The sequence below is a fragment of the Miscanthus floridulus genome, chromosome 19 (genome assembly GCF_019320115.1).
Source record: "Miscanthus floridulus cultivar M001 chromosome 19, ASM1932011v1, whole genome shotgun sequence".
NCBI lineage: Eukaryota > Viridiplantae > Streptophyta > Magnoliopsida > Poales > Poaceae > Miscanthus > Miscanthus floridulus.
In genome coordinates, this window is record NC_089598.1 from 52,189,284 (window position 1) to 52,261,372 (window position 72,089).

Genomic DNA, 72,089 nt, shown 5'->3' on the forward strand with positions numbered 1-72,089 from the left:
ATGAGGAGAATGATGATGATGAACAAGAATCAAGTGATGATGTTCAATCTTCCTCCTCCACCTCTGACCTTGATGAAGAATCAATCAAACTTATCAAAAAGGTGGAGAAGATGATCATAAGGCTCAATGTCAAGGGTGTGCCCATCCAAATTCAAGACCTCATTTTCACTAATCAAAGAAACGAGCAAAGAAAGAGGGGATGCTATGGATGCTGCGAGTTGGGGCACTTTGTGGAAGTTTGTCCAAACAAGCCCACACCCAAGACAAAGAAGAAGGCATGCAAGAACAAAGCCCTCACAACAATAAGGTCATGGGATGATTCTTCAAGTGAAGAAGAAAACCATCACAAGAGGCGAGGTCACAAGCACTCATCATCAGGCTCTTCTCGTGTGTGCCTTATGGCACGAGGTAACGAAAGCTCATCCTCTAGTGAGAGTGATAGTGATGATGATTTGCCTTCTTACAATACAATTATGCAACAAAATCTTAAATATGCTAAAGTTTGCACTAGTTAACAAAAGAAGCTCAAAAATTTAAAAGAAGAGCTAGGTAGTTCACAAGAAGCATACAAGAATTTACTTGAGCAATATGAAAACTTTACAAATCTCAATGTTGAACTATCTACTAAAATTGAGCAACTTGAGGCTAGTGCAACAACAAGTGCATGCACAATTAATGATAAGCAACTTGAAAAGAAAAATGAAAAATTAAAAGAAAAGTTAGCTAGCTCACAAAATGATTATCAAAGTTTGCTTGCTAAAATGGAAATCATGTGCAAACATTGTGATGAGCTAACAAATAAAGTTGCTAATCTTGAGGCCGTAAAAAATACCCCCACCAAGGCATCTAAAAGAAATGACATAATTAAAAAGGATGCATCTACCTCTTGCAATGATTTATGTTTAGACTCACCTTTGTGCAACCAAGCTTGTGTTGAGAAAGTGATTGCAGATACATGCACACAAGAGATTGCAAAAGAGAATGAGCAACTCAAGCAAGAAGTAGCTCGCCTCACCAAGGACTTGACTCAAGTGAAAGGCAAGGCGAAGCAAACCCAACTTCATCAAGATAACACCGTCAAGGGAGTGAAGAAGCTTGATGAAGGACAAACCATGGTTTGCTATGTGTGCCACAAAGAAGGCCACAAGTCCTATGAGTGCAAGGTGAAGAATGGGGGAGGAGCAAAGAAGAAGGAGAAAAAGCAAACAAGCAAGCTCTCCAACACCTACACCAACAAGGTGAACAAGAAGGCCTCCACACCTTATCTCTTAAAGAAGAAGAAAAATGACAAGGTGGTGGCCATCAAGGTGAACAAGCAAGCAAACAATGGGGTCAAACACTTTTGGGTGCTAAAGGAAATCATTTCCAACATGAAGAGCACCAAGAAGGTTTAGATCCCGAAAGGGAAGTGAGAAGTCTGTCGGTCTTCGGGGAATTTGGAGACTTGGCAAAGTTTGGGTGCATTACATGGGGAGCATCATGATGGACAAAGTCATTGCCAAGTAGGTTAATGAATACTATGGACCTAAATTCCCCTTCCCATGTTAGGTAACTAGATGTCATTACTTTCAATTAGCATTTGTTTCAATTGGTATTGTCTTTCAATTGGTATACTCTTAAAGCATTTAGTTATCTTTTATGCCTAATGCTTGCTTTTACATGCTTAAATATTTTGTCATGCATTCAATAGGTATATCATATGGTAGGCTTGCTCGGTTTCATTATCAACCCTTGGAGCAAACTTACATAGTTTAAAATTGTTTAGGAGCACGACACATAGCTTGTTTTACAATTAACTATCTAATATGTGTCAAAGTCCAAATTGTAGATAATCTCTCCCAAATATCATTTTTCAAGTGGTATTTTGATACTTAAATCAATGTGCACAAATTTTACAAGTATTCAACACTCGTGTGCACAAATTTAGGGGGAGCTTAATCTACAACTTGTATGCTTTGAGACTAACACTTGTTCAAATGGTATCAATTTTTTTAAACCTATCACATGTGTAGTAGTCTCATTGTAAGGAAATTGGAGTTCCCGGAGTTAAGCATCATTCTTCAACTGGCATCATCACGTTGATTTCATTTCATATTTATATGTTTTCTCCATGCATTATATAGATTAAACTCTCTTGTAAAATAAATTGCTAATTATGCATATGCCTTGCTTTCTACCATATGTATGCATATATTGAGGGGGAGCTTAGTCTATATAATGTGAGAGTCAAATTTTGTGATCCATTTCGCTCTTTATACAAAGGACCACGAAATTTGACCCTCCCTTGTGCTACTAATGTCTTCCTTTTCGGTGTTTGATGCCAAAGGGGGAGAATTTGAAGGACCAAAGGCAAGCATCAAGTTGATGTATACAAGTGATAATGGTCTGAGAAAGGGAGGAAAGTGGATTATGGATTAGTCTAAGTAATGGGAGAATTTTTTTAGAAAGCTAGGTCTTAATCCATAATATCGTATGGGGACATTTGTAAGGGCAAGATGGTCTTCAATTGGTATCTAAGTAGTATCTTCTAGCATCATATAACCTTGTCCTTTGCATTGCATCCTAGCAAGTAGACAGTTTTTAAATCTTCAAAATTTTATTATTTGCTTGCTTTAGTCGTGTTGTCATCAATCACCAAAAAGGGGAGATTGTAAAGAAAATAGACCCTAGGCCCATTTACTTTGGATTTTGGTGTTTGATGACCAACACAACCAAATTGGACTAATAAATTTGCGAGTGTTTGTTTTGTAGTTCAACAGGGTGCAAGACGTGACTTGGACAAAGGCGACGTGATGATCCGATGATCAACACCTTAAGCAAGACCTTAGGAGCACAAGAAAAGATCCAAGATATCAAGCATAGTCCAAGCATGAAGATAGGAACCAAGCCGTATGTAAGATCACGAAGAAACGAGCTCGCAGAGGCGACCGGACGCTGGACCGGACGCTGGAAGCGCGACCGGACGCTGGACCGGTGGCTCGGCAGACAAGCGACCGGACGCAAGGACCGGACGCTGGCGGCAACCGACCGGACGCAGAAACACAGCATCCGATCGAGTATAGAAAGGTTCCAGAGCGGCACATCTGTGACCGGACACGTCCGGTGGCAGGCGATCGGACACTGGCCAGCGTCCGATCAGTATATTGCCGGCTCAATGGTCGGGACGACCGGACACGTCCGGTCAGGACGATTCAGCGTCCGGTCAGTAGCAGTTTCGCGGGAATTCGACCCCAACGGCTACTTTCTCAGTGGGGCTTATAAATACAACCCCAACCGGGCATTTGAGGTGTGTGGAACTGAGGAAACATACCAAGGGTGTTGATACACCATTTTAGTGATCTCCACATGCATAGTGCTTAGTGTTTTATTAGGTGATTAGCATAAGTGCTTTGTGAAGTACTTAGGTTGATTAGACCACCGCTTATGTGCTTGCTCTAGGTTTATGCCTAGTGTTTAGTGAGGTTTGCATACCTCTTGCCACCCCGTGCTTGCGAGCACAAGTGTTGTACATCGGAGGTGCTTGAAGTCTTGCGAGATCACACCAACCGTGGTTGTGGTGTGGCCGCCACCGTGTACCGAAGGGAACAAGGCCCACGGCGTTTCGGCCGGAAGCTTGATAGTGAAGACGGCGGGGAGCTTACGGGACACGCTTGCCGAGAGGCACATCGGAGACCCACTTGCGCGTGGGGAAGGCCCGAGGCTATCCACGGAGTTACTTGACCGGGAGCTTGGCCCTTGCGAGGGGCTCCAACGAGGACTAGGGGGAAGCTTGCGCGCTTCTCGATACCTCGGTAAAAATACCGGAGTCATCGACGGAAGTTTGCATATCTCTACCTTGCTCTTTAGCTTCCGCATTTACATTGATTACTTTATTACGTTTGCGGTAGAGATAGCAACACACTAGCAAAACCATAGTTGCACATCTAGATAGCTTATCTATTGCATAGGTTTTGCTAGGGTTAGAAAAAGAGGCCATAGTTTTGGAGTTAGAATTTTAAGTTGCCTAATTCACCCCCCTCTTAGGCGTCACGGTCCCTTCAGTACCAAATAGGATACTTTACTTGTAACCCTCCTGCTCCAGACTATATAAGGAGAGGCAGGGGTCCCCCTCAGGGAACACCTAATGAGACACAGGACGTAGGTATTATGCCAACATGGCGGCCGAACCTGTATAAATCTTGTGTCTTGTGCCTCTGTAACCATCTGGGTCCTGATTACACGCACCGTCTACCAATAATCTACCATCATGGGCATACCCCTAGATGGACTGCCGACCATATTTCGTCGACAGTGGCATGCCAGGTAGAGGGTGTGCGTGCTGATCCATGGCGAACCAGATGGACCTCAAGATCAATCCCATCCATGGCAATTTAGCTTCTAGCGGCGGCGTCCTTCACCTACGATGGAATCATCATCTTGAGGCTCTTGCAGCGGCTTGACGTCGCTGTGCGAACTCGTCGTCAAGTCGGCTATCTGCGGCGTTGTCTCCGGCGTCGTATACCTAGGAAGCAAGCCGAGATTTCAATGAGATCCGATCTGCTTCCCAGCTTCAGCAACGTCATCAGCGTTCAGAATCTACTACCGCAGATTTGGCATCGGCCACTACTTCTATGAACCACGGCATCAGTTCATCGTGACCCTGCAGGACTAGATTGAACTTGCATGTTGGTTGTTGTTGGCTACCAGTCCACCGCATGCATCAACGTTCGGGTGCAAGCTGTCAGGCAAGCAAGAAATCAAAGGTTGTGTGATCTACAGTGCCATGCAAGCTGAAGATAGTCCAGATCTCCATCAGGCTCGCATGTGCTCATGTAAGGCATACAAGCAGAGATGCCTGACAAAAGAAGGTTATGACCTGCTCGGCGAACCTTCACGCAAGCAAGGAAGATCTCTGACTGCGCCCGACCTCGGCTATACATGCCCGAGGGCTTTTGCCTCCCCATGCGATGGAACTAGGTACATGCCCTCCGACCATCGAACTGATCGAGCAGCCATGTCGACCACGTCCCGAGCGGCTCCACTAAGCTCCGATCACGTCGACCACGGACCACGTCGACCACGTCTCGAGCGGCTCCGCCGAGCTCCGACCACATCGACCACGAACCACGTCGACCACGTCCCGAGCGGCTCTGCCGAGCTCCGACCACCTCGACCACTAAACCACGTCGTAATGATGATCACCACGAAGAACGACGCTATGACAACCGCAACCACCGTCACAACAGGCCGAAAAGCACGAGGACCGGACAACTTTATCGCCATCGACCAGATTTCTATCCAAAGATAAGTACACTTCTAATATTTATATTTAATATAATTTTCATTACGACGTTTCTCCACAACATTCTCGTCATGATTATTCTTCAAATAATGTTTGTCTATGTATACAATCTTAAATATAACATACAGCTATACTTAATGCAAATCCTCGACCAGTCATGTTGACGCTCGATGTCTCCAGAAATGGCCCTGTCTCCGGCTTCTCCCTACACGTGCACGAGCGTCTGCCCTCTACATTATGGGTGGTCGGCAGCGGCTCCTTAGCGATGCTTTGTTCTTCCTACATGTGCACGGGCTCCGCGTCCCGCGTTATGGTTAACGGGCTAGCTAGGGCTGGAGACTCAGCTACATACTAACTGGTCGGGCAGTTTATATTAAGTATAAACACAAACTTCACGTTAACACTGATGTTTACAAAGCACCAACTACTTTATCACATCATGCTCATTTGCAAATGACTGTTGAGTGTCATACGCTATTTCTTCACCGCTGATTTTTTCTCCATAATTTATTATTTTGTACATCATGTACTACCATTCTACATATTTATATTGCAGGAATTTCGAGCTACGCACGGGGACTCCGTTGCTCGCTCCTCGACCTGTGCTCGGGGACTGCCTCGACCACTCTCCGACCACAACTCGGGGCCTTCACGTCTCGACTACATGCGACTGGCGACTCGCATACAGTTGGGATATTTTTTCTCACTTAGACCTTGCTACAAGGCTCATACCTCACCTTCCAGCAAGCTCGGGGACTACATCGGTACGATGCACCTGCCGGTGCAGCTCGTATCGCCTGTACGACGATTAGATTCTCAACTTAACTGGAAATTCTTTTTAGACCCTGGCACCATGTGCCTACGTCACCTACTACCAGGCTCGAGGACTAAGTGGGCACACTTCACCTTGCGGTGAATGTGCTTGTTTTTCGACCCCTACGTCTCTGATAATCAAAGATGCTACGCTTCAGAACGCCCTTACGTTTCTTCACAGAAACCCAAGTGGGCACACTTCCTAGGACGGAAATCTTTTTCTTTCTTCTTAAGAGCACCATACATTCTTCGGACAACCTACTTCTCCGGCGACAATGGTGGTCGGAGATGTCAAGAACTCAAGCCTCACTGTTCAGAGAAGGTTAAAATGGCGTGTCGCATCAGAATACATGGCGCTCGGGGACTAGCTATGGGGGATATACCCCCGGGTACCACAAGATGGTACATGGGCCGCACCATCCGAGGTGGCCCGGCCCGTAAGATCGAGGCGTGCACGGCAAGATTACAAGTTGTACTAGATATTGTAATAGTACCAAATAGGATACTTTACTTGTAACCCTCCTCCAGACTATATAAGGAGAGGCAGGGGTCCCCCTCAGGGAACACCTCAATCAATACAGAATAATGAGACACAGGACGTAGGTATTACGCCAACATGGCGGCCGAACCTGTATAAATCTTGTGTCTTGTGCCTCTGTAACCATCTGGTTCCTGATTACACGCACCGTCTACCGACAATCTACCATCATAGGCATACCCCTAGATGGACTGCCGACCATATTTCGTCGACAACCATGGAACAGTTTTTGTTAGCCGATAGATCTATTCAAGACCAGGCATGCCTTAATCGCACACTATGCATGATCAAGATTGATATAAAACAGCCGATAAAACATAACTCATCGTTTAAAGTGCAGATTAGATTAGTTTAGATTAACAAACGATGGGTTAAACAAGATATAAGGCCGATCTAGATCAATCCCAATCGGGCAAAGTGATATTGCTGTAATTAAATAAGTAATGAAAGCAATTTCCAATATTGGTAACTTAATGAATCTATCTGAAGGACGCCACCTTTAGATAGAGCCGATAACTTGACCTTAATCTAGTTCGAGCAGTGGAGGTCGACCGGATCGATGCAGCCATACTTGAACTAAACAAGAGTCAATAACTATCTTATACCAGAGTCGCAGTGAAGGTCGATCGGATCGATGCAGCCATACGAACAGAAGTATAAGCTATGATGGTATTTACAGACAAGCCGGAGGTCGGCCGAACCGATGCAGCCCTGCTCGCTAAAGAACTCGCCGAGATCTACTCTACTCCTACTCCTAAGGGGTGGCCGGAGCTGAAAAAGTAAGTAACTTATATTTGATTGATTGATTGTCCTTTACAATAGCCAAGATTCAATATTTATATCCGGAACCTACGCATGAATCCTGCTTAAGCACAACTCATTATAACTTTTGGCCTAAAAGAAAACATTCCTAATTTAAGATAACTTGGACCCTAATCTGTCCCTTTTTTGTAGAGTCCAACATGTTTTTCCTAGCGCCGATTGTAGCTATTATAGTTATCTGCTGGCGCCATCTGAAGAGAGCCGATTCCGGTGCTACATTCGAATCAGCTGATACCGACCTTTATGTAGTCGATTCCTTGATGACATGATCTTAGGAGCTTTCGCGTTCCTGCAATCTTTCTTTCAAATTTTGATGTAAACAGTAAGTTATTATTATATATATATGTTGAACCTCATGTCTCATTTTGCCGTCAATTCCAATAAGGGGGAGTTCGGTTAGCCCGTTCCCAGCTTGGAACTGCCATGAATGATTCCCATGGTATGTAAATTAACGAAGAAACTGTATGGCTGGGAAGGGAATTATTCTCAGGTAACCGAACGAAGCCTTAACTCAGATCAAAACCAAGCACACCTCCAGCCATCTAAAGTCATGGTCATATTATGATGATTTAATATTTAATGTTGGTCTACAGAAAACATACAGACATATATTTATAGCTAGATAATCAAAATAAAAGCAAAATAGGAAAAAAAGCAAGACATATTGTAAGTACTTATTAATCTCCTTTTATATATAGTGTGCCAGCTGGGTACCCAATTGCACACATCTCTTCCTAGTCCTAGTTATAATTGGGAGAGATGTCTTTCTCTCTCCCCTGAAACTGAATACCCTTGTACATCATGGAAAATATTGCAAAGAAAATAAAGTCTATGACTGAGAGCACAACGAGGAGCAGGAAGAACCGTTCAAGGTGGCCATAATTAAGATTTTTTGTGATCCACCCATTCTTGTTTCGCCGATTGGTGATGCTAGTGACTGCACTGACCATCAGCATGCTGGCATAGTTCCCTAGTGATATGGAAGCCATGCACAGAGAGCTCCCAAAGCATTTCATGCTGTCCGGGGTCTGCTCGTTGAAGAAATCCAGCTGTCCTATGTACATGAAGACTTCTGAAGCACCAATGAGCATATATTGTGGAGCTTGCCAAAGGACACTCATGGGGCTCGGCTGGTCCTTTGCCTCAACACGACACAGTCGGTAGACCTCAACAATAGCTGCAGCAAGCATGCCAATTAGCGCGATGACCAGACCAGTCCCCATGCGCTGGAGCTCAGTGATTCCGGCGGGATTCTTTGTGAACCTTGACGCCATGGGCACAAAGAAGAAGTTGTAGGCAAAGACGGAGAGGATCACGCTGGCGATGTCAAACATCGACATGCTTGCTGCAGGCATGTGGAAATTGCAAAAGAGGTTGGTGGCCATGGCTGTGCCTTGCTCCACGAATGTGGACGCCATTTGTGTGAACTCCGCCGAGAAGATGATGGTGCACATCCATATGTGGAATGACTTTGTCAGATAACAATGAACTCCCATCAGCTGCCATGAATTTAAGAGGATCATAGTCCTGCTGGGCTAAGTTCAATCGTTCCACCGGGTTAGAGTTGATAAAGGTTCCTGAGCTGCCAGAATTCAAAAGGATCAGAATCTCTTGCTGATTAATACAACCTCTAAACCTAAGAGTCCTGCTCCTCTTTGAGGGTTGAGGCCTAAGTTGCATGGATATGGATACGTGTATCGGTATCGGAAGGATACGGATACGCGGATACGGCAATTTCCCAAAAAACCCGATACGCGGATACGTTTACTATTTAAAAATAAAATAAAAATAAGAATAATGTGGACCACAGAAACAGCAGCATCCGCTCAGGTCCAGCCCAGTGACGGCCCACCAAAGTCCACGTAAAGAGCAGACTTCACTTCAACCAGCCCCCAGCGGCACCACGCCACCACTCGTGACTTCAGCCAGCCCCAAATTCCCAATCCGCTCTCAGGTCCTAACCCTAGGCCAGCCTCGGAGCGCGGCGCGAGCAGCTTCAGGCGGCGGCGGCGGCGTGTGGTGCCAGGCGAGTGGAGGTAGCGGCGCGCGGCTTTCGGCGAATCGACAGTCGAGGCCGACGGCAGCGGCTCGCTGGGCCAGGCGAATCGGCGGCAGTGCAATAAGCAGCTCGGAGCCAAGAGCGGCGCGGCGGTACCTGTGAGGTGAATCGAAGAGCTCGGAGCTCGGAGCCGAGAGCGCCGAATGGGGATGTCGCGGATGCGGGTAGCGGAGCGTGTGGCATCTGCGACCCTGTCGATTTGTTCCTCACTTCCTCTTCCTTTTTCTACTCTCCCTGTCGATTCGTTCTTCTCTAGGGCATCGAGGGCAGAGGAAGGGTTGTTTACTGGGCTGGGCCATATCCACAAGGCTGATACGTATCAGCCCACATATCCATAATTCGCGAAAATAAAAAAAATCGGATACTCCGAGGATACGTATCTTGGGCGTATCGGACACGTATCTGTATCCGATACATATCTGATACGCGATACGCGGCTTCCTGGACGTATCCGTGTAACATAGGTTGAGGCTGTGGCTGCACTGCCATGACCACTTGACCGACATCAGCTTTTGTATCCTCATCATCTGTTGCATAATCAGCTTCAGGTTCCACATGCACTGCATCCATAAATTCTTGCAACACATGAATAGACACATGAGTGGGACATTTGTGTCCACGGCCAGTCCACTTCTCACCACATGTGAAGCACAAGTTATTGGCTCTCCTGAATGACCTTAATGCAGCCAACTTATCTTCAGCATCTCCATTCTTGACCTCATCCTTCTTGGTCACAGTTTTAGGCTTATCAGCGTTTTGAGACTTGGTGCCCTGAAACTTGCTATGCTCTGACTTATGAGAAAAATTGGGCCTCTGCAACTCCAATTCCATTTCCTGCAAAGAAGCTAATTCGCTGACAATCTGCACAGTCTTTGGTCGGTGCAGAGCAATAGCAGATCGGATCTCCTCCTTATGACCCTCCAAGAATCGTGTGACAAAGAAAGTATTACATAAGCAGGATTATACAGCAAGATCCCATGGGCTAACTCCTCAAATCTTGTCTGATAGTCATGAACCGAACCAGCCTGCTTAAGAGAATCCAGATGCCTCAACTGCATTGGATATTGGTCCTGGTCATATTTGGCAAACACTGCCTTCATCAAGTTGTCCCAATTTTGAAACCAACCACGACGTTCTTCTGACTGAAGCCAAACAGAAGCGGGAGCCACAAAATTCAGGGCGGCAAAGCGTGACTTCAGAAATGGTGCTACCGAGTAAATTTCAAAATACAGCTCGCACTGATCATGCCACCAACGAGGGCTCGAGCCATCAAACTTTGGGAACTCCATTTTCGGCAACAGCGGATGGCGACCCCCACAATCCCGATCTGAACTCGCTCCATCAACAAAACACGGAGGGGAATCATGTGGCGAACCTGCAGCCAGATGCGGTGTGGGTCCGAGAACTCCATCACCTTCATCACGGTGTAGAACAGCCGAATAATGCCCCGCGGCTGCGCCAGAACTCGATGCTGACGGCCGCACGAGCTAGTCGAGGTCAATCTGTGTGCTCGGACCAATCGATGGCGGCGGTGGTGGTGGTGTGTGCTCCAAGCGAAGAAGGCGCGCTGAAGTCGCATCCATCTTGAACAGCAAATCCCCCATGGATTCGTCCACCGCCCCCTTCCAGGAGTTGAGGCTGCTCAACTCGTCCAACGCCTTCTTCATCATTGATTGAAAGTCTTGGAACTGCTTCGCCAAATCTTCAATGTTCGTCGCCATCTACTGCTGTAACTTGGTGGGCTTCAATGGCGCCAGCACGAATCAACAGCGACTCCACCCGAACTCCTTCCGAACACGGATCATCTCGTGTTTCACCACCGACCCGCTCAACCTAGAAACGGACCTCTGGAATCAATCGACCAACACCGAAGTGCTTACGACGATTCCTACCATCAGGATTTACGAACGCGATCAAGATGGGAAGCACGGCGGCTTTGATACCAGATTGTCACGATTACACTCAGATAGAAGGAATCAAGGGCGATTCCAGGTTGGAAGAGGAAGAACAAAGGAGGATTGGGAGGGATTAGTTTGGGATTTCAGAGTTCTGTTCTGGCATAACAGCTGAGTTTGTTACAACGGCTCATATAGTCGTCGCGGCCGACTTCACAAGATGGGCCAAGCCCAAATACCAGCTATCGGGCCAAGCCCAGTACAGATCAATTGAACTACTCTTCCCACGCACTACAGCTTGCTTAGCCACTAGCAGTCTCGACACACGGTGCACAACCTCCACGGGTTCTTGGCTTTACTAGCGTGGTAGTCCTCCTCGGTAACTATGGCCGCCTTATCAAGACACCTACAAATAATGCCATGTACATACAAGTATATATGAACATGCAAGACAAGTAGACATTGTTCAACCGTTCAAAACTATAATTCTTATTGCATAGCTTAATTACATTGCTCATATATACATACCTGAGTTGATCGCTGTGAAGGAGTTTGCGGATGCCCGGCTGAGTCTCTGAATCCTCACCTTCAACCTCATGGAGGTCCTCGCCAGGTGGTGGCTGCAAGTGCCGCTTGCAGAACGCAGCTACGAACACCTGCGCCATGCGTGTGAGCGGGTTGCCAGATGGTTTGCAGTGGCGGTAGTACGGTGTGCCAAGGAGAAAGAGCAGAAGCCCGAGCGCGACAGCGACGGTGGAGACCCAGAAGCCCATGACCCACATGCCCTTGTCCTCGTAGAACGCCAAGAAGGAATCGGAGAAGAGGGAGCCGATGTTGAGCGCCAGGTAGAAGTAGCTGAAGAAGGCGAGTTTGGAGTGTCGCTCCATGGTGTCCGAGTCATCAAACTGGTCCGCTCCAAACGTCGCTACCGATGGCTGATACCCGCCGATCCCAAATGAAGTCGTGAATGTTGAGATATAGAACATCACAACGCCGAGCTGCGATGGCGGCTGGCATGGCCTCTGCCGTTGGTTGTCGCCACATCTTGAGGGCTCCACCAACCAGAATAACGAGGACAACGATAGCATTACCAGCCCCTACATGACACAGGACAGAGTTATTATTATCAGTGTTCTCCAAGTGTTAATCAGTGCAATTAGAATATATGAGTGTACATTCTTACGATGAGAAAGATGATCTGAAACATGACGAAGGTGAGGTAACGGCCCATGTAGGCGTCGCTGAGGAAAGCACCAAACAGAGAGAAGATGTAGACCGTGCCGGTCCACATACTGATGAAGCTGGCAGCTGTGGCATTCTCTTGATGGAGCACCCTTCGCATGAAAACAACCAGGTCCACGGCCACCCCATAGAATGCTAAGTTCATAAGCGCGTAGCTCACTGATTCAAAAAGAAACAAACCAGTTCCTTTGTTAGTGAGGTATGGAAACCAAGCTTTGTTACATGTAGTAAAGCATATATAAGGAAAGAGAGTATTGTTCCTCCATCTGTCCCAAAAAATTTATATTGTTATAGGCAACCAAGCTTTGTTACATATAGTAATAAGCATATGTTTATTTATTTTCATGTGATTCAAACTAGCAAAAGATAGCATGCCTTGGCAAGCTGTAGCTGTTCAGAGAAAACTAAGATACTGCAAGGAGAAGGCTGAATAAAAAAACGGTTTACCAAGTAGTATGGCGGCGGTTTTCCTTCCTCCTGTGGTGGCTCTAACTGCAGGGTTTCCCCTGAAGTCAACGGTTCCATCTTCTGTGTATACTGACGGTGTTGTGTTCTCGGTCTCACTCAACGCAGGACTTGAGCTGGAGAATTCCCCTTGCAGAGGCTTTAAACATAGTTCGGGAAGTCAGTGAGACAATATGTTACATGTAAAAATATACTAAGTAACGTTTCAATAATGGTTTGAAGGCTATATTGCATCTGGAGTTAATGGTTCTTAGAACTGTTCTGCAAAGTTCTAGTGTCCTCAACCTGTGCATTTATGCATAGTAAGATATGAACGCAAACAAACAAAAGTAGAACATCATGAAGGAAATAATGTGTGTTCCCACTTTCTCAAAGAAAAGCATTAGTAGATGCCGGTTAAAACTTATAAAAATACGAAAACACAGAAGACCAGAATATTCCTTATATATGCATGCATGACTATTCTTTCCTACAATTGCTCCATCAACCCATCACTCTACTCTGGTATGGAAAAAAACATCTTTAGTTCATCAGTTGAAGGTAGTCCTTTCCCAAGCTGCCATCGCACTACTGGACACGGGTTCTTTGCCGAGTGCCCTAAACACTCGGCAAACCCAAGTTTGCACTCGGCAAAGAGTTTGCCGAGTGTTACACTCGGCAAAGACCCGCCGGCATAGCTTTTGTCGGCAAAGGGTTCTTTGCCGAGTGCAATATATCGGGCACTCGACAAGCCTTTGCCGAGTGCCATGTCAGCACTCGGCAAAGAAAAGTTGACCTAACGGAGACCGCCCGTCTGACGTCCCCTTTGCCGAGTGGTGACGTGTCGGGCACTCGGCAAAATATTTTTTTATTTTTTTCCAAAAAATTCTTTGCCGAGTGCCACAGCGTCGGCACTCGGCAAAGTGCCCAGTTTTGCCGAGTGCTATGGACGAGGCACTCGGCAAAGTGCCCAGTTTTGCCGAGTGCTTTGGAAGAGGCACTCGGCAAAGTGCCAAGTTTTGCCGAGTGCCATGACTATAGCACTCGGCAAATTTGGGACCTGAGCCGGTTTTGCCCAGTTTTGTCGAGTGTTTTTTTGCTTCCCATCTTTACAGACAAACAAATCACATATTCACAACCATCACATGCCCAGAATCACAATATATATCACATAAATGCCTCATCCATAGCAATATCCATCACAATATCCATCACATACACGATATAGATCACAATGTATATCACATCCACATCCATCACAATATCCACATCCAACACAACCATCACAATATCCATCACATGATCCAACACAAGTCTAAGTCCATGAAACATAAGAAAAGAGACCAATCCAAGGTACCTACTACCACCCTTGCCACCCGGAGTGTGAAGAAGGGCCACCTGCCCCCCGGGCTGTGGAGGAGGGCCAGCTGGCCACCCGAACTGTGGAGAAGGGCCAGGTTCACTTGGATGCGTCGAGTGGTGCTCTTGAGGAGTCGGGTTCGAACCCGCGGACGGTCTAGGCGCAAAGGAAAAGCGAATTCATGAGTTTCTGCAGGAGGGTCGCACAAGCTAAAGCAATAAACAACCATACTCACTGGACTAGGATCAGGAGTACGAACCACTGGAGCGAGGAGCGAAGGTGGCACGGCTATACCCGTCGTGGCCTGAAGGTTCGCCATGAACGCGTAAAGGTCCTGCAGCCTCTTCTCCTCGGCCTCCCTCCTTCGCTCTTGCTCCGCCTACTCGGCCGAGTGCCTGGCCTCTAGCCTCTGCACCTAGGCCTGCAATATTTCACCCGCAATGTTTCAACAATGCAAAGGCAAGATATATGTAAAAGCAATGAACGATGAATAAAATAGGACTAACCTGGAGTTCCGCCACCTGCTGCTGTGCACTCTGCTGCCGAGGTCGTATAGGGAGGGAGGAGCTCGTGCTCCTTGCTCAAATCTGGGAGAGGGTGGGAGTAGAGGCCGTGTCAACTTGGCTGTCCGCCATCCAGTACCGGGCGTGCTGCTTCCCTCCTCCAAGCCTCATCACGAGGTACGCATCCAGGGGCTGGGAGGCCGGATCGAAGTCCTCCCCATGGCGCGTGCGAGCCACCGAGGAGTACTCGCTGAGCTTGCTGTGGACGCTCGTGTTGGTGTACGCCTCGGGCGGGTCCTCCGGGTTGTAGGTGAGGTCCGGGGCTATCGCCTTGCCCTTGTGTGCCAGGGCGTACGCCATGAACTCGTTGCACTCCTGGCCACCATGCGACTGGGACTGTGAGGAAAACACCAAGATGATTACAAGTAATGAGAATTGAGCGTTCGAATGAATAAAGAAATAAATATAAAGAGCGTTACCCATTTCTGGGCGTACGCGCTGAGGTGGCGGTTGCCTTGGTGGTATGGCACACCACCCATCTGCAGGCGGCAGTCCCGACGGATGTTGTGCTTTTCCATCCACTCATTCGAGCACCACCTGTCGACAATGGCCGCCCAGCAGGCTCGGTCCTTGGCGCACCAATCAGGACACATCTGCAGACCATCAAGTATATAACATGTCAAAAGATAAAATGAAGCCTACCTATTCTTCATGGAAGGAATCAGTATTTTTACCACAGCCTACGCACGTGGAGATGTCCTGGTTTGTAAGCATGGTACGTGACAACGTGCTCGAAACTTTCTCAAATTTTTACCACAGCCTACGCATACGATAACACGGCATCTCCACAAGTTTCATGTTTTTTCGATTTCGTTTGTATTTTATGGAATGAAAAAACAACTTGCACGCAATTTGGTGGCGTTGCCCCGTGAGCAAGTTGATAGAAATTTCAGGTCAGTTCCTGGATTTGGCCTAAACTTACACTCACAAACATGAATGTTATTTTTCGAATCATTCAAATCCAATATTCGATGCACCTGCAGTTCAAACTCGTATTTTCCGAAAAAATCAACAAAATGAAATAAACTAGTGAAATATAGAAAAAAATCAGTCAAAATGTGCAAAATTTGAATATGTGGTTCCTGGTACTGTTGTAGGGCTACCAAAAAAAATTGGTGGCCAAAATCAAAAAAAAATTTTGCCGAGTGCCGATCTGTGGCACTCGGCAAACTTAATTATTTGCCGAGTGCCTAACGCCTGGCACTCGGCAAAGTTGACGGCGTTGGGTCCGTTATGCCTCTGACAATATTTGCCGAGTGCTTTAGTTTGCCGAGGGCCTGACACTCGGCATATTAAGGTTTGCCGAGTGCCTATATTTTGCCGAGTACTAGGCACTCGGCAAAATAGCCTTTGCTGAGTGTTTTATTTTGCCGATGGCTACACTTGGCAAATTGAGTCTTTGCCGAGTGCCCGATATTTGGCACTTGGCAAAGTATTCGACACTCGGTAAATTACCAGTTTCCTGTAGTGTCGGTGGAGCACGTAAACAAATCAACGGCGGCGAGTTTTGCAGGCAAGTATCATTGGCCTAGGAAGTGCAACAATCATTAGTCAGCAAACACACCGGTCAGCGTCGGCTATACAAGATCAACGTGGAGCTATGCCTGGATGGCAGTGTTTGCTTGTTGGCGATGTGAGCCTGTGTGGTAGTTGGCTAGCACGGAGCCACATTGGCTATGGGGAGAAGTCATAGTCTAAGAATTGTTAACCTCTTTGGAAGATATTGCTACGTTATTTTCTTATCAATCTATGTGTTCAGTTATGCACACCGCCGTCACGGTACCCTAGATCCTTCTCCGTTCCTCAAATCCACCGGTGTCTCTTGCCAGTAAACTAGACCAGGTGGAGACGAGGAAGGTGGTGCCGGGGCAATTAATCTGCTCCTCTGTTACCATCTCCTCTCCTCATTTTTCTTTGGCTACGTCACTACTATAGAAGCGAATTGTAGCAATGCCTTATTTTTTTAGTAGGGGCGGCTCACTCACTAGCAGCCCCTATAGTAGGTGTGCTCAGGATCCACCAAACCAATCGTCCCTAAAACTGGTTCAGTATCAGCCGCCCCTACTAATGAGTCGATTTGTAGGGGCGGCTTGCGAACCGGTTGGGTGTCGAGCCGCTCTATAGTAGTGCATGATCTGGCTAGTGGTGGCTTGCTCTGCGCAATGGCGGCCTAGATTGTGAATATCTAGGCAAATGCCTCCTTGATCTGGTCTTGGCAGTGCCCCTAATTGTGTCTTTTGTCAGATGAGTTGGCTGGCCCAATCTACAAGTTGGGCTCGCGGGCGTAGCTACCTTGGTGTTGAAATGTGTTGTCAATGGACATGGAATTCGAGGCCCTAACCTGATCCAGTTCTAGTGGCGACCGCTTCTTTGTCCATGTGGGTGGTGATGTCCATAGTGTCATTGTGGCTAGCTGCTAGAGGTCCATGACTGCAGCTTTGCATGGCAGCGAGCACAACGCCGAGGTACCTGGCCATGCCTGTGCACATCATGGTGGCGATGCCTCTGTGACAATATCTGCACCTCTTAGTGTTTTGTGACAGAACCGTCCGAAATAACACGCTTTCGGAGACGCTCGTCCTCCACTAGACACTGAGCACCTCGAAAGGGAGCTACACCGGCAGTTTCGTCGAGCACACCCCACGGGAGAACTCGAATCAATCCACATTTTACCTCCAGAATCCAATAATGAGGACAAACTTACAATACTTAGTCCATTTCATACAACAAGAGTTCTTGGAAATACATTATTACAATACCAAGTTCAGAGTGCAAAATTTAAGCAGCGGAATTGAAATAAACATCTAATGATAAGATACAAGGATCCGTATGTGCCCACTAGAAGAATCATCCACACAACAGCCACTCCTCATGCTGCACCTGCAACAGGGGTAAATAAACCATAAGTACACAATGTACTCGCAAGACTTACCCGACTAGTGAGAATAATTTTTCAACCCCAAAGGATATGATAAGCTTTATGGTTTGCTGGGTTTCTTTTTTGAGAAAAGCATTACTAGTAGTGAATCCTTATGTATGTGCTTTATTAGCAGTCATGATTAGTTCATTAGCTAACAATTCTATGTAAGCACCTGTTCTACTTTCAAGCAAGAGTTGAGCAATCAGATCCATTCATCCCCTTTCATCTTCCAGTTCTTACTACGGTGCTAGACCATAGCCAAGTCATATCGTATCACACGGCGATTCGTGAACCAATGTATCCCAGCTGGGTACCCCGAAACACACGCCCCGCTTGTACCACAGGCATAAGCAAGACTAACCCGCCACTCTCCTATCAAGGGGTCTAGGTCTCCATCCAAACTTGGACTCTAAGCCCTCACTCTTGAGTCCTGGACTCAGTGTGATGCTTAGACCTCCACTATCCCCGCCTCCAATCAGTCAGTCCGAAAAGTGCCAGAACCCACGACAAGAAAGCAATGAGCCTTCCCGCTCCCATAAGCAAGTATGTGATCAGGATAATAAGTCTATGACCTGACTACCATCCACAACAATGGACGGTCCTTAACCGACATGGACAGGGAAAATATGTAACCAAGGTATGCCCCGTTGGCCGCGGGACACAACCTGTTATACCCACCAATACCCGTACCATATCCCTGCCCGGTCTCCATTTCCTTTCACCATTTTATCATGAGAGTAATAATAATAATCGCCTATTGTGAGTAACGGCAGGTTACTCACGCTACCAATAGCCTAACCATAACAGCTACTCGACCTATGCTAGTAGGACTCATAGGTAGGTTTATCTATGCTTGTAGTTTCAATATAAATCTTGTAACGTAAATGCACATCACATATATATATCCAGTGATTATTCAAAATAAGGGTTATGCACCGGGGCTTATCTTAGGCAGGCGGATTGTCAACTGCGTCAGTCATCAGTGGCTATGGGGCTTTCTCCTGTACAAGGACCTTCTCCTCGTACTCCTCAATCACCTCCTCGTACTCCTACTCTCCAGCGGTCATGAACTCCACCAACTCGTTCTCTACATGCATGCAATGATGATGCAATACTTAATGTTTTAGCAACAACAGCTCTTAAAATAAGAATACATCTACTAATCTACTAAGCTAACTCTAATGACCAAGATACTAAGCTAACTAGTATTTTCATCAAACAAGGTACAAATTCATCTAACACATATTAACTTAACAACTAAAATATATTCTTGATTCTACTAGCGATTTAACAAATATTAAAACAAGGAGTATCTAACTACCCTAAAGCTTAGCTTATTCTAAGGCTACAAAAATTACAGCGAGCATATAATAATACCAGAAAACTTCCATAATTTTTTTAGAGCTAAAGCTATTACCATTTTGCCACAAAAATTCCTACAATTATTAATTGAAATAATACTAAGCACCTCAACTATTTTAATGCTCCTTAGCAACTACACATATATGTATAAACTAACTATACTAACAGGTAGACAATGTTTTTGGGAACCTAACAGAATTACTTTCACAATTTTTGGACATCTACATTATTTTAGATTAATTACCAAAGTTTAGCTCAGAATTAAAATGAAAAGCATTTCTATTTTCCACAAAAAAATAAACCGATTTTTGCCCAACGCGGCCGACGCGGGGCGCGGCCCATGCGCGGAGGTGGCCCACGGCGGGGAGCCCGCATGCATTGGTACTCTTGCTAAAACACCCTCGCATTATCAGACAATAGCGCATACTATATCTATAGACAATGACTTTGCAACGGAGCCCTCGCATCTTTTCACCTTCGCATCGGAGAGGTCCCCGAGATGCCCCACGCTCGCCGGTGCGGCGAACGGTGGCACTAGACGGTACGCCGGCCACTCGAGGCTCGCACCGACCCAACTAACGAGCCGAACCCCATCTATGACCCATAACGCCTACCCTAAGCGGCGATAAAGAGCAACCGGGCGCGGTCGCCCACGATGGCGCCGCGGTCATCCCGGCAAGCTACAACGCCAACAAGACGATAGAGATAGTGAATAAGCACCAAGGGCACACCATGAACCCGACCGAAGTGGTGGTTCAGCTAGCGACTACCTGAGCAGGGTTGGCCGCGTGCGCGCGATGAGCACGACGATGAGCAGCGGCAGACATGGCTGCGTCTGGGCGGTGGGGAGGCGGTAGCGCTCCCATTAGCATGCGCACGGTGGAGAGGGAGCCAAGGCGAGCTAGTTGTGTAGAGGAATTTGTGTGGGGTGAAGTGGTGGAGGCTGGCCTTGGCGCGGTGGTGACGAGTCTTAACGATGCGGTGGCGGGGCGAAGCTCCAAAATTGAGGCTCAGTTGAGCCGCGATCAAAGTGGAGTGGGGGCGGCTGGAGAGGGGACATGAGGGCGGAGGCATGGACAAGAGGGATTGATGAGAGTTGACCCCTCGTAGCTACGGTGCCGGTGCGATTCGACGGCGGCAAGGAGACGAGAACAGAGAGAGAGCGAGGGAGCGGTGGGGGAGGGGAAGCCAGTGACTCGGCAAGGGCAAGCCTTGGTGGGATGCGGTTGGCATGACTGGCGTAGCCCAATGCCAGGCACGAGTCGATAGACACGCACGCTCATGATCGACATGGCTCGTGCCGCAGTACTATCATTGGCAAGGCGACGACGACATGGCCACGTGCGCGCAACATCAAGGTGGGCCAATGGTGCGGCACAACTATAGGTGCGTGTCAATGAAATATGGTCAGTAGTCTACCTAGGGGTATGCCCAAGATAGTAGATTGTCGGCAGACAGATGCGCAAGCCACAAACAAGACGGTGATGCAAGACAGGCATGAGGTTTTATCCAGGTTCGGCCGCCAAGAAGGCGTAATACCTACGTCCTGCGTCTAATTGTATTGCTGTATGTCAATGAGAGATGTTTTTTAGAGGGGTCCCCTACCCGCCTTATATAGTCTGGGGGTAGGGTTATAGATCTGAAAACTAATCCTAGCTAGTTACAATTGCCATAGGTGGTCGGACAAGGATTCCTATTCTAATCGACCAGGATCTTGTTTGATCTCCAAATCTTCCTTGACTCCTTGCGCAGGACTTCGAACAAGTTGGCCGGGCCACTCGTCGTCTTCCAGTGGACCGAACCCCCTGATCCGGACCGGCCCAAGCCTAGTTGTAAGGGTATAGGGGTTAATACCCCCACAGCTAGTCCCCGAGCACCATGTATTATGCTGCGACACGCCATTGGATCTCCTTCAACTAATGCGATCCGTCTTCATGTCATCTTCAACTGATTGAAACATTGACCAATCAAATGCGGCAGCATTCTGATCAGAACTGAGAGCAGTAGACCACGATTATAGCCGAAGATTCCGGTTGTCCGAAGAATGCATGGTGCTCTTAAAGAAAAAAGAAAAAGATTTCTTTCCTTATCAAGTGTGCCCACTTGTATTTCTGATAAGAAATGTAAGTGACCCTTGGACAGTAGTAATCCTGACAATCAGTCAAAGCGTAGGGGTCGATAAAATAAACACATTTACCGCAAGGTGAAGTGTGCCCACTTAGTCCCCGAGCCTGGTAGTAGGTGACGTAGGCACGTGGTGCCAGGGTCTAAAAAGAATTTCCACTGAAGTTAAGAATCCAGTCATCGTACAATCAATACGAGATGCACCGGTAGGTGCATCGTACCGATGTAGTCCCCGAGCTTGCTGGAAGGAGAAGTATAAGCCTTGTAGCAAGGTCCAACTAAATGCCTCTCGACTGTATGTGAGTACACATCACATGTAGCCGAGGAGAGCAGTCGCCGAGCATTCTTCGGAACAGTCCCCGAGCATGGTAGTGGTCGGAGCAGTCCCCGAGCACGCTAGTGGTCGGAGCAGTCCCCGAGCACACTAGTGGTCTGGGCAGTCCCCGAGTACGGTAGTGGTCTGGGCAGTCCCCGAGCACAATAGTGGTCTGGACCATCCCTGAGCACGAGACATGCAGCGAAGAAACGAATGCCGCTTGTACTATTATTTGGTGTATTTATTTATCTTCTTACTCTATTGAGTCCAATCTGACATGTCTGGTCAAAAAAGCAGACGGGTATAGCACGTCATACTGCCCTCTTGTCCTTTCAAGCAAACAGTCGCTTGGCACCTGTAAGGAGGTGCGTCAGTGTGGGCCCTCTCACACTAGCAACGAAGAGACGCATACGCTGATAATGAAGGGGCGCATATATTGGCATAGATCTCGAGGTTGTGAAAACAACCGTCTGCGACACCTGCGCACGTCTCCCAAGAATCTCGAGTAGATGAAATGGCGGAACTCTTGATATTTATAATATAGGACTGGTAAGTTACTTTTTACCGATCCCCATTACCATTCGCCACCGTAGCCTTCTTCTTCCTCTTGCCAACCCTAATACCTCCGAAATCATCACCAATCACCCCTCCACCGTATCGACCTCCATAAGCAAGGGCGGATTCATGGCAAAGAGTGACGCCCAGAAGAAAGCCGGAGTCATGGCAAAGGAGTGGTGGAAGTCAAGAAGCAACGAGCAGACCATCGAAGACCTCGTCATCATGGGAGTACTCTACAACAAGGCACTCGTAGGATGGCGCGCGCTGGAAGGAGAAGGGTACCCCGATCCACAACTAGGTGAGATTGTAGTTTTCGAAGATTTCTTCAAGCGGGGTTTTGGAGTTCTAGTGCACCCTTTCCTTTAGGGGCTCTGTTTGTATTACGAGATTAGGATTTGCAATCTGCATCCCAACTAGATTCTTATTGTCTCCACCTTCATTCATCTTTGAGAAGCATATGGTGGCTTCCAGCCCCATTTCGACTTCTTTCGCCATCTTTTCTGTCTAAGGAAGAAAGGAAGCGGCGGCTCGAAGATAGCCGGAGGTGTGTACCTCAATCTGCGTGATGGGATGAAGGCCTAGTACTTGCACTACCCTTGGAACACATCGCTGGACGACTGGTACAAGAAGTGGCTCTACATCCATGAAGAGCCAAACACGATCACACTGTGCGATGTGGGATTCATTCCAGAGAAGAAGAACAACTGGTCGAAAAAGCCTGAGCACCTAGAATAGATCCAAGAACTACTTGGGATGATCTCGTGGAGGAAACTAGATGGTTCGAGCATGGTCAGAAACTTCATCAGCCAAAGGATCTAGCCCTACCAGAGGAGGGTACATCCTGGCTATGAGTACCAGGGTAGCGTAGATCCAACAAGGACCAGGCAAGAGGCACTTGACAAGGTCGAAGTCAAAGCCAGAATTGGAGAGCTATTTAACTTAGCTGATCCAAATTATGTCAAATTGAGCGACATCGAGCACGCTTTCAAGCTCGCCCGACCTCCCCCAAAGGTAAATCATTTTGTCTTGTACCCATAGTTTTATGTTGTAACAGAAACTTACTGTGTTATCTCCTTTATGTTTCCTAGATTAATGGTAGAGATAGAGCAATAGTGTTTGTATCTCCACCCCCTAGTGTAGATTGGCCACAAGTTGCTGGCCCAACCTCCTAGACCAGCACCGGGATCAAAGATGTCGATTGTGTCATGCTCAGAGTTGGGGAGGAGGCCGCAGCCAGAGCTGCTGGTAAGCAGCCGGCGGCCAGCAAGCGTCGTTAGGTGATCTTCACATTGTCAGATGATGAAACAGAGGATGCAGACATCTTTTGACTCGTCCCTCAAAAGAGGAGGAGGCAACTGGAGCCGATGGATCAAGGTGGCTCCTCCGTGCTAGTGGGACCTGCATCGCCGACCATTGAAGTGCAGAGGACAAGTGGCAAAGGGGTCGAGCATCAAGCCCCGACACCGATGCTGGTTGTAGAGGGAAACCAGGTGGCACCCGCAGAGCACGCGGAGCAAGCACGGCCAAAGAGACGCGCCTTCGCCACATCATTTCGTGCTTCCAAGCTATAAGTATTTGTAACATTGATGTAAGCTTACAATTTAAATTGAATAATGTCATCTTCTGAACTTATCTTGGATATATTAGGTTGGCGTCCACCGAAAATCCCAACCAACTAGCCGGGTGTGGCATGGCTCCGCCAGCAATGTCAGAGAAAACTGCCCAATAGCTGGCTATGGAGGAACCTATAGCAGAAAGTTCACCAGAGCCTCAGCAGACGAGCGGCCAAACAACAGTCCCTGAGCAGGTGGTCAAGGGGAGAGCCGAGCTAAGTATAGGTGCTCCAAGCACTAACCCTGCTGAGGGGGACATGCCAGCGCCAAGGGTAATAGACCAAACCAAGGAGCAGCAGCCGGAGGTGGCACAGAGCACGTTTGCCAATGCTACGGCCCGTGGGAAGGCCATAGTGATCACAGAGGCTGCAAACTCCAGACCAGCGCCGCTACCTGAACAAGAGGCCGAAGAGGATAAAGTATAGGAGGTCCTAGGCCATCCCCAGGACAAACGACAACATGTATATGTGTCGCGCTGGCGGAACGACCAATGGGTTGTTCATGAAGAAATCCTAGAGGTCGAAGAGACCATGAAAGTTGAACGAGCGGCAAAATGTCTAGTGCAGAAGTCCAGGTATGTTTTGCATGACCACTTGATCCTACTATCTAGTCAAACTGTCTAACTTAGCTTTTGTACATGCAGGACTTAATGAAGACCGCAAGGTACCGAAAGAAGTGCTTCGACCAAATTGAGGGGATCACAGCAAGCAATAAAGAACTGGCGGCCGAGGTGGAATGCTTGCGCCACCAACTTGAAGCCGCCAACCAGGAGAGGACGGAGCAAGAGGCACAGAACCAGAACCTGGTCGTCTAGCTCAGTAACAAAGAGCAGGAAAAAACAAGTAAGTTGTCACTTTATCACAACAAGTGCATGATATGTGTTGTTGCATTTGTTGGTAGTAACAGTTGTAGTGCAGGCTTAGAAGCCAAAGTAGTCCATCTCTAGGAGGAGAATAGTCATGTGGCCATAGAGTGTGGTTGCCTGATGGAGGACAACAAGAAACTAGCGCACGACCAGTCGCAACTCTGGGACCGCAAAACCAAGATGAAGGAGGAACTGAAAAGTAAGTGTTCCAGACCACCTTGCTCACTCTATTGCCCGCCTTATCTTGTCATGGCATGACATCTTTATGTCTTGTGCGGTTTGCAGTTTTAAAAGTCAATGCCAAGAAGCATCTGGAAACCGTGATGAAAGATCGTGATGGCTGGAAGGCGCGATGCCTAGAGATCACCGAGGATCGGGACACATGGAAGAACCGGTGCCAGGAAGTGGCAACTGGCATTTTGCCCGTCCTCAACCTTATTGACCCAGCGCTTATAGAGGAAGTGCCAAGGACACCGCAGCTCGGACTGGTTGAGAGATGCCGAAAGGCATGGGGATGGTTCCAAGAGTTCGTGAAGGAGGCGGGTGAGTACACAGGCACACATGTGCTAAGCATGGTGCGTGCCCACTACCCCCTAATCGATCTCAAGCGCCTGGAGGCTGGGTACCCGAAGGAGGTAGATCTAGACAAGGCTGAGGAGCTTCGGATGACCCAGCTGGACCTATCTTCAAAGATAATTGGCGACATTAACCTGTGTGGAGGTGGGACAACACCTGTATAGGGTACGCCATCAACAAGTCAGCTAGAAACACCATCAGTTGTGAGCCAATCGGTGAAGCCTGCGGTCTTGACTAGCCAGGCATCGGTGGGGCCATCCTCTTCAGCTCGACCAGTACAAGAGTCCCCAAGACTCGAGCAGGATGTCGGAAGCAGTGAGCAGCAGGTGCCGCGTGCCCCGACTAGCCAACAGGATAGGCTAGAGCTGTAGAAGAAGGATATAGTTGTGTTATTGTAAACTTGTACCTCTTTAGGCAAGCTTGTAATAACGTAACTATATATCATTATAAGCTTGTTTGTTTTGTATAAAACGTATTTAAGCTTGAAACTCGTGTTGGTGTAACTAAGTGAGAACATGTTAGCGTTCTATTTAGTTATACCAGTTTACTCGACATGTCATCCTGAAAAGTTTGTACGGCCATGATTTGCCATGTGGTCGGAGTGTGAGGTGCGTGACCTATGCACACGTAGACGTGGACAAGTCAAACCAGGGGGACCTGCCGATCACCCATAGCGTAGAGAGCAGATCCCATGCACGTGTTGGGAGGAACTAGAGACGGGGCCTGCTCCGAAAACCCGAGAAGGAATGGTGGTCGACTTTGATTGGCTAAGTTAGAATAACCGTAAAATTCAAAGTGACACATCAGAGTGGTCGAGGAAATCATAATAGCTTTATTGAATTAAATTGAAAGTACAAGAGGAGTACATATCTCAGTAGTTAAGCATAGAAATGCCTAAGCTTGTCGATGTGCCATGAATTGGGTACATCCGTACCATCTAGGTGAGCTAACCTATAAGACGTTGGTCGTGTGACTTCCTTGATCATGAAGGGCCCTTCTCATGGAGTTGCGAGTTTATGGACACCAGCCTGATTTGTCTTCCACTTCAGGACTAGGTCTCTGACCATGAAGAACCGCTCTTTAACATTCTTGTTGTAGTACCTGCGCAAAACAGCAAGGTATTTGGCTATGCGTACGCAAGAATCGAGCCGCTTCTCTTCTACACTATTCACTTCTAGCTCCCACACTTCACTAACCTTGCCTTCATCGAAATTCTTGACCTGTGCTGATCTGAAAGCTATATCTACTGGGAGTACTGCCTCAGCGCCATAAACCATAAAGTATGGTGAGACGCCGGTGTTACGACTAGGCTGAGTTCTGAGGCCCCAGACCACGGCTGGTAACTCTTTGAGCCATCTTCTAGGAGCTTTATCATTTTCTCTGTACATCCTCTTCTTCAATGCATCCAAAATCATACCGTTTGCCCGCTTGACCTGTCCATTAGCTCTAGGGTGCGCCACCGAGACATATTTTACTACTATGCTCCTTTCATCATAAAAGTCCCAAAAAGCGTTCCCGGTGAACTGAGTACCTAGATCAGTGATGATGTTGTTGGGTATGCCGAAGCGGTGGATGACCTGGTCAAGGAACATGACAGCCTTTTCTGAGGATGCCTGTACCAGAGGCATGTACTCTATCCACTTAGAAAAATTGTCGATCAGCACAAAGACACATGTAAATTACCCAGGAGCCGGTTTGAAGGGCCTGATCATATCCAGTCCCCAGCATGCGAAGGGCCAAGAGGCTGGTATTGTCTGGATCTCATGTGCTTGTACGTGGATTCTCTTGGCGAAGAACTAACAACCCTCACAGTGGTGGACTAGCTTTTCTGCATTGGCTATAGCTAACGACCAATAGAACCTTGCTCGAAAAGCCTTGCCGACCAGTGTTCTCGAGGCCACATGGTTGTCATAGGAGCCAGAGTGGATTTGGTCTAGGAGATGTTCGCCATCCTCCTGGGTTATACACTTCATCAAGATTTCCTCCTTTGTGTTCTTGCACCATAACTTGCCATCGATAAGCAGATACTGCTTACTGCGACGCATCAGGCGCTCGTTTTCTGTCCGATCAGTGTAACTGTTGCCATCTGTTAGGTACTTGATGAAAGGTACTCTCCAGTCAGGCTTCTGAGTGGTCGGAGGTGGCTCGGTGGTGCTCGACGCCGAAAACGTAGCCACCAATTGCTTGTCTAGAGGCTTATCGACCATGGGATCTTCCTCTTCGATGGAAGGCGTGAGCAGGTCTTGGATGAATATGCCATGTGGGACTTTAGCTCGGGATGATCCTAACTTTGACAGCGCATCTGCTACTTGATTTTTGTCCCGAACCACGTGTGTGTACTCGATGCCATAAAACCTGCCTTCCAGCTTTCTGATCGATTTGCAGTATGCATCCATCTTTTCACTAGTCGTGTCCCAGTCCTTGTTGAGTTGGTTGATGACCAGAGCCGAGTCTTTGTAGACATAGAGACATTTAACACTGAGCTCGACCACAATGCGCAAACCATGTAGGCATGCTTCATACTCGGCAGCATTATTAGATGCTAGGAAATAAATCCTGAGGACGTACCGGAGCTGCTCCTTGGATGGTGACACAAAAAGGACTCTTGCTCCTGCGCTGTCGATGTTGAGAGAGCCGTCAAAGTACATCTTCCAATACTTGTCGGGCCCCTAAGAGGCAGGCGTGCTTAAGTCTGTCCACTCGACGATGAAATCGATGAGTGCCTGAGACTTGATTGTAGTATGGCTTGCGAATTCCAAGGAGAAGGGGCATAGCTCCATTGCCCATTTGATGATGCACCCATTTGCATCCTCGTTGCTAATGATGTCTCGCAAAGGGTACTCAGTCATGACCACCACACGATATTCGTCAAAGTAATGTTTCAACTTTCGGGATGTTATCAGTATGGCTTAGATCAATTTCTAAATCTGTGGGTACCTGGTCTTGGATTCATTGAGTACCTCACTAATGAAATAGATTGGTCGCTGTACCTTGTAGACGTGGCCGAGCTCGTCGCGCTCGACCACCATGGCAGTGGAGACCACTCGATTAGTCGCCGCAATGTAAAGTAAGAGTGTTTCGTCTTCTCTGGGAGCAGTGAGGACCGAAGGTGATGTAAGGTATGTTTTCAGCTGTGTGAAGGCAGCGTCTGCTTCCTCCGACCACTCAAACTTCTCGAATGCTTTGAGCAGTTTAAAGAACGGTAATCCCTTTTCACCTAATCTTGATATGAAACGGCTAAGAGCGGCCATGCATCCGGTAAGCTTCTGAAGATCCTTCACCTTTTTGGGCGGCTTCATGTCCAAGACAGCTTTGACTTTCTCTGGGTTAGGGCGTATGCCATCGTGACTGATGACGTTGCCAAGTAGTATGCTAGAAGGAACACCAAAGATGCACTTCTTTGGGTTTAATTTCCATTGGAATGTGTTAAGGGCTGCAAAGGTGCGTTCTAGGTTGTCAACAAGGGTATGTGCTTCCTTGGTTTTGACAACTATATCATCAACATAAGCCTCGATGAGGTCATCTTTTATCTCGTCTTTGAGGCATGCCTGTATAGCGCGTTGGTAGGTAGCCCTGGCGTTCTTGAGCCCGAACGACATGGTCGTGTAGCAGTAGGCGCCAAAAGGCGTGATAAAAGATGTCTTGATCTGGTCGTCCTTTTTGAGAGCGATCTAGTGATAACCAGAGTAGCAATCGAGAAAGGAAAGCAGCTCACAACCGGCGGTTGAATCTACGACCTCGTCTATGCGAGGTAAGCCGAAGGGGTCCTTAGGGCAGTGTTTGTTGAGATCAGTGTAATCAATGCACATTCTCCATTCATTATTCTTTTTGCATATAAGAACCGGGTTAGCTAACCACTCCAGATGATACACTTCTTTGATAAATCCGGCTGCCAAAAGCCGTGTAACTTCTACCCTAATCGCCTCCTTTTTTGTCACGAGCAAACCGTCATAGCTTCTGCTTGATAGGTTTGGCCTTGCCGTTGACATTCAAGGAGTGCTCGATCAAGTTTCGAGGTACACTGGGCATGTCAGCAGGTTTCTATGCAAACACATCCACGTTGCTCCTCAAGAACCTGATGAGTGCGTCTTCCTATTTAGGATCCACGTTGGCCCCGATAAGGGCCGTTTTGCTGGGATCACCGTCGACCAGCTGGATCACCTTGTGCTCCTTGGACTTGATGTTCTTGCATGGAGCCTCGAGCTCTGGGATCTCTAGGTGGTTGGCCAAGGTCTTCTTGGCATTGAGCATGGTCTTGGCCATGTGAATAGAGAGGTCGTGAGCCTCTGCTATTTTAAAGCCATCGTCTTCGCAGGTATAAGCTACGTATACGTTACCCCTAAGGATTAGAACTCCTTTCTCGGTAGGCATCTTGAGCACTAGATACCTGTAATGAGGTATGGCCATGAACTTGGTTAGCGATGGTCAACCAAGGATAGCATGGTAGGTGCCGTCGAAGTCAGCGACCATGAAGTTGACGTAGTCGGTGCGGAAGTGGTCCGGGGTCCCAAACTGCACAGGTAGCGTGATCTGCCCGAGAGGTGTAGAGCTCTGTCCAGGGAGAACACCCCAGAACTATGCCTCGTATGGCTTGAGATCCACCTGGGTTATCTTCAGGGCCAGCAGACTGTTCTTGAACAGTATATCGATGGAGCTACCGCCGTCAATCAGCACTCTATCGAATTGAACTTTGTTGATACAAGGATCGAGGACCAGGGGAAAACGTCCTAGTTTAGGTATTGCGGCCCATTAGTCTTTTCTACTGAAGGAGATCTCGCGGTGAGACCAAAGAGGGAGCTGTGGATCGGCGATGAGGTTGTCGATATTGGCCACATTCAAGCAAGCGCGGGTGAGCAGCTTGCGTTCTCGTTTGGTCTCGATGGACACTTTGCCTCCAATGATGGTGTGCACGCGATCGGTTGGCTTAACGTACTTGTGACGGGGATCTATGTCTTCATCATCGTTATCCTCGTTGCGCTGTTCCCCTATGTTGTTAGGCTTGTCGGATGTATCCAGAGCCTATTGACGTGTGTAGATAGACTTGAGAATGCGGCAATTCTCCATGGTGTGGTTTGACTTGGGATGGACCTGGCAGGGCCCTTTCAATGCTTTAGCGTAGTCTTCTTCGTAGTTACGACGTCCGCCACCTTTCTTAACGATGTTGACCTCACCGTCGTCTTCCCGAGCATGCTTGCCCCTGTAATCGTCACGGCGGTTACGCCGCTGATTACGTTGGTCGCGGTGATCACGGGAGTTGTTGCGCTGGTTGCGACGGTCAAAATTGTTGTTCCGACCATGGTTGCCGCGGTAGTCGTCGCGGTGTGGGGGGTGGTCAGAGCATGGAACCCTTGCTACTTCTTTGATAACTATCTTTTTAGCGTCGTCGGCGTCCGCATATTTCTTAGAAGTGGTCAGGAGCGCTGTTACTGATTTAGGTCTCTTACGGAGGAGCTTATCCCTTAGGGCGTCGTGGAAGCGTAGGCCAGTGATGAAAGCCTCGATTGACTCATTGTCAGAGATTGATGGGACCTTGATGCGCATCTCCGAGAAACACCGGACATACTCTCGCAGTGGCTCATCCTTTCGATCTCGGATCCGCTGCAGATCATATTTGTTGTCGGGTTGCTCGCAAGTAGCAATGAAGTTGTCGATGAAGGCTTGCTTGAGCTCTTGCCAAGAATCAAAGTAGTTCGCCGGCAAGCTGACCAGCCATTGGTGACCTGCATGGCCAACATCGACTGGGAAGTAGTTAGACATGACGTGCTCGTCAGCCATGGCTGATCTGCACATAGTTTCGTAGAGCATGACCCATAATTCGGGGTTCTCCTTGCCGTCGTACTTCTAAAGTTTTTCGAGCTTGAAGTTCTTGGGCCATATGACTTGGCGAAGGTGCGGAGTAAACTGCTTCAAACCCGATGGGCCATGGGCAGTATCATATTCCATACGGTGATAGCTTTCGTGGGATGCACGATCGTTGGCTCTCTGGTTGATGCGATCGCACAGATCACATCCTCCGAGGTAATGGCGGAGATCGTTATTGCCATCGCGGTGATCTCGGTTGCCATCTAGATTAGCCCTGTGACCATGGTTATTGCGGCAATTATCATGGTTGTCTTGGCGGTTGTCGTCCCGAACGTCACGGCGGTTGTCCTCCCGACGGCGGTTGTCATCCCGACCACCATCATAGCCACTGTTTTTGCCTTGACGGTTGTCTGATGGGTCGTTGTTGCGCGAGCCATGTTGGTTGGGTGGCTGTGAGTGACTTGAGTACTAGCGGCTATGACTTGACTCGACTGAGACGGATGGAGCCCGAGCTTGATTTACAATCTCTGTGGTCTAGGCCATAGCAGCCGTCAGATAAGCTTGTATATCATCACGAACTACCTGGGTTTTTGGGATATTGGGTAGCCGTTGCATTATCGCCATAGCAATGACTACGTTGGCGCTTGGAGTCCTGAAGACCTGTTTGCCCCCCACCCTATCGAAGGCATTGTTGAGGTCACGTGGCTGGACCCTTATGCGTCGTGCCTCCTCTTCTGCTTTGGCATCGATTTGTCAATGATTAAACCGATCAATATTGTGTGCTTCGCGTGCAATTCTTTCTTATTCTGTTTCACCGACTGCTGGTGGTTCGTCATTACTAACAACATTGATCAAATCCCCTCGCCTTGGTGGGAAAGACGGGAATTGTGGGAACCCCGGGGCGTGGTCTGGGATATCCAGATTGTATTCGACGCCTTCATCATCATGATGCTGGAGCTCAGTGTGGATGGAGGCATTAGATGTGATGCCAAACGAGGAGCTGGAGTCACCCTCTTGGACTATGTGGACGGATCCTTCTTGATAATCCTCAATCCGGATCATGTTGACGAAGTTGCGTGGCTTCGAGCGAGGTCGATGTATAAAACATAGATCCGAGCGGCGTTGTATATTATACGCGTAGTTAGAGGCAGCGTTTCATAGGCCATAGGGCTAGGCCTGGTAGTTCTCCATCGAGGCTTCGTACTAGGAGAGCCGGAGACCCGTCGCGGAGGCTGGTCGGCGATGAGCGGAGTGGCCTTCAGGAGTAGATATGACCATGAGATATGTACCAAGTCGTGCAGGATGACTAGCCCGAGCTGGTTGGGTAGATCTGTTGTGGGGAGCGGTTACCTACTCATTAGGTTGACTTTGAATTGAACTTACCAGAGCTAGGGTTTCAACGAGTTTGGTGCCGACCCGATCGATGGAGTTGAGCAGGTCGTGTTGTCGATCTGCTTCCCTTTGTAGCGGGGAAGCGGACGATGGGTTGTCAGGGTGGCTGAAGATGATGTGGGCATGGTCGGAGCCAGATGTACCATGGTCGGAGCCGTATCCACCATGGTCAAAGCCGTATCCACCATGGTCGGAGCTGTAGCCAATGCAGGTGAAGCAGCGGTCGATGCAGATTGAATCTGTGCCTCCTCCGTGGTCATGGCGATGAAGTCGTCGGAGCTGGTGGTCCAGGTGATCTGGCCGACGGTGAACGTGAGGCCATTTGGCGTAGCCACGGAGCCAGAGATGATGACCATCTTGTTTGCTTGGAGAGCAGTACGCACACCCCCTACCTGGCGCGCCACTATCGATGAAATATGGTCGGCAGTCTACCTAGGGGTATGCCTAAGGTAGTAGATTGTCGGTAGACAGATGCGCAAGCCACAAACAAGACGGTGATGCAAGACAGGCACGGGGTTTTATCCAGGTTCGGCCGCCAGAAGGCATAATACCTACGTCCTGTGTCTGATTATATTGCTATATGTCAATGAGAGATGTTTTTTAGAGGGGTCCCTTGCCCACCTTATATAGTCCAGGGGGCAGGGTTACAGATCTAGAAACTAATCCTAGCCAGTTACAATTGCCATAGGTGGCCGGACAAGGATTCCTATTCTAACCGACCAGGATCTTGCTTGATCTCCAAATCTGCCTTGACTCCTTGCGCTGGACTCCGAACAAGTTGGCCGGGCCGCGCCTCGTCTTCCGGTGGACTGGACCCCCTGATCTGGGCTGGCCCAAGCCTAGCTGTAAGGGTATAGGGGTTAATACCCCCATAGTGCGCAGCGTGGTGATGCGACGGTGGCGGCAGTAGTGTCGTCGTGGCGCGAGCGTGGAGGCAGCAGCAGCACCAGTGGCAGCCACGGTGGTAGGGGCGGTCAGGCATAGAGCGGACCGGTGGCCTAGCAGTGTGGCCAGAGCGGCCAAGCCGTGGTAAGGCCACGACGGCCATGGCCAGCCAGTGCGTGGCCAGGTGCGCGCATGGCACAACCGTGTTGCGCTAAACAGCACAAAGCTGTGACATGCATGAATTTTAAAGCGATGATCCCGACCAAACCGTTGCTCCTAAACCTAAACTGGCTTCACTACACTCAAGATGGCATATGGAACTACTAAATTGAATCATAGCACTACAACACTCCTTAACCCAATTTCTCTAAATAAATTGCTAAACATAGCAGCGTTTAGCTGTCCACAAGCTTACAAATTTTCTAAGCGTTTGAACTAATCTTAATTTCATATTGCATTTCTAAGCTACTAAAAATATTACTTAGCAATATTCTTTTTCAACTATAAGTATTTCATTATCATCTACAAAGTTTGCACTTCCAACTTTAGTATCACACACATGTGCTATAGTATTTTAGCATAATAAAAATTGATTTTAAACCCTACTTGATATGCATGAACTATCGAACCAACTTTCGTTTAGCTTTTTTATTGATCACTTTGAGTTACAGAAATTGATCTACAAACTTCACCACATGCATTAACACACAAGTATGATGCTCATGACATGTTTTCATAGATGATTAACGGGGTAACACCGAGGGTGTTACTGCTCTACACACCTTAAACAAAATCTTGACCCGAGATTTCATGTGAGTGCCTAGTGTAGGAAAAGAGATAAGAATAAATTTTGATTTAAACAATTACCTCAGTGAACTAGAAAGAAGGTGGGGATAATGCTTCAAGATATAGCTTTCTTGCTCCCACGTTGCTTCATCCTCCAAGTGATTTTGCCACTGAACTTTATAAAACTTCACCATATTGTTTCTAGTCACTCTTTCTTTTTCATCCAAGATTTTGACAGGATGCTCAATATAAGAAAGATCAGGTTGGAGAGGGAGTCCTTCAATTTCCACCACTTCCATAGGAACTCGTAAACACTTCTTTAATTGGGAAACATGAAAGACATTATGTACTACTGACAAGATATCCAGAAATTAGAGACGATAAGCAACCAAACCACATCATTCCAAAACTTTATAAGGTCCAACATAACGAGGAGCTAACTTTCTATGGACTCTGAACTGATGCACACCTCTCATCAAGGATACCTTTAGGTACACATGGTCACCAACTTCAAACTGCAAGGGTCTTCTTCGCTTGTCTGCATAAGTTTTCTGATGATTCTGAGCTGCCTTCAAATGACTCTGAATAACACTAACTTGCTGTCGAGCTTCTTTGATAAAATCAGGTCCAAAATAACCACGATCACCCACTTCAACCCAGTTAAGAGGTGTTCTACATTTCTTGCCATACATGGCCTCAAAAGGTGCCATATGAATGCTTTCTTGATAGCTATTGTTATAAGAAAACTCAGCTAGATTCAAGCATTCGTCCGACTTTTCTAGAAAAGAGATGACACAAGCCCTCAACATATCCCCAAGTACCTGATTGACTCTTTCTGTCTGACCGTCAGTTTGCGAATGATAAGCTAAACTTCTGAGGAGATGGGTACCAAGGCATTTCTAGAGTTGCTCCTAGAAATAAGACACAAAGACTAACCCTCTATCAGAAACAATAGTAAGAGGAACTCCATGTAGGTTCGCAATCCGATCAAAATACAACTTGGCATACTTCTTGGCTGAATATCTGGTATCCACTGGAAAAAAAATGAGCGGACTTGGTAAGATGATCCACAATGACCCAAATAGAGTCATAGCCCTTGGACGTGTGGGGTAAATCCATAATAAAATCCATGGAAATATCTTCCTATTTCCAAATAGGGATAGGCAAGGGCTGTAGAAATCCAGGCGTATGCATATGGTCCGCCTTAACTCTTCCACAAGTGTCACACTCTGAGACATACTTGGTAATATCCTATTTCATATTTGGCCACCAATACAAGTGGCACAAATCATGATACATCTTGTTACTTCCTGGATAAATGGATAACTTGGAGTTATGTGCTTCATCCAAAATCTTTCTCCTAAGCTCATCACTTGGGGGAACCACCAATCGGTTCTTGAACTTCACCACACCTTGATCATCAACACTAAAATGAGGGCCACGCCCTTCGGCAATTAACTTCTTGATATGCAAGATTTCCGAAGCATCTTACCTTTGCTCTATAATAATTCACTCAAGTAAATCCAAGACTAGAGTAATGTAAGCTAACACCTCAGAATAGTTGAGAGACAAAGATTCTTCTTCAACTTGATGTGACTTCTGACTTAAGGCATCAGCTACCATATTAGCTTTTCCAGGGTGATAATGGACTTCTAAGTTATAATCTTTGATTAACTCAAGCCACCTTCGTTGCCTCATATTCAGCTCGGACTGAGTGAAAATATATTTGAGGCTCTTGTGATCTGTATAAATATGCACTTTATTTCCTAACAAATAATGCCTCCAAATTTTTAGAGCGTGCACCACAACAGCTAGCTCTAAATCATGGGTGGGATAATTCACCTCATGCTTTTTTTGCTGGCGTGAAGCATAAGCTATCACACATCCATCCTACATAAGCATGCATCCCAATCTAGTCCTTGAGGCATCACAATACATATCAAATGGACTGTCAATATCTGGTTGGGCGAGAACAAGAGTATTGGTAAGAAAATGCTTCAAAGCTTGGAAAGCTTCTTCACAAGCCGGACTCCATACAAACTTGATATCTTTTTGGAGCAACTTGGTCATTGGTTGGGCCATTTTGAAGAAGTCAGGAATGAAGCACCAATAATAACCAGCAAGGCCAAGGAACTGATGGATCTGATACACTAACTTTGGAGACTTCCAATTTAACACATCTTCCACCTTGCTTGGGTCCACAGACATACCCTCAGGTGTCAGAACATGTCCCAAAAACTACACTCGATCTAACCAAAACTCACAATTGCTGAATTTGGCATAAAACTTGTGTTCCCTTAATCGAGTCAGTACTATCTGAAGATGTTGTGCATGCTCTTCTTTGTTCTTGGAGTACATCAGAATGTCATCAATGAACACCACTACAAACTTATCCAACTCCAACATAAAGACTAAATTCATGAGATACATGAAGAATGTAGAAGCATTGGTGAGACCAAAGGACATGACTAGGTATTCATCTAGCCCATACCTAGTAGAGAAAGCTATTTTTGGTATATCTTGTGGCCGGATTTTAATTTGATGATACCCAGAACGAAGATCAATCTTTGAAAACACCTTTGACCAGCCAACTGATTGAACAAAGTATCAATACGAGGCAAGGGATACTTGTTCTTAATGGTTACCACATTGAGAGGGTGGTAATCTACACACATCCACAGAGCACTGTCCTTCTTCTTCACAAAAATAGCTAGGCAACCGCATGGTGAAGAGCTAGGATGGATAAAGCCCTTCTCTAATAATTCCTCTAACTGCTTCTTCATTTCTGCTAGTTCTTTAGGAGCCATGTGGTAGGAACACTATGAAATAGGAGCAATGCTAGGTTCTAACTTAATAGTAAACTCCATATCCCTATCCAGTGGCAACCTAGATAGATCTTTAGGAAAGAAATCCAAAAACTCACAGACCACAGGAATAGAAGCAAGATCAAGAGAAGCTTCAACATGAGCAACAACTGGTAAGGCTAGATCTGAGGGCATAAGGAGAGACATCCTATCCTCGGAAGAAGGAAGCCATAACTCAACAACGCTCTACTTAAGGTTCAAGACTACCCCATAAACTCGCAACCAGTTCATGCCTAGAATTACATCTATGCCTTGCCTAGGCAGCACCATGAACTAGAGGCGGTAAGTGTGAGTGGCTAGCACTAATCTGACTATGTCCGTCTGAGTATTAACACACAACTACGCACCTAGAGTACTGATTCTATAGGCAATAGGAATAGCCATAAGAGATATATTATGCCTCTGTGCAAACCCCATGCTCATGAATGAATGTGATGCACCAGAATCAAACAACACATATGCTATGTGGAAATCAATAGTAAACATACCAGCCATCATAGGTTCATTCTACAAAATCTCCTCAGCCTTAGTGAAGTTGACTTGTCCAAAGAAGCTTACGGGCACCTTCTTCTTGATAATCGTCCTCTTGACCAGATAGGAGTTGGCTGAAGGTTGGGAAGACTGTGCAGGCTAGTTCTATGGACATTCCCGAGCATAGTGGCCCTCCTTGCCACACTTGAAATAAGCACCAGACTTGTTCCCCTGTCCCTGACGAGGCAGAACCTGCTGTCCCTGAGGCTGCTATTGCACCTGCTAAGTTGGTGCACAATACTAGATGGGAGGTGCCTAGTAAGCCTGCTGAGACTGACGGGATGGCTGCCCACCTAGAGAGTGATAGGACATCCTTCTAAAAACCAGCACCTTCTGAGCCTATGGGTGACTAGAAGATCCAGTGATCACCCGCTTGCGCTTCCACTCCACCTGAGAATCACGCTGAAGTCCCTCCATAGCATTGGCTACATTCATCAAAGCATGAAAAGTCTGATATCCCCTAGTGTACATCTCCTTTTGCAAGATGCAAGAGAGGCCATGGTAGAAACGATCCCTCTTCTTCTCATCAGTGTCTACATGGGTCCCAGCATACTGTGCAAGATGGTTGAACTTGTTCACATAATCCATCATAGTCATACTCCCTTGCTTCAGATCTACGAACTCAGTCAACCTCCTATTCAGCAAACCAGCAGGAATATAGTACTCACGGAAAGCAATGGTAAACTCCTGCTAAGTAACACGGTGGTCTATTGGCTGCATGGCAATGAAAGTATCCCACCATGCACTGGCAAACCCCAGAAGCTACTGTGCGGCAAAGCACACCTTCTGCTCTTTAGTCATAGTAAACAGCTAAAACTTCTACTCTAGAATACGAAGCCAATGCTCTACATCCAAAGGCTCAGTAGTTGGCATGAACGTGGGTGGGTGTGTCTTTAGGAAGTCCTAGTAGGAACAGAGCCCCATAGGAGCATGGGCAGCACCCCCATTCCCGCTGTTGCCACCGAGGCCTCCACGGGCGAAGCCACCAATAGCCTAGGCAAGCATCTCTAGGGCATGGGCTGACTTGCACTGAGCAGCCAGCATCTTCGCCACCATCTCCGCATGGGTCATCAGAGGTGGTGGTGGCAAAGGAGGAGGAGCCAGAAGTGGGGCCTCATGGCTGTCCCCATTGGTGTTGCCATTGTCCTCACCGCGACTGTTATCACCCTAGTGTACCCCAACGCTGGTACTCCCTAGACCAAACCTCAAGTTCATCTATAAATAGATAAGAACCAAACATTAGGGGCAACCCTCCAGATTAGGAACAAGAGACTTAGAGAAATGATAAGGCTTTTATTAAAGCATTCTTTTAGGTTATCCTATCAATTCACTAATCCAAATTATACATGTGGGGGAGTTTAGTTTAAGCAAGATTCTCTTTTTATGATGTATGCATCGGCCTACCCGTTCACTCAAGCCGGAATATAGCGGCATTCGCAAAAAATTTTGGCACATCGCACACTGACTTTTCGCTTGCTAAACGATTCTTATGCAGCGTAAGTTAGTTTACGTATAGAAAATTGAGTCGATAAAACTAGTGCCGCTATCCTAGATAGACCATATTGCTAGGGCTTATACTTATTTACATAATTTTATCGCATCCTACTTTTCGCAAACTTTTGTTGGTCAAATTATAGGTTTTGAAAAGAGTTATGAAACTCGTAACTCATTATTGGCTCTAATATCACCTGTGGCAGAACCGTCCGAAATAACACGCTTCCAGAGGCGCTCATCTTCTACTAGACACTAAGCACCTTGAAAGGGAGCTACACCGCCAGTTCCGTCGAGCACACCCCATGGGAGAACTCGAATCAATCCACATTTTACCTCCAAAATCCAATAATGAGTATGAGCTTACAATACTTAGTCCATTTCATACAACAAGAGTTCTCAGAAATATATTATTACAATACCAAGTTCAGAGCCCGGAATTTAAACAGCGAAATTGAAATAAACATCTAACGATAAGATACAAGGATCCGTCTATGCCCACAAGAAGAATCCTCCACACAATAGCCACTCCTCAAGCTGCACCAGCAATAGTTGTAAATAAACCCTAAGTACATAATGTACTCGCAAGACTTACCCGACTAGTGGGAATAATTTCCCAACTCTAAAGGATATGATAAGCTTTATGGTTTGCTGGGTTTCCTTTTTGCAAAAAGCATTACTAGTAGTGAATCCTTATGTATGTGTTTTATTAGCAGTCATGATTAGTTCATTAGCTAACCATTTTATGTAAGCACCTGTTCTACTTTCAAGCAAGAGTTGAGCAATCAGATCCATTCATCCCCTTTCATCTTCTAGTTCTTACTATGGTGCTAGACCATAGCCAAGTTGTATCGTATGACACGATGATTCATGAATCAATATATCCCATCTGGGTACCCCAAAACACATGCCCCGCTTGTACCACAGGCACACGCAAGACCAACCCACCACTCTCTTGTCAAGGGGTCTAGGTCTTGTCCAAACTTGGACTCCAAGCCCCAACTCCTGAGTCCCAAACTCAGTGTGGTGCTTAGACCTCCACCATACCCACCTTCAATCAGTCGGTCGGGCCGGAAAGAGCTGGAACCCATGACAAGAGAGCAACGAGCCTCCCCGCTCTCATAAGAAAGTATGTGCTCAGGATAATAAGTCAGTGACCTGACTACCATCCATAGCAATGGACGGTCCTTAACCGATACAGACAGGGAAAATAGTGTAAACAAGCTATGCCTCGTTGGCTGCGGGACACAACCTATTACACCCACCAATACCCGTACCATATCCCTGCCCGGTCTCCATTTCCTTTCACCATTTTATCATGAGAGTAATAATAATAATCACCTATTGTAAGTAATAGGAGGTTACTCACGCTACCGATAGCCTAAGCATAGCAACTACTCGACCTATGCTAGTAGGACACATAAGTAGGTTTATTTATGCATGTAGTTTCAATATAAATCATGTAATGTAAATGCACATCACATATATATATATATATCAAGTGATTATTCAAAATAAGGGTTATACATCGGGGCTTGCCTTGGGCAGGCGTATTGTCAGCTATGTCGGTCATCAGTGGCCGTGGGGCTTCCTCCTATACGAGGACCTCCTCCTTGTACTTCTCGATCATCTCCTCATATTCCTACTCTCTGACGGTCACGAACTCCATCAACCCGTTCTCTACATGCATGCAACGATGATGCAACACTTAATATTTTAGCAACAACAGCTCTTAAAATAAGAATACATCTACTAATCTACTAAGCTAACACTAATAACTAAGATACTAAGCTAACTAGTATTTTCATCAAACAAGGTACAAATTCATCTAACACGTATTAACTTAACAACTAAAATATATTCTTGCTTCTACTAGTGAGTTAACACATATTAAAATAAGGAGTATCTAACTACCCTAAAGCTTAGCTTATTCTAAGGCTACAAAAATTACAATGAGCACATAATAATACCAGAAAACTACCACAAAATTTTTAGAGCTAAAGCTATTACCATTTTGCCACAAAAATTCCTACAATTCTTAATCAAAATAATACTAAGCATCTCAACTATTTTAATGCTCCTTAGCAACCACAAAGATATGTATGAACTAACTATACTAACAGGTAGACAATGTTTTTGGAAACCTAACAAAATTAGTTTCATAATTTTCGGATATCTACATTATTTTATATTAATTACCAATGTTCAGCTCAGAATTAAAATGAAAAGCTAATTCTATTTTCCATGAAAAAATAAACCGATTTTGGCCCAACGCGGCCCATGCGGGGCGCGGTCCACGTGTGGAGACGGCCTGCGGCGGGGAGCCCGCACGTGTGGGCACTCTTGCAAAAACGCCCTCACGATATCAAACAATAGCGCGTATTATTTCTATAGACAGCGACTTTACAACAGAGCCCTCGTATCTTTTCACCTTCGCACCGGAAAGGTCCCCGAGATGCCCCGCGCTCGTTGGCGTGGCAGATGGTGGCACCAGATGGTATGCCGGCCACTCGAGGCTCGCATCGACCCAACTAACGAGCCGAACCCCAACTACGACCCTAATGCCTACCCTAAGCGGCGATACGGAGCAACAGGGCGCACTAGAGCGAGCTACCACTGCGCTTGGTCGCCCACGATGGCACCGTGGTCATCCCGGTGAGCTATAGCGCTAATAGGATGGTAGAGATAGGGGATAAGCACTAGGGGCACACCGTGAATCTGGCTGAAGTAGTGGTTCGGCCGGCGACTACCTGAGCAGGGCTGGTCGTGTGCGCGCGATGATCATGGCGATGAGCCACGGCAAACACGGCCGCGTCAGTGGTGGCAGGGAGGCGGTAGCGCTCCTACTATCATGTGCACGGTGGAGAGGGAGCCAAGGCGAGCTAGTTGTGCACAGGAATTTGCACGGGGTGAAGTGGTGGAGGCTGGCCATGGCACGGGTGGTGACAGGTCTTAACGGTGGGGTGGTGGGGTGAAGCTCCAAAATTGAGGCTCGACTGAGCCACAATCAAAGCGGGGTGGAGGCGGCTAGAGAGGGGACATGAGGGCGGAGGCATGGACAAGAGGGATTGATGAGAGGTGACCCGTCGCAGCTGCGGCGCCGGTGCAATTCGACGGTGGCAAGGAGACAAGAACAGAGAAAGAGAGAGCAAGGGAGCGGTAGGGGAGGGGCAGCCAGCAACTCAGCAAGGGCATGCCTTGGGGGGACGCGGTTGGAATGACCGGCGTAGCCCGTAGCCAGTCACTAGCCGACAGACATGCACGCTCATGACCGGCGTGGCCCGCATGCCGTAGTGCCATCAATGGCAAGGCGATGGCGACATGGCCACGTGTGCGCAGCGTCAAGGCGGGCCAGCGGCATAGCACAGCTGTAGGCATGCCGCGTGGTGATGCGATGGTGGCGGCAGCGGCATCATCGCGGCGCGGGCGTGGAGGCAGCAGTAGCACCAGCGGCAGCGACGGTGGTAGGGGCGGTCGGGCATAGAGCGGACCGGTGGCCTAGCGGTGCGGCTAGAGCGGCCAAGCGGCGGCAAGGCCATGGTGGCCACGGCTAGCCAGTGCGTGGCCACGCGTGTGCACAGCACAGTCGCGCGGCGACACGGGTCGACCACGCATGGTGACCACGTGCACGGCGCCAGACAGCACAACGCTGTGACAGGCACAAATTTTAAAGAGCTGATCATGACTAAACTATTGCTCCTAAGCCTAAACCGGCTTCACTAAACTCAAGATGGCATATGGAACTACTAAATCGAATCATAGCACTACACCACTCCTTAACCCAATCTCTCTAAATAAATTGCTAAACATAGCAGCATCTAGCTGTCCACAAGCTTAGAAATTTTCTAAGCGTTTGAGCTAATCTTAATTTCATATTGCATTTCTAAGCTACTGAAAATATTACTTAGCAATATTCTTTTTCAACAGCAAGTATTTCATTGTCATCTACAAAGTTTGCACTTCCAACTTTATTTCAGTGTCACACACATGTTCTATAGTATTTTTGCTTAATAAAAATTGGTTTTAAACCCTACTTGATATGCATGAACCATCAAACCAACTTTTGTTTAGCATTTTTATTAATCATTTTGAGTTACAGAAATTGGTCTACACACTTCACCACATGCATTAACACACAAGTATGATGCTCATGACATGTTTTAGTAGATGACTAATGGGGTAACACCGAGGGTGTTACATGTTTCTCCCTACAATCCTAGAGGCTTGAGTCACCTTGAATTGATTCATGAAATATCTTACTTTGGCGAAGCATACATTGGGCATATACCAATCAGCTAGCTCGTGACAAGGTCATCATGGGAGTTGTATTATGATGCTTTGCATGTAGTGGAGTCCGTGAGGAATTGTTGTTAGTCAACCCTGGATAGTAAGGTAATGTTGGCTTGGAAAGAAGAGGAAGTAGCACTAAGGGACTTTGGGTTGGCGCTACTTGTTGGGTATTGAGTCCTTAACTCTGAGGAGGAATCCCTAGGTTTTGACTTAGATGATTGTACCTACCAATGACCTTGCTCTGGATATTGTTTAGAGTCTATTGAATTTTCTCTAAGGTGAAAACCAATGGTATTGTCTTTCTTGGAGGCAACAATGGTGTGCGTGCATGTCGTGTCCTTCTTGAAGGCTTGTTTTGTGGAACCTCTCTTGGCTGAAGTGTTTCTATGGTGGTACAAGGGACTGAAGATTAAGTCGTGTGTCATAGCCTACTATGATTATATATATATATATATATATATATATATATATATATATATATATATATATATATATATATATATCATGTCTTCCTTTTATTTTCCTTTTGTTTATTGTATGCTATGTGCATCTTAGTACGCAGACACTTGTTAAGCATAATGCCTCACACCAAGGACATGTATAAATGGGTGTGGAAAAATTTTCATTTGAAGGAGGGAGGCCCCTATTTTTTAGTGCTATTATCAGTTTTTAATGGATGGCAAAACGATTGAAGGAAGAAGTCGACTAGATTAGTCTTTCATGTATACCCTTTTATAGATCTTTTCATGTAAGTTGTCCTTCTTTTGTATTGGCCGCTATTTTTCTTGATAAACATTGTTAACATTATATTGACGGTCTTTTGACTGTCTTTGTAAAAAACTAAAGCTTCTTTCATTGTTGCTTATTTCATCATTCTCCGCCCATCACCTTCATTTCTTTGGTTGGTGTTAGCTAGGAGATAGAGCATTTTAGGAACATACAAACTATGTATCCACCTTGCTACTATATAGAGAAGCTAGACTAGACAAAACCTAAGACCAAGGCGTGAGAGGAGCACATCCTAACTTTAGTCTAGCAGACCCAACACCTCATTCAAGATAAGATTTTTGATGTGATGTATTTCTTTCCTATGTATCACGCGATCAAAAATCTACTTATGCTTAGGCTCCCACCTAGAATGAACCCCACAAATGTATGCACTTCTCTTATACTTATGTTATTGCTTCGCATAAAAGGGTCCATCCTAACATGCTAAGTTTGGAATGACAAGAATCATAAACTAGCCTAAACCTATTTTGCAACCTAGATTGTCCAATTGCAATACAACACAACACATGGGCAATAGCGAGACAAAATTAGAACAACAATTGGTCATGGTATTACATTGTCTCATCATTTCCCTTGGCAGATCACTACACTCACTCATGCACTATGGGTAGCTTAGAATGTCATCTGTAATCTAGTCCAAAATACGCTTATAGCCCAACTTCCATATGGAATGAGGAGCATGTATATTTGTAGCAACTCTCTTACAATTCCATCTTGGACTCATTTAAAGGGTTAATTTGGAGGTGCTACAATAAATATTATGTTAGTCCAAACATATTTAAACATCCAAGGTGGGAGTACTTCTAGCAGAACACAAAACATGGACCATAACACGATGAAACCAAAACACAAAACAAGGACCTTTATATCTTGTAATCTTTTTATTTGCTAACCAAATCTGATCCAAGAAATCTTTTCACATGAGCCTGGAATTGTTCCTACTAGCCTTTAAAAGGAACAAGTAGTTTGACCTAGGGTCTAGTGAATGTTTTTGCACATGGTATTATTTGAGAGGCAGAGGCCTTAAGGATCATGAAAAGGTCCTAAAGGCTATTTGTATATACGAGTGAATGAGAAGCACTACCACTAAATGCATCGAAGAATTTCATTCAACATCACTTGAAGGTGGTCTAGAGGTGAACTCCCTAGTCTCGACCCGCTTTGCACAATGGAAAATATCCACCTCTTTGTGAAGAAAGAAATAGATGGCAGTAGAGAGTTGTTCTATTCATGGATTTTTTAGGCAGTGCACTATCCCTATAGGTGTTGTTTACGTGCTAACAGGGTTTTAGATTCTTTAGATGGAACTTCTAGTCAATTTTTATTTTTCTTGAAAAATGTTGATCCTTAATGAGTGGCAAGCTAGAACTCTTTTGTGTGATTAGATTAGAATAGAACCAGAGTCCTTCTCTTGGACCAAGGAAGTATAACATTGCTGCAACCTCAATAACTATTGGCTTGACATATGTATGTGAGGACAAACCTTCTCTTGATGGATCCCTTAATCTTAATTGTGCATGATGACCTAACTTTCCTAGATAGATCCCTTAATCTCAATTGTACATGGGGATATAACTTTTCTAGATGGACTCATCAATTAAATTCGAATTGCTTTCTCTAGTTTTTTCCTCGAACGACACAGGAGAACTGTGTGTCATTTCATTAAGATATAATAAAAGTACAATGAGTTCGTACAAGGACCAACCCGAGTGCTAAACCCACACACCAACACCAAAGGAGCTTACAGATGCACCACAAAACACACAAGACCATGACCGGATAAAACCCCAGCCTTGATAGCAGTGGTCAGCAAACTAGCAAGAAGTTCCTGGAGCTTAGAAGCTCTAGCCATGCCCCATAAACTACACTCATCCAGCACATTCCGAAGCAGATTAGAAGTCCAAGGTCTAGCATTATAAAAAACACAAGTGTTTTTATGCTTCCAGACTTCCCATGCTACCAAAATGATCAAGGAGTTAAGGCCCTTTTTCATCTCCTTTGGCACAGACCTTATAGCTTTTCCCCACCATCTGGAGAAACAAACCTCTGAAACTGAGGGTGCGAGGGAGGAAAGATTTAACAACTGAAAGATCAAGTGCCAAACCTACCTAGTAAAAGCACAACCAATCAAAAGGTGTAGAATGGTTTCCTCTTCTTGATCGCAAAAAGGACAGACCTCAGAGTGAGGCAGCCCTCTCGTGGCAAGTCGGTCAGCGGTCCAACACCTATTGTTGATTGATAACCAAATGAAGAACTTGCAACGAAGAGGAGTCTAGCTTTTCTAAATCCTTTTTCTAAGAAGAAAGCTTTATGGTTCCGACCGAGAAGGCGGCATAGGCTAATTTGCTACTATAAACTCTAGATGGAGTTCATTTCCACCTCACTTGATCAGGCACCTCTTGATTTAGAGCCAGACCCTCCATTTGATCTCAAATATAAAGGTAGTCAACCAGCAGCTGGACAGAAAATGCCCATCTGATACCATTCACCCAATACCGATTAAGAAGTGCCTGAGACATCGTCCGTCTATTGATCGTTCTCTTGGGAATGGCCTTGATCATATTAGGTGCTAACTCTAAAATGGTGTGGCCATTTAACCATAAGTCCTTCCAAAAAAGAATGGTTTCACCACTTCCCATAATCGAATCCATTGCCACGTTGAACAAAGCATGAGCATTCTTGGGTACCTGAATTTGGAGCCTGACCCAAAGTTTGGTTGGGTCCATCTTCTGAGCACACAATCAACGAATTCTCAATGCCCAACCAAATGTTTCCAAATTAAGAATCCCCAGACCTTCGTATTCTTGTGGCCACTGGACCCTTTTGCTAAGAAACAAGGCTATTACTGCCATTTGCGTGTTCTTGTCCTTCCCAAGGAAAACCCCTTCTTTTGTCAATGGCTTTGAGCACCCACTTAAACAGATCCATATCCATCATAGAGTAGAAGGGAGTGGTCGCCAGCACCACCCGAACCATTACCAAATGACCAACCCTATTCATCAGAGAAGCCTTCCATCCAAGTAAGCGGTCTAGCACATTATCAATTAAAGGTAGCAGCACTTCCTTGGTGGGTTTATGAATTGAAAGAGGCAAGCCCAGATAGCTGCAAGGGAAATCCTTTACCGTGTAGGACAAAATCTTAGCAGTGAGGAGCGTCTCATCATGTGAACAATGAATGGGAGAAACTGAACTCTTGGACATATTAGTATGAACAATAGAGGCATGCCCAAATAGATAGAGGATGATCTTAATTACTTGCAGGTCCATCCTTACTGGCCTTAGAAAGATCATGACATCATCCGCATAAAAAAGAAGCCTGTTGTCTAGCCTCACGAATAGCCAACTTTGAAGCAACTGTTTACATGTTACGTGGTCCACCAAAGAGTTCAGAAAATCCATAACGAGAATAAATAACATGGGAGAGAGGGGTCTCCCCGACGAAGACCTTTATGATGAAGAATTGTATCCCTAGGTACCCCATTCACTAGAGTCTAAGTAAAAGATGTGGATAGGATCAGGCGTACAAGTCACACCACCATTGTCCAAACCCCAACTACTACAAAAGACCAAGAAACTGAATCAAAGGCTTCTTGCGCACGGAGTCGAGCGTGCGGCAGCAGATGGAGTCAATGCTTGGTCCGGTGCGAAGCCAGGGCCTTCACTGCAACGTCCGCCAGCTTGGCCATGGCTACCACACTTGCCGGATGAGAGTCTGGGAGCGGAGCCATGGGCACACCGTCCCCTTCAGCCATACGAAGTCATCTCTTGTAGTAGGTTTTCACGCGAGTAGCATCTCCGGTGTTCAACATAGCGCCCTGGACTGTAGTTGTCGCCAAATGGGTGGGGGCAAACCCCGGCGATGTGCTCGGCACCGCCAGGACGGGAGCGTGGATTGGGATGTCATCCAGTGATGGGGAAGCAATGAGGCCTCCACCATTCCCGGCTTCAGCTGCCCATCTTGGAAGAAGGGAACATATATAGACAGATAAGCTACATATAGGTATATGAATCATGCATGTATATGGTCTTAAAGTTTGGTACATATATATATATAGATAGTATATGCATGTAATAATCCTATTATGTACTCCCATAGAAGGAAAATTTTCTTACTAATTTCACTCATATCATCTCTACTATAATGGACAATCAAAATTATACTAGGTCCCCTAGAAAAATGTCCCTTGCTGAGATCCTCCAACCATTTTACACCTAGAAAAATACACACAATAATTCGTCTTCTTTAAAATCAAGAGCTAATAAAACACCCCAACTTATCCGATGGCTGACGTTGGATGTGTGATGCTAGGGTTCTCACCCCCATGCCCTTCGTCCCACGCACGCTGGCTTCAAACGCAGACACCGCACAACGCATCCAGGGTTCGATTCCCTGCCTGTCCCAGGCCCCCGCGTCCATTTTTTATTTTCTTCTGAAAAGATAACGCTCGGGCCGCCTCCCTAGCTGCCGTCGGCTCGATCTCGCGCCCCTCCTTCCCCAGCGCCGCAACTCCTCCCTCCTCCGCCTTCCCACAACCGCGACTCCTCAGATTCCCAGATCCCAAACCCACACGAGACCTCTCCTCACCCACGGCTCCGGTTGCGCCTGCCCTGGCGCGCCGCGGATGACGAGGCCTCTGTGCCGGCGGTTGCCGGCGTGACGCAGGCGGCGCCTAGCAAGGGCACATTCATTAGGGTGCGGAAGCGGCTGTGGGGGAGGAGAGCGGCAGAACTTCGACAACGCCGAGGCCACCGTGATGGCCTATGACCAGGCGGCCGTGTCCACCTAGGGCTCCGCCGCCGCGCTCAACTTCCCCGTGGAGTGCGCGCAGGAGTCACTCCGAGCGCTTGCGCTGGGCGGCGGCGGCACGGCTGGTGCCTCCGCGGGAGGCTCGCCCGTGCTGGCGCTCAAGTCGTTACACTCCAAGAGGAAGCGGCGCAAGAAATCCGAGCTTCTGGTGGCGGCGGCGTCAGCGAACGACGCGGTGTCGGGCACGAGCAAGGTCAAGAACGCCGCCGCCACGGCGGCAGCGCTTCGTCGTGGAGCTGGAGGACCTCGGTGTTGAGTACCTAGAGGAACTCCTCAGAATCTCCGAGAGCTAGCTATGTGATTACCGCGCGTCAGCAGAATTCAAAGGTAGCTTGGGCCATGGGGAATGAATCTTGAATAAATCCCCTTTAGTTGTTGTTATCAATGAGGGGCGTCATATTTCATTCAGAAGTGTTGTGATTTAGTAGTGCTAGCTAGCATAACAAAATACCAAAACTTCCCTACAAAATACCCTTGCTTGCTTTCCACCGGCTGGGAAAAGAGAAAAGGTACACATGTTTAGTTTGATCGCCTATCTGAAATCCAATGTGCACTCAGAATAAGCAGGTCGAAGTTCCACACCTGCCATTTGCTACCGTATGCACAGATTGCTGAACAGTGTCCGCTTACATACAAGGGACAAGTGATGAGCAATTTGATGTCTATCCTAATCCAATTTGATGTCAGGTCGCCCAATCAAGGATGGGATCTCTCGCCGATCCGTACGTGATATGCTATGTCTCCGACCTGCCTGTGCCATTCTGCTCCGTGTTCATGTTCAGGTGCGACCCGTGCGCTAATTTATTGATTATTATCAAGCTACCCGTTCGATTTTTGCTGTTTATACACTGTGTTTCTGCACTATTGTCTTTGTTCAGTTGTGCGATTGGAGATGGTTCCAATTGTGTAGTAGTCTCGCGTATTGCATCATTGCATGAGATTGTAATGGTTGGTTAATGGAATTTGGAATTGTTGGGGAATATAAAGTAATATTGAGAGACTGGTGTAGAGGTGGGATTTAGTGATCGAAGTAATGTTTTGGTTTCTCTGCAGATACTTCACTTCCTTGCAAAGTGAGTGCTTCCATGTATGTGTGCTTCTTCTCAGATGTGAACATGGTTATCTCGGTACCTATCGGGAGTGAGAAGACAGTACTGTTTCAAACTCTACGTTCTGAGGCTCCTCTCAAGGTTCCTTTCGCCAGATTGGTGGTTCAATTTAAATAAAGGAACTTTGAAAACAGTCCGTTGATTCTGAATGCCATTTTACAACAGTAAATTAAAAGGTGAATAACACAATTTACTTTGAGGATTTTGTGGAGTACTCCCAATAAATTAACTGTAAGCAGGCTAAATACTGAGGTGGTGGAGAAAGGATAGAGGGCTCTAAGCTTACTATGTCTTATTAAGATGGTTTCTATCACAAAGATTAGGTATTTTTGTCTTTTACCTTTGGGTTCAATGCAGTGTCCTATTAATTCCTCCCGTCTTTAATTGATGCGCAGGTTGCAGCTTTTACTCTTCGAATTCTGATGCATCACGTTTGTACTGGGAGCCTGTTTAGTTCCACTTTATTTTGCCAAATTTTTCAAGATTCTCCGTCACATCGAATCTTTGGACGCATGCATGAAGTATTAAATATAAATAAAAAATAAAACTAATTACACAGTTTAGACGAAATCCACGAGACAAATATTTTAAGCCTAATTAGACGGACACTAATTGTCAAATAACAACGAAAATGCTACAGTGTCATTTTGCAAAAATTTTCGTCATCCAAACTGGGCCTGGGAAATATACTAATAGCTAGAACATTTGTTCGTGAATTTGCGTTTCTTTCATCAGTTGATTTATTTTAGTTTTGTGATTTATTTTCTAGACACCACCGTAGCGTTAGCACGGGCACTGTACTATGTCTTGCTATGCATGAGTGTTTTCCAGATTATATACAGTCATATACAATTCTGTAAAAATATTGTTATTTCGTTGTTTTCACGTGCATCTCTGAAATAAAACCGTGATGTTAGCATGGGCACTCTACTAGTAGGCATAAAGAGCATTTTGTGTAGAATATTATTATCTTTTACCATAGATTTTTATAAGGTTTTCTTTCTAATTGTATATAGTTGCTCGTTAGTATGTACCTAGACATCCAGACTGCATAACAAAATCTAGTAACAGGAGATGGCGTTCTTATTCATAATTAAGTAGCTTAAGCCTTAGTTAAAAATATATAAAATAATATTTGTAAAGGACCTGGATTTAATGATCCAAATGTAGAAACAAGGAAGATGGATTATTGTTGGAAGTACCAATTTCAAAATATAGTAAGTTTTGGGTGACAAAGTAAAGGGGCCTATCAAAACCTTGATTGTCAGTTACCTGGTGTGTGAGAGAGAGAGAGAGAGAGAGAGAGAGAGAGAGTCATTGGAAGTATCGTATATCTATGTATTGTTTGATTCTTTTCTATATTTTTAATGGACATTATAATAGAGTTTAAAATTTAATTATTTTGTAGCGACTTTTCATGTCCAAAACTTTAACTTTTTGTGGCTATCGGTTGATGTAATTCTAACAAACAAATAGAAACAAATGACATTTCAACAAAAGTGTATCATTAGCTGATATTAATGCATATTAACATGTTAGGTAGTTAAGCATGGAACTAAAGAAACAAATACACGAAGACAATAAAAAGTTTGATATGTAATTCTTATTGACATGGGTTTGCTTCTAGTCTCCTTTGGGGAGCCCATCATGTTGGAACCTTCAATAGAATGATGATATAAAACAAAGAAGAAATTAACAACTATCAATTCAATAATTCTTAACTTTGTATTGAAGTTATGGAAAATACATAAATATTTCTAATACTATTGTGGGATGTACGACTCCGGATACCCACGACAGGCCATATGGGCTGCACCCCTAGGGGTGGCCTAGCCCACAAGACGAAGTCCTGCGGGGCATGACTCTGCTCGGCGCCTACCGCAAGACACCGGAAAGATATCCTGAAGATACTACGAGATCTGTTAGGATATGTATGATCCCAAGATTTCTGTAATCAGTTATTATTTTCCGGTTCTCTCAGATCTAACCGACTTGTAACCCTGCCTTACGGACTATATAAGGCGGGCAGGGACTCCCTTTAAAATCACGGCATATCATACGATAGCTAATACAAACCAACAGACCATAGGAGTAGGGTATTACGTCATACTGACGGCCTAAACCTATCTAACTCGTGTGTCTCTATTGCCTTCTTGTTCTTGATCTCACGCTCCTCTGCCGATCAATCTATCTTTGTGGGATATCCCTCGGAGGACTGTCGATGATATTCTGTCGACAGTTGGCGCGTCAGGTAGGGGTGTACGTGCTGTTTCCTTGTCGAACAAGATGACTTTTTCCGCAGGCTCTTCGTCCCTTCTACAGCCCGGCCGGATCTTTATGGTCGGATCCATCTCGTGGGTCATCAACGCTGACGGAGTCGGAGAGCTCCTCGAGCCAGGGCAGATCGGTACTACGCTGATCACCCCCGCACCTGCAACTGCAGATCCGATCTCGGAGCCGATTCCGAGGTCTCCTTCAGCAACGACTCGCCGTCCGCTTCCTCGCTACTAGAGGAGGCAGATCAACAACGACGATCTGATCGAATCCATCGATCGGGTCAGACTAAAGCTCACCGATTGTCTCTCCATCGCTGAATTGGCTCTGGACACTCTGGTTCAGCACCGACCACCCTTCGATCCAGATCTTTCGGAGGCTGCTCGGGAAACTACAGGGGTTACAGCCCTACCCTTCGGGTTCACCAACGCCGCCGTCGCTTACCAACACGCCCTGAGGGGCAAACTCGCCGACCAGGTAGACTACGCCCGTCTACTCGCCGACCAGGTCGCCATCCAGTTTTCGCCAGCCGTCAACACGCTACACTTAGGCCGAAGCCCTGGGGTGCCCCTCCAGACCATCCCGGACGAAACTCTAGGCTCCGAGTCTTAGGGCTCTAAGGAGACCCTCACCAAAATCTTCTCCGAGCAATTTCTCCTTCCAACCTTCTGGGGGGTGCGATCTTCAACGTCAGCATCGACAACCCTCCTCGGAACGGCGAAATCGAGGAGGAGCGTGTTGCTTGGGAGAACCGGAATGTCAACCGCATGCAGTGGCGAGAAAACAAGGCAGCCATTGCGAGGGCCGAGGCTGCTCGGAATAATCGGCTCGATTCTCAAGGAAGACCGCTCTCGCTCCACCGCGACCTCGATGAAGAATTTCTCCGCATTGACGGCCACGACGTCTTCAAGACTCCAAGCGCCAATTTGGCAGTAGCCGCCAAAGAGCTCGCTTGTTTCCCTCAAACGTCCGAGCTCGCCAAGATCGCCGCCATGCTTAAAGCGGCTCACTATCAGGTCAATGAGATTCGCGAGGATCAGAGATCTTCGTGCTCCACGAGCACGATTCACCGATCAGCTGCACCGAGATCCAATCGCTGCCCCAGTCAAAGCTGTTTCGCCGACCAGTTGCTACCTCTCCAGGGGGAGCCGAGGGGCATCACGCTGAACACCATCGCCAACATGACCAGGAGGTCGAACAGGACGCTCGAGTGCATCTCGGCAACCTCCGAGATGCGTGATGACATATCGAGCAACGTCGCTTCGGTCACCATGAAGATGAAGTGCATCGCCGCTAGGAGTACGAAAAGGAGTATGGCAACCTAGACTCAGCCCTCGAGCCTATCCCTGACCGCAACGCCACAGACGATGGTGTCGACAACCCTGAGGGGCCTATAGCTTTCACAAGGGCACTCCGAACGCTTCGGTGGCCCCATGGTTTTAAGATCACCGGGGTCGAGCCCTATGAAGGAAGAATGAACCCGACTCAGTGGCTGTAGGCTTACGCCACTGCTGTCTGCACCGCTGAAGGAGACACCAGCGTCATGACGAATTATCTCCCCGTCATGCTCATGCCACCCACCATGAGCTGGTTTACCAGCCTTGCGCCAAACTCCATTGGATCATGGGAAGAGCTGAAGAAAGTCTTCACCGATAACTATATGGCCACGTGTACTCGACCCGGCACGAAGCATGATCTCAGCCGCATCAACCAGAAGCCATTCGAGCTCCTCCATAGCTACATCCGACGTTTCTCCGAGATGAGGAACTCTATTCCCAACATCACAGAAGCTGAAGTCATCACCACCTTTATCCGAGGACTCCACCATCGCAAGCTTCGCTCCAAATTCAACTGCAAGCTGCCCACCGGTATCGGCGAAATGATAACTACCGCCAACTAGTACACCAATGCCGAGGAAGCCGAGGTGCTCTTCAACGAGGATGCAGGCACTCATTGCCCATCTCACCGCTACGACAATCGCCCCGATGATCGGCGCCACAGCGACCGCCGCCTCGACGACCACAGCTACCATCACGACAGCGGCCGTGATCGGACAGGAGGACATAGGCCTTGCCAAAATCATCGCCGCTGGCCAAAACACATCATCGCCGTCATCAGCCAACCTCGCGCCAAGCACAACTACGACGAACAATACCAAAAGATCCTCGACAGCTCGTGCCCTCTTCACAAGAACGCCAAACATAAGATGAAGGACTGCATTGGCCTAGCTAAGGAGTTCCAGGACAAGAGGCTCGATGACGACGCCAACGATGGAGCCGGAGGTCGCCGACCACCTAGGGGCAACAACAATGCCTTTCAGGACCACGATAAGGTGGTCGCCACCATCTTCGGGGGCCTCGCCTCCACTGAGAGTAGAAGAGAATGAAAGCTCGCCGCTCAACGAGTGCTCGCTGTCACTTCAGAGGAAACCACCACCGACCCTAGCTATCTCCCATGGTCCGAGGTCCCCATCACCTTCAGCAGGGCTGACCAGTGGGCAAACATATCCTACATAGGTCGTTTCCCCCTCGTCCTCGACGCAACCGTCCAGAAGGTGCTCTTCAGAAAAGTCCTCATTGACGGTGGCAGTGCTTTGAACCTACTCTTCGCTGGGGCCCTAAGGGAGTTGGGCCTTGCGATAACAGATCTCACACCCTCGGACTCCTCCTTCTATGGTGTGGTACCTGGAAGGGCATCCAGACCACTTGGAGAGATCACCCTACCAGTACAGTTCGGCACGGCAAGCAACTACCGCATCGAGCATATCAACTTCTACGTCGTCGACTTTGACACCACCTACCATGCCATACTTGGTCGGCCAGCTCTAGCCAAGTTCATGGCTGTACTGCACTACGCATATCTGGTGATGAAGATGCCTTCGCCTACAGGAGTCCTAGCTCTACGGGCCAACTTCTCCGTTGCCTACGCCTACGAGACAGAGTCTCACTCTCGCCGAAGCCACCGGCCTCTCCATCTAGATGGCTAGCGTGGTCGCCGAAGCTAAGACAACGCCCGCCGATGACATGGAGATCTCAGAGCTAGAGCTTCCCTGCGCCTCCACCAAGTCCTAGGAAATCAAGGAGGTCAGCCTTGGCCTCGATGATGTCTCCAAGACTGTGAAGATTGGGGCTCACCTTGACCCCAAATAGGAAAGCGCGCTCGTCTCCTTCCAACGTGCCAACACAGATGTGTTTGCTTGGAAACCTATAGACATGCTGGGGGTACCACGGGAGAAGATCGAGCACTCCTTGAATGTCTCGCTGACCGCCAAACCGATCAAGTAGAAACTCCGCCGATTCGCGCCACACAAGAAGATGGCTATTAGGGTAGAAATAAAACAGCTCTTAGTTGTCGAGTTCATAAAAGAAGTGTATCATCCAGATTGGTTAGCAAACCCTATTCTCATTCAAAAAAAGAATAAAGAATGGAGAATGTGTGTTGATTATACTGATCTTAACAAACACTACCCTAAAGACCCCTTCGGCCTGCCTCGGATAGACGAGGTTGTAGACTCTACCGCCGGTTGTGAACTGCTCTCCTTCCTTGACTGTTACTCCGGATATCATCAGATCTCCCTCAAGGAAGATGACCAGATCAAGACGTCGTTCATTATGCCTTTTGGTGCGTACTGCTACACAACTATGTCCTTCAGACTCAAGAACGTCAGGGCTACCTATCAAAGGGCCATCCAGATGTGCCTCGATCACCAGATCGGCCGCAATGTCGAAGCCTACATAGACGACGTGGTCGTCAAGACCAAGACAGCCGACAACCTTATCGTCGACCTCGAAGAAACCTTCACCAACCTGAACAAGTATCGATGGAAGCTGAACCCTTCAAAGTGCGTCTTTGGAGTTCCATCTGGTATACTGCTGGGCTACATCATCAATGCTCGACGTATCGAACCTAACCCTGACAAGGTCTCTGCCATCACCAATATGAAACGGCCGACATGCGTCAAGGATATACAGAAGCTTACAGGCTGCATGGCTGCTTTAAGTCATTTCATATCACGTCTCGGTGAAAAAGGGCTACCATTCTTCAAACTCCTCAAGGCCTCCGAGCGGTTCTCCTGGTCAGAGGAAGCAGACTTAGCTTTTGAGCAGCTCATAGTGTTCTTAACAAAGCCTCCGATCATGACGGCGCCACGTCCAAATGAGACTTTGCTAATATACATCACCGCCACTTCTCATGTCATGAGCACAGCTATTGTCGTCGAACGCGAGGAGGCTAGGCACGCCTATAAAGTACAACGTCCGGTTTACTTCATCAGCGAGGTACTTAATGAGCCCAAAACTTGTTATCCTCAGGTACAAAAGCTGTTATACGTCATTCTTATTACGTCGCGTAAACTCCAACACTACTTCGAATACTACAAGATCGCCGTGGTCACTGAGTTCCCTCTGGGGGACATTCTCCGCAACAAAGAGGCCAATGGCCGCATCATTAAGTGGGCTATTGAGCTCGGCACATATTCCATCGAATTCAGAAGCAGACCTACCATTAAGTCACAAGCACTCGCTGATTTTGTCGCTGAATGGACCGAGATCCAAGAGCCCATTGTCGCTACTTGCCCCGAACACTGGATGATGTACTTCGACGGCACCCATAACATCAATGGTGCTGGTGCAGGCATTCTGTTCATTATGCCGACCAAGGATAAGCTACGCTATGTTCTCTAGATACACTTTCTGACCTCCAACAATGCCGCGGAATACGAAGCGTGTCTCCATGGTCTCCGTATAGCCATCGAGCTCAGCATCAAATGCCTCATGGTGTACAGGGACTCCACGCTGGTGCGCTGGTTATCAACCAGCTCAACAAGGACTGGTCCTGTTCTAGTGAGAAGATGGATGCATACTGCACCGAAATTAGGAAGCTCAAAGGAAAATTCTACGGCATCGAGTATCACCATGTGGTACGTGACCAAAATCAACTCGTCGATCACCTATCCAAACTGGGCTCTTCTCGCACCGTGATCCCATCGGGGGTCTTTGTTCAAGATCTCTCGGCGCCATCCATCAAAGAAGATAAGGAAGTCGAAGAGGTTACCCCTGTCGAGCAGTTGGTACTTGCGGTACCTTCGCCGGTCGCCGATTGGAAGGAGCAATTCATCATGTACCTCACCAGCGCTGAGGTACCCACCGACAAGACTAAAACTGAACACCTAGTTCGTTGAAGCAAGCTTTATGTGCTGGTGGATGGCAGCTTGATGAGGAAAAGTGCCAAGGAAGGGATACTGTAGAAATGCATCACCCAAGAGGAGGGAGTAAAGCTACTTCTCGAAATTCACTCTGGTTCCTGCAGCAACCACGCGGCCTCGAGAACACTGGTCGGCAAGGCTTTCTGAGCTGGTTTTTATTGGCCCACAGCCATCACTGATGCAGAAGACCTCGTTCGACATTGTGAAGGATGCCAATTCTTCGCTAAGCAAATACACGTGCCGGCGCAAGAGCTGTAAACCAACCCAGCTTCCTAGCCCTTCGCATGCTGGGGACTAGACATGATTGGGCCTTTCAAACCAGCACAGGTGGTTTCCGGTACGTATATGTCACCATCGACAAGTTCTCCAAGTGGATTGAATATAAATCGCTCATCTCGGCTACTGCAAAGAAGACAGTTGAGCTCTTCAAAGATATCATCCATAGATTTGGTCTACCAAACAGCATCATCACCGCTCTCGGAACTACGTTTACTAGCCATCACTTCTAGGACTTCTATGAAGACCATTGCATCTCTATCAAATGTCTCCGTTGCCCATCCAAGAGCCAACGGCTAGGTCGAACGGGTGAACGGCATGATCCTTGATGCCCTCAAAAAGCGACTATATCAGAAAGAAGAAAAGCACCCGGGTAGATGGCTCAAGGAGCTTCCAGTTGTAGTCTAGGGACTGCATACTCAAGCTAGTCGTAGCACCGGCGTGACTCCATACTTTTTGGTCTATGTCTCAGAAGCCATACTACCAGCAGATGTTACTTTCCGAGCACCTAGAGTGGAAAACTATGATGAAGAGCAGGCCGAGGCTGTTCGGTCTGAGGATGTCGTCAGGGCTGAGGAAGAACGCCTAATCACCTGTGTCCGTACAACTAAATATCTAGAAGGCTTGCGGAGGTACTACAACCGAAACGTCAAAGGTTGTTCATTTGTTGTCGGCGATCTCGTTCTCTATAGAAATAAAAAAACTAAAGGGATGCACAAGCTCTCTTCCCCTTGGAAAGGGCCTTATATCGTCAGAGAGGTTACTCGATCAGGTTCTTATCGCCTAAGTGACTTAGAAGGAGTCGATGTTCCCAACTCGTGGCACATCGAACACCTTATACGTTCCTATCCTTGAAACACTCCATATATGTACTCTCCAATTTTATATTCAATAAAGTTTTGGTCTCCATAACTTATGTCTGTTTTGTCTCTATTGTGGTTTAACATCCACTTGCGGTCGCCGAGCTCCATGCTACTTCATAACAAACTCCAATATGTAATCGCCATAACTGCACCGACCATGTTTCTCCAAATCGCCGAACATGTTTTCTCCAAAATCGCCGAACATGATTTCTCCAAATCGCCGAACACTTTTCTCGATCGGAGAGCAACATCCTTTCTTTTATGTTCTCTTCGGAGACGACCCAGTCTCAGATCTCTCCCTACATGTGCTACGGGCTTCGCGCTCTGTGTTATGGGTGGTCGGCAGCGGTTCCTTGGTCACACCTGTTTGTCCTACACGTCTACAGGCTCCACGCTCGACGTTATAGACTATGGGTCAGCCAAGGCCGAGAGTTCAACATAGAATACATTGCTTGGATGCTGCTTATGCTACCTTTATCTCCAAGTTCGTACAACAATTGCCGAGCAGCACAGTTTCCACGCTATTTTTTTATGGAGAACACCTAGTCACCGATCTCTCCCTACATGTGCCATGGGCTCCACGCTCTGCGTTATGGGTGGTCGGCTATGGTTCTTGGGTGACGCCTGTTACTCCTACATGTGCACGGGCTCCACGCTCGATGTTATGGACTAGGGGCTGGCCAAGGCCATAGGGATCAGTAGCAGACCAACTGTTCGGACATTATTTGAACTACGCATAATCGCGTCAGGATTGAAACTGCGAAGGTTTTTTCGTCGAAATACAAGCAAACTGCATATATTGCATATACATGCACCTTATAACATTTATTTGATAAATAATTGTTTCTTGCGCTTGTGCGCTTTCTAATTACACTGTCAAGGTTTTACAGATGATAATCTATGAGCAGATTATTGAGCTCCGCCATTACCATCCGTCTCACCAAACAGATCTATATCACCGGCCAACATCTTTGTTGCATCCTCCACCTCATCCTCCAGCTGCTAGGTCCCCGTGTCACTCAGTCCTTCGGCGAACCCACCCCCTATTGACTGAAGGTCGATGGTCGGGTAATGGGACCGAACAACTGCGAGGACATGGGTAGCGATGGTCGTAATGGCACCGCGGTTGAAGGTCTTGAAGTTCTCCCATGCTGCCTTGCACCTCTAGATGATGGTGTTAGGACGTTGCTGCCTACCATCGTGCTGAGTGGCTGGTTCCAGGTTGACGTAGTCAAGCACCGGCTTAATTGCGGCGATTACAGCGTCGAAGTTCTCCTTTTGGACCTTGGCCTCCTACACCAACACGTCAAACTGTGCTTTGGCTTTATGATGATAGCCTGCAAGTGTTACAATGATCCATTATACATGGAAGCTACTTCAACAGTAATTCCGACCAGGAGGAATTCACCTTTCAGCTTCAAAGCAAGTTTGTCCGCCCACTCTGTTTCCTTTGCCTTCTCCTAGCGAAGTTGATCGATAGCCTGACGTATTTGGCCGAGCTTAGCGTCTTGCTCTACAAGCGCAACAGTTGTCACCGAAATGTGGTTGTTTAGCAATACAAAAGTACATTCGTTGATATCCTGTACCTGCTTTCTGTTTGGATACACTGTTGAGTTGTTCAGTTTTCCTCTCTAGCTGCTCGAAAGCACTTTTCAGTTGGCTGGAGATGGCGGCTAGCTACTCGGACTGGCTCCGCACCTGCTCAGACACCGCAGCTAGCTTTTCGATCAGGACCCCCTTCTGGTATTCTAGGTCCCACGCGTTGGACTCCGCAAGGTCTCGTTCGCGTTGGGCCCTCTGGATATTCTTCTCCGAGAGGTTCCTGGCCTCTTTGAGTTTTTCGTTCTCCTCAGCAAGGGGCTCCATTCGCTTTATCAGCTAGCGGCGCTGCTCGGCAACTCGAGATATTTCCTGCAAATGAACGATGACTGTATCGTTATCCAATTCCAATAAACAACCAGGACCTTTCCAGATGCAGTATTAACCTTGATCTGTTTCATCACACCGGTAAGGGCAGTCTTCAGTCTCCTAAACTCCTTGGTGGTGTCTTCCTCTTCGACAATGACTATTTCATCACCGCGCTTTTGGAGGATCCGGACTGCTTGGGGTTGAGGCTCATCACGCGGATCTCCTCCACCTCGTCCTCCTCTGTTACAGCCAGGGGCACCACCTAGGGGCTCGGTGGTCGCATAGCGGATCCGACCATGCCCTCCGAAGCATTGGGGACTACCGTCTGCTCCTTCGGTGCCGCAAGCTTTTCCGCTCCAGATTCCGCCATTGCTGAAGGTGCTGTCGCTGACTCGTTTGCCGTTGTAGGCAGTCGTTCGCTGCCACCAACCCAACCAGGGGCAGCGATTGGCTCCCCCGCATGCTCCCGAGCACTCGGGGACTCTAGGATGGGGTCTACTGGCATCTCCCTCGCTCCAGGGCCAATTTCTGGTTGCAGCTCAATCTAAGTGGGTGGGGCTAGATCTGTTGTTCGCCTTCCACTGTATCAAATCAGTTATTCAGTCACCACAGAAGTAAAGAAAATACAGCAAAGTAACTTCAGCACAAGGACACTTATGGTTTGGTCTGATGGTTCAATTTCTTGAACCGACGGTGCTGGCCTGAGCCTCCAGGTGCAGCCGCGGGGTCGACTCCCGTGCTCGACGGGGGAATTCTTGGCTCTTCCTCGGTTGGCCTTGGTTTTCGCCTGCTGCTCCAGGTCTGCTTCCGCTTGTTGCTCGGGGACTTTCGTTGCTCACACCGTGGGGACTTCCGTCGTCTGCTGCGCAGAAATTCCCTCTGTTCGCTACTCGGGGACTCTCCTTGTCGGCGCTTCATGGACTTCTTCACCTACCCTGGGTTGTTCCCCCGCACGTGGGCTGCGTGGAGGCTTTTTCGTGCTCGGGGGAGGGTTCGCGATAATCTCATCATCGTTAGACCAATCGATCACCGCGGTCCTTCGTGTTCGATTGGTCTGATCATCGTCAAGTGAGATGCCGCTTGGTTTGCGGGGAGCAATAGCCACTATTTTCCTCTTCTTCTGGGCTGGTTCATCTGCCGCCGGCCTTTTCCCCTAGATTTTCGCTGACACCAGGGGAGGACTCTCCGTCCGACTAGAATCTATACCTTCGGATTCCGTGGAGATGCCAACGGAGCTTTCTTTAGGTTGAACTGGTCATCGTGCATCCACTGACGGCGACCAATCATTTCTCGGCACACCCGAGAAATACATTGCCCTGTCCTGCGAATGGATCTTCACATGAGTAGGATTAGTTTATTGCTTGGCAATGACAACATATAAAAAAACTTCTTGGAAACACACAGTCAGGATATTCACCTGAGGAGGTAGATTCTTACAGTTGAAGGGCTTTGTGCACCCTAACAACCTGAATGAGGCTAGCGGAGCGAACAGCTCGGTAGTCCGCTCTTCAACGACGTTCCTGGACAGTATTTCTGGCCTCTCTCGGGTACCGTCAGTCTCCCCTTTGAATTCAAAGCCTGGGTGCGCCCTCTCTTTACAGGGCTGGATGCGGCGCACTATGAAACTTGCCGCCACCAATCCGCCATTGGTCTTCACGCCCTTTATTAAGCCGAGGAGTTCATTCACTTAATCCATATCGTCGTTGCTCGGCAGCTCCGACAAACTCCTTTGGCTTTCTAGGATGTGATCGGTGTTACAGCAAACCGCTGGGTGGCTTTGTTTCATGTAGAACCATCTGGTGTTCCACCCCTTCAGCGACGTGTTAAGCAGTACAGTAAGGTATTCACTTGCCATTCCATCCCACAGCTGGAGATACACCCCGCCGACCACCTTGGAACCAGCACCGCCTCTCTTCTTCAGCCAGAATAGGTGATGGAAAAGATTGAAATGGGGTAGGATTCCAAGGTATGCCTCACAAAAGTGGATGAAGATTGAGATGTGCAAAATGGTATTGGGGTGGAGATTGCACATAGTAACCCCTAGAGCTCCAACAGATCCCTCAGAAATGGGTGAACAGGAAACCCTAACCCGCGCCAGAAATAGTCCTCGAATACCACTACTTTGTCAGTATGAGGTGTTGGAAAGGACTCACCGAGGGCTGGCCGCCATCCGGTGGTAGCACGGTCGGGGAGAACGTCGGCTTCCACCAATCGGTTTAGCTCCGCTTCTCCTGTTCACGACGGCACCCACTCCTCATCGCGTCGGGCCACGGCATCCGTCTTCTTGGGACTCGTCTTCTTCGATTTCGCAGCTCCTTTCTTCGGTGCCATCTCTTAGATCTGGTTAGGGTTTGGTGGCGGAGGCAAATGTGGTTGCGGATTCGATGGAGCAAGAGATGAGGAGGAAGATGAAGTGGAAAAGGTGGGAACGGGGTATGCAGCGGCACTATTATATAGGATTTTCCCCAATGTTTCGCATTCAAGGGTTTTTTTGGGACCGTTCCCGCAATCTACGCCTCTCCGATTTCTCCGATGCAGCATATGGGCCGTTACCTAGGCTTCTGCGCAACCGCAGCCCATGTCACTCATTTATCGCTGCCATTAGTTGCTACTCGCCGAAATATCGCCGACTTCTCCGCCATTTATTGAGGCTCAGTAACCGACACTGTACAGCCGTTACTCTAGTTTTTTCACCACGGTTTGATTTCTTCGATGTCTTTGCCTGCAGCTCGGGGACTGGCTGCCTACTCCACTGATCTTTGATTGTTTTTGTAGTTTTTGACCCTAGCACCACATGACTACATCATCTACTGTCAGGCTCAGGGACTAAGTGGGCACACTTCACCTTGCAGTGAATGTGCTTTCTCTCTTTTTGGGCCACGCCTGGGGACTGGCTGCCTGCTCGGCTGGTTTTTCTACTATTCTTCTAGTTTCTGACCCTAGCACCACATGACTACATCATCTGCTGTCAGGCTTGGGGATTAAGTGGGCACACTTCACCTCACGGTGAGTGTGCGGAATTTTTTCTCGACGACTACATGCCTATAGAAGAATATTGACTCCTACTGCTTTGTTCGGACTCTAAGTGGGCATACTTGGTCCACTGCGAAGCAATTTTCGATTATGAACTTAAGCTCCTTACACCCTTATGGCAAGCCGTACTTGGGTCACACTGCTCGGCGACAGGTCACGCTACTCGACGATGGTTCACAGCTGCTTGGCGACAGGTCACGCTGCTCGGCGACGGTTCATGCTGCTCGGCAATTCAACACGGTGGTTGGACCATGAGTTTGACTGCTCGGCGTTATCCACACCTGCTCGACGAGCTCAAGATGGCGTTCCGCAACAAGTACAAGGCGCTCAGGGAGTAGCTGTGGGGTGTACGACCCCGGATACCCACGGCAGGCCACATGGGCTGCGCCCCTAGGGTGGCCTAGCCCACTAGACAAAGCCATGCGGGACACGACTCTGTTCGGCACCTACCGCAAGACACCGGGAAGATATCCTGAAGATACTACGAGATCTATTAGATATGTATAATCCCAAGATTCCTGTAATCAGTTATTACTTTCGGATTATCTCTCAGATCTAACCAACTTGTAACCCTGCCTCCCGGACTATATAAGGCGGGCAGAGACCCCTCTAAAATCACGGCATATCATACGATAGCTAATACAAATCAATAGACCACTGGAGTAGGGTATTACGTCATATTGACGACCTGAACCTGTCTAACTCGTGTCTCTGTTGCCTTCTTGTTCTTGATCTCACGCTCCTCTGCCAATCAATCTACCTTCGTGGGATACCCCTCGGAGGACTGCCGACGATATTCTGTCCCGGTTTCTAATACTATCATATATTTTCCCCATCATACTTCTATTACCACTGATTATATATTGTTATGACTCTAAGATTCCAAATGGGTTTTCTCTAAAAGTGAAATGAAGGTTCACAATATGCAGCTTCAGTTGGATGAGAGAAAATTAAATTGGTCATAAACTACATAGCAGTATTTCCTCCTCGTGCTTTTAAACAAATAATTTGAATGTAGCTTTCGGGTGGAAGCAATACATTGAGCACAAATAAGCTAGATAGCTGATCAGAGCCTGTTCGTTTGGCTGTGGCTTGTCGTAAACGATCGTAAATTTTCAGCCGCAACAGTATTTTTCTCTCACATAAACCAGCCAGCAGTACTTCTTTACGAACCAGCAACGATACGAACCAACCAACTGAACAGGCCCGATCCATCAGAAACTGTAACATCCTAGTAGATGCATAAAAGACAAAAGCTTATGACATTGCCTGGATAAAACCGTAAGTGTTAGATATAAATTTCCATATCCAGTTCTTACAGGCAAAGCAGAGATAACTATCTCGATCTCTGAAGACTCCATCATGTTGGAAACCTTTAGGACAAAAGATAACAACAGGAAACCATTAACATATATTCGATCAACACTATTCAACTATCATATTGAATATATGGAATTAACAAATATTGTAACAATGTCATCTAAATGTATTTAAAAAATAGTTCAAGATAACCTTAGTATCTACACTTTTTTTTGGATATGGATTCATAGCAAAATGCCCGCAGATATGAATATAAATTGTATAATTTGGATTCAAATTCAGTTACCTATAAGTATCCATTCACATTACCATTAATTTTACGAAAAAATCACATAATGATACATCAAACATAAGTATACTACACTCTACACATATTAGCAACCAAAAATGTATTATTATCATATTAACTACATAAATTATAATACATCAAAATTCAATAGTCATATTAGTTACGAAGTACATCATTAGTCATCAAAACACTAAATACAACAATGGATCGATTTGTATAGTCATATCGATTGTACCTAAAACTAAATAATTACAAAGAATTGAATAATATTTAACGTGCTGTTTGGTCGTGCATAGTAAATGCAAACGCAAAAGGAATGAAAAAAGAGCAGTAATGGTAACAGATGGAGCAGGTTCCTAATTTTGTTTGGTTCAATACTGTAAACGCAATAAATGTTCGGTGGGGAAAACTTCTCGCTGCCTGTGAATGTTTTACGGCCGAGGAGCATCGATATCAGTTTTGAATGGGATGGTATTCAATAACGGGGCAACCGAATGCGGACTAAGCTGAAGCAAACAAATTTAATGCAATCGCTTCCCCTCCGTTATCCATTTACGTTACGAAACCACCAACCAAACACTTTGTAAGTACTTTTAAATGATTATTAACTTATCATAAACACATCTTTTAAATTTTAAATGTCAGATATTCAACACAATGCTATATGCGATTATTCATACTATAATGAATATCAATACAAGTCATTTTAAAATTAATATCATTATTGATCAATTTTGAACACTATCAGGGCCTGCACCGCGACATCAATATAAAACAAATATCTTTAGTTATATAGATAACTTTTTTTTATAAACGACACTCACAAGAGTGCCCACCTAATATTATACTAGTATATTGCCCGTGCTAACGCTACGGTGACGTCTAGAAAAATAAATCAACAGTCAAAAGAAACACAAATTCACAAAAAGAATGACATTGACATTGTGGTATCTATAGCCAAAATAAGTCTCATATTTTGGTTTTCTAACAATTAAAATATTTTCCCAGTACAAACGTAATCCATCGGAACTCAGAAGCTACTGTTTTCTAGCTATCAAAAAATATTTTGATTTGATATTATCTCATAAGACTACGATCCTACTTTAGATGAAACACATCCCAAAAAAAAAGCAAAGCCTGCGAGAGAAAAATGCTTACCTTGAGGTAAAGCTCCCAAATAGATGTAGCATTGAGCTCTGTTGCTAGAAACCTGAAACATCTGCCATATACATAAAAAACAAATTATCATTGCTAAGCATGTCAAGTAGAAAAGAGGAACCAGAGTGGTTTGCTAATCAAACAATCAGTATACTGATAAGCTAATCAAACAATAAGCATGAGCTTGAGGAAGCCACATGCCACAGAATTACGGCATTAAGGACTAAACTACTACCTTTGTCAAGGAGGTGTTTGGCAACATCATTATTTGTAGCATTCCTATGGAAAGTTGCAGAAACCACACTTTTTAATTCGCCAAAGGAGTTAGCCAGCTTTTCCTGTTTGTAAGCAGCATCTGAAGAGTGGACAAGTGACTCAAGCATCACCAGTTAGAAAGCAACCAGAACTGTAGCATCATACGTATCTACAAAGAAAAGAAAAATAATTAGAAGGGACAGTACATGCCGGCAAATATGGGCAGTGGAATCGATGCAAACAGAGCTCCAAACTTTCCTGGTTTGGAAAACCAAATAACATCAACCTATCACAGCATCAGGGAAATATACATGAACATAACAGAAAACTGCATTGCAGTATCTACTAAAAGTCAGTAAACCAAGTTAACAAGGACAGAGAAGAAAATCATGAACCCTGCAGATATTTGTACTACTCTTCGGCCGCCAATACGTGTCAATGCAAGCAATCTAATATTCTCTCTATAAGCTCAAAAAATCATAATGCATATTAAACATTTTTGTTATGAACAAACTGGATCAGAAACTGATGTCCCGGTGGCTGTCCCAAAAAATGAATCAAGCAAGATACCAATGACCTGACAAGGTTGTTTCACATTTAACAATGTTACCAACAACATAGTACAAACTCAGATCACCGAATCCACAATACAATATTTGAATTATTAGCTGCCATCCCACGCCCCGAGTAATAATTTGTTGGAATCACAGATGCACTGAAATAAGGCGTCAAATATTAGAACACGTATTGGAGCACCCCAACAGTTGTTTCATAACCTTCATGAGGTGTCACCAATATAGTAATTTAAACCAAGATTATATTCGTCCTGAGATCTTATCAACACGCTCCTGAAATAAGGCCTGAACGATCAACAAGGCAATGCACCTGTGTCTTTTGTGGAGAATTCTTGTAAGCACCGCTGATGGTAAGAATGTAAGCATACAGCCACATGATAGAGATAGTGAAAAGAACATTAAACTGGCTAAAGACAGACTTCCCGAAATCCAGAACTTGAGACAAATACTGTGAAAAGGATCAAGCAACATCAGGAAACCCTAGTCGCGTCCACCGCGACGACGAGTCCATCGGGCCGCCACTTGCTCCGCGTCTGCCGCGCCGCCGCAACCCGCGGCCCTGTCGCCTCCATGCCCTCACGCATGCCCCGCGGAGCAAGAAGGAGAGGACGGCAGTGACCGACAGCGAGCAACAGGCAATGACCAATGGCGAGCAACAGGGTGCGTCGGGGCTTGGCGATGGCGGTAGGGAGCGACGGTGAGTGACAGGGGGATCCACGATCGCGGCAGGGAGCGAGCGGGAGTCTCGCATGGAGTGACGGGGCATGGTGATCATGGCAGGGAGAGTGATTTTTGCGCGAGAGTCGCGCCCATGAAGAGCGGCGCGGCTGGTTTTGGTTGGGCGCAGGGGTCCGCAGGAGGGCGATGGAGGGCAGACACACTAAACATGAGCCATCGAATTTGGATGAGTAATGAGAGAGAATGGCTAAGAGATAATCTGTTGCATCTGTTTTGATGATGTTATATTTTCTGGGTGTATTCATGGGTGTGGATGTAGCATAGGTCATGACTATGGAGCAGGAATTTGTTGTGTGGTTGTAGATTTATTTTAACTGGTGTATTATTGGGTAGGGTAGATTCTTCATGTATATAGATAATATCTTTGAATGTGGATTAGATACGAATGCATGGACAAAACTAATGAAAAACGAGTTTAGAAATAACTATTTAGTATCTATATTATAATAGGGAAAATTGGTTGTGAGACATTGGAGAAACACATAATTGGCCAGTGAACACCGTCAAAGTCAAAATTTGCTGGCAGACATTACAAATTCGTGGTTCTGTGCCGGAAGACACCACACCGATTATTTTATTCATTTTTCAGTTTCGAGGAGACAGAAGGTGGGGGAAATGTCTAAACTGCCCTTGTCTTCTTCAACCTCTTGTTGTTGGTCGATTTGGTCGTTCACTGGCCGGTCGGCGAGATCTAGACGTCGTCCTTCTCCGATCAAGCAGGCCAGTAGGGGGCTGGTTGCCGGTGGTGATCTGGGCAGTGCCCAGTGCCAGCAGGGGCGGCCGAGTGGGCTACGGCCAGAGCGGGCGTGGCGGCTCGGCTCCTAGCTAGAAAGCACGACTGTGGCAGCGGCAAACCTCCCATGGAAGCGCGTGGCAATGACCTTCCCAGCAAGAGCCACTCGCCCCCGGCGAGGTCGCGACTCCATCCAGCAAGGCCACGCGCCCGTCCTAGCAAGGCCGTGAGCCGCCGACGAGGCCGCGCCACTAGTCCCCGGCGAGGCCGCGCGCCCGTCATAGCAAGGCCACGAGCCCCCGGCGAGGCCGCGCCCGCCCCCGGTCATGGCCGTCGTCCGCCATGGCCGCGCCCCCGGCAAGGTCACGCCCGCCCCCATCGAGGCCGCACTCGCCCCCAACCAGGCCACGCTCACCCCACGCTCGGGATGTGGGTGGGCTCGGGATCTAGAGGACGGCGGGACACGGCCTCCCCCACCACCTCGGTGGCGCATGGGGCGCACGTCGATGTGGGAGCGTGGCCTCCATCACCATGGTGGCGGCACGCCCCCCCCCCCCCCCCCACCACCGCAGTGGCGCAGGAGCGCAGAAGCTGGGTCTCTCACAGGCTGCCACATCCCTGAGCTCGCGTAGCATGGCGAGGAGCTATGACTGCAGCGCCGATGACCTGGTGGTGGCTTCGGCGGCGGCGTGGACCCGCGAGACCAGCGTGGCAATGGCGGCGCAGTCGGCGCTTGGGTGTGTGGACGCGGTTGACGCCGTCGGCGGCGTTGAGCGCGCACCGGGACTGGATGAGGCGGCGCAGCGGGAGTCTCACTCGAGCAAACCTCCACTTTCAGTAGGTGGAAACGAATAAAATATGAGGCGCGGTGTCCAGCAGCATAATTATCAGTAACGAGAGTGTCTTCCAGCAAATGCCTCAATTTTGGGTGTCCGCCAGTCAACGACCTCCACTTTCAGTGTCCGGTAGACAATTGCCCCATTATAATATGATAAGGATATATCTATATTATAATATGATATGGATACATCACGGATATGTCATATTCAAGTTTTCCTGGATAAATGTATCCAGATATATAGTTTGGATTTTCTAATACCCATTTTCATCCCTATATTATATATCTTCATAGAAATAGCACGTGGCAGCAAAATATATCTTATATTTTTCTCTAAGAAGCAATAAAAAATAAAAGAAAGAAAGAAATGTCTACAGCGTGAGCATACAACCTTCATCCAATAAAGGGAACAGAATTTTCTAAAAAAAAGAAATGAAAGAAAGTAGCTTTGACCATGTTGGCATAAGTACATTAACAATTAACAACAAATAACTTATTAAGTCAAACCAATTTCTTAGGAAATAGGGACATCACGAAGGAATAAAAGAAATGTATTGACACATTTCATGACTGGCAGAAAACCATCGAGAGAAGAGAAATAAAATTCTCTTTTCACAAAGGGCTTGCTCGGATGTATTCCAATCCACCCAATCTACATAGGTTGGGAGGGATTTAGGTAGAAAATTAGCTATACTCAAATCTATCTCCATCCACATGGAACTGGAGTAAACCGCAATAAACCCCATACGTGAACTGATTTTCTATGTTAATCCTCCTGTTGGATTGGAGTGCAGCTAAGAAAGCCTGGGGATACAAAACTTTTGATAGACAGTTCTTACTGGAATAGCAGTGGCGACGACCTTGACCTCCGAAGACGACTCCATCTTGTTAGCAAGCACCAACAAAAAGAAAATAACAAGTATGAGAAATTTCGATGAATATACACCTTCACTTTGGTTCTGAAACTGCAGATAAGGCAATACTATAAAACTTGTACAGTTGTTATGACATTGCCAGGTTAATTAACATGTTAGTTCGGATACGGACGAATAAATTCTCAGTCACCTTTTGCATAGTCGCTATTAACTGATGGTAAGGAAAGCTTTTTCATATACAGGTACAGTTTAAACCATTAAGTGAACCACGCAATTCAGTTAGCATAATTTAACATTTTTTTAAGATATTGGCACAATTTAACGAATTGGAAACAAAAAAAAATCATGTATCAACAAGACGGATGAAATTCATCAGAAGTGTTGGACAGATAGCTTGGCCAACATATCTCAAGGAGTAGCTAAATGCCAAAAGAAGTGAAAAGACATTTTACTTTCCGTCAAGGGTAATTATCATAGGTTGCGGAATCTGGATAGGTGTCTTACATAGGTATCAACACACTGGATCTTGGAGAATCCATCTAGCTTACAACCTTCAAGAATAACAGAAACTTAGTTTTTCTTCAGATAATGAACAGAAACTTAGTTTTTGAGAATAGCAAACACATTTTGAGCAGAAGTCCCTAATGTTTTTTAACATTTGAGCTAAAGGAAACAATTGCAAAAATACATACTTTTACAATTCTGGTATCTCTCTGGAAAATTCTTATGGCGTTTAAGTTTCATTTTAACTGATCAATAGCTATCCCCAGTGGCAGATATAGGATGGAAGTCTAGGTGGGGCTGAAGCTACGAGTTTATCGCCATCTTCAACCTCCAGCCTCCTCCTCCTCAAAGCAGGCATGACAAAAATTCTTAAAAGAGCTCTAGGGATACTCCATCGGATCAGCGGCGGTAGGGGGGCTTGAGCGCCCCACCCTCCCCACACCGCCCCACCGCTACATCCGCCCCTGGGTAGCCCTAGTTCTTCTTAGAGATGAGAGCATGTTAAGGAATACTAAAACTGAGCCATCAACTGCACATAAGATGGGTAGCAGATAGGATCTTCAACTCGTCTACAATTGCACATGCTAGTACACAAGAAATCACAAAAATATATGACATGTTGCCTTAGAAACAAGAGTAGTAGGCTGAATATACCTGGTCCCCTCTCTGTTTAAGAACTTGCTACACTGTTTCAGGTTAGCTGTGGGTGCAGGCTTTAGTGCTTCGAAGATCGCTGGATGTTAGGGCTTAAAATGGAACTAGAGAATCACTCTTTCGGAGAATCAAGAAGTGAAGCTTAACAATAAGGAACGAGAACTCTACCAAAAGAGCCTTTAAACGAATAGCTCTTCGTATTTAATATGTATAAAATAACGGCCACAGACGTGCTACCAAAGGTGACACGTCAGACACACCACGCAGAGCGTGAGTCCCTACAGGAGACGACGAGAGAGTGACAGCCAAAAAGGCGACCATGCCTGCCGCAAGACACGCAGCAAGAACCCGCCGCACGAAAAGGTACGTTTTCTGTTGGCGCCACACCACCAAGGGCTCCGCCGGGGACGAGGCACCATATACGGCATGTTGTGAGCCTTTTTCCTGACGTCTTTGCGCGTCCTGCGAGCAGCAAAGGGAACCAAGAAAATGCGCT

The 72,089-nt window shown here is 46.8% G+C and overlaps 1 protein-coding gene across 1 annotated transcript; it reads right to left on the reverse strand.

The window, feature by feature from the left end:
- Nucleotides 1-8,194: 8,194 nt before the first annotated feature.
- LOC136526030 (protein NRT1/ PTR FAMILY 7.2-like) lies at nucleotides 8,195-14,773 on the reverse strand. Its single transcript, XM_066518822.1, has 6 exons — nucleotides 14,690-14,773; nucleotides 13,098-13,254; nucleotides 12,592-12,809; nucleotides 11,937-12,505; nucleotides 11,734-11,814; nucleotides 8,195-8,981 (listed from the first exon to the last, which is right to left on the reverse strand). The coding sequence occupies exons 1-6, from the start codon at nucleotides 14,771-14,773 to the stop codon at nucleotides 8,195-8,197; spliced, it is 1,896 nt and encodes a 631-aa protein (XP_066374919.1).
- Between the last annotated feature and the right edge of the window lie 57,316 nt (nucleotides 14,774-72,089).

Coding starts and splice junctions, on each gene's coding strand:
- LOC136526030 (XM_066518822.1), bottom strand. CDS start 14,773: ATGGCGAACCTTCAGGCCACGACGGGTATAGCCGTGCCACCTTCGCTC. Junction 11,815..11,936: donor CTTCACAGCGATCAACTCAG/GTATGTATATAT, acceptor CATTATTTGTAG/GTGTCTTGATAAGGCGGCCA. Junction 8,982..11,733: donor CCGTGGAGGTTGTGCACCGT/GTGTCGAGACTG, acceptor TTAGCCCAGCAG/GACTATGATCCTCTTAAATT.